This window comes from Salvelinus alpinus, chromosome 10 (genome assembly GCF_045679555.1).
Source record: "Salvelinus alpinus chromosome 10, SLU_Salpinus.1, whole genome shotgun sequence".
NCBI lineage: Eukaryota > Metazoa > Chordata > Actinopteri > Salmoniformes > Salmonidae > Salvelinus > Salvelinus alpinus.
In genome coordinates, this window is record NC_092095.1 from 14,093,046 (window position 1) to 14,157,738 (window position 64,693).

At 45.0% G+C, this 64,693-nt stretch overlaps 1 protein-coding gene across 2 annotated transcripts; it reads right to left on the reverse strand.

Annotated features, from left to right (window-relative positions):
• Positions 1-3,339: 3,339 nt before the first annotated feature.
• On the reverse strand, positions 3,340-23,074 carry LOC139531521 (chondrolectin-like). Of its 2 annotated transcripts, none has more exons than XM_071328027.1 (8): positions 22,624-23,074; positions 9,312-9,487; positions 8,940-9,133; positions 8,332-8,489; positions 7,512-7,562; positions 7,295-7,396; positions 7,086-7,182; positions 3,340-4,457 (listed from the first exon to the last, which is right to left on the reverse strand). In XM_071328027.1, exons 1-8 carry the CDS (start codon positions 22,721-22,723, stop codon positions 4,376-4,378), a joined length of 960 nt encoding a protein of 319 aa, XP_071184128.1. In that variant the 5' UTR covers positions 22,724-23,074; the 3' UTR covers positions 3,340-4,375. The 2 variants fall into 2 exon arrangements, with proteins under 2 accessions (XP_071184128.1, XP_071184129.1); XM_071328028.1 differs by having other exon boundaries at positions 7,310-7,396; positions 22,624-23,073.
• Between the last annotated feature and the right edge of the window lie 41,619 nt (positions 23,075-64,693).

Here is a 64,693-nt window from a genome sequence, read left to right on the forward strand (position 1 = left end):
TACTAAACCTGAACCATGGGGGAACAGAGAGTTAAGCTAGTACTAAACCTGAACCATGGGGGAACAGAGAGTTAAGCTAGTACTAAACCTGAACCATGGGGGAACAGAGAGTTAAGCTAGTACTAAACCTGAACCATGGGGGAACAGAGAGTTAAGCTAGTACTAAACCTGAACCATGGCTGGAACAGAGAGTTAAGCTAGTACTAAACCTGAACCATGGGGGAACAGAGAGTTAAGCTAGTACTAAACCTGAACCATGGGGGAACAGAGAGTTAAGCTAGTACTAAACCTGAACCATGGGGGAACAGAGAGTTAAGCTAGTACTAAACCTGAACCATGGGGGAACAGAGAGTTAAGCTAGTACTAAACCTGAACCATGGGGGAACAGAGAGTTAAGCTAGTACTAAACCTGAACCATGGGGGAACAGAGAGTTAAGCTAGTACTAAACCTGAACCATGGGGGAACAGAGAGTTAAGCTAGTACTAAACCTGAACCATGGGGGAACAGAGAGTTAAGCTAGTACTAAACCTGAACCATGGGGGAACAGAGAGTTAAGCTAGTACTAAACCTGAACCATGGGGGAACAGAGAGTTAAGCTAGTACTAAACCTGAACCATGGGGGAACAGAGAGTTAAGCTAGTACTAAACCTGAACCATGGGGGAACAGAGAGTTAAGCTAGTACTAAACCTGAACCATGGGGGAACAGAGAGTTAAGCTAGTACTAAACCTGAACCATGGGGGAACAGAGAGTTAAGCTAGTACTAAACCTGAACCATGGGGGAACAGAGAGTTAAGCTAGTACTAAACCTGAACCATGGGGGAACAGAGAGTTAAGCTAGTACTAAACCTGAACCATGGGGGAACAGAGAGTTAAGCTAGTACTAAACCTGAACCATGGGGGAACAGAGAGTTAAGCTAGTACTAAACCTGAACCATGGGGGAACAGAGAGTTAAGCTAGTACTAAACCTGAACCATGGGGGAACAGAGAGTTAAGCTAGTACTAAACCTGAACCATGGGGGAACAGAGAGTTAAGCTAGTACTAAACCTGAACCATGGGGGAACAGAGAGTTAAGCTAGTACTAAACCTGAACCATGGGGGAACAGAGAGTTAAGCTAGTACTAAACCTGAACCATGGGGGAACAGAGAGTTAAGCTAGTACTAAACCTGAACCATGGGGGAACAGAGAGTTAAGCTAGTACTAAACCTGAACCATGGGGGAACAGAGAGTTAAGCTAGTACTAAACCTGAACCATGGGGGAACAGAGAGTTAAGCTAGTACTAAACCTGAACCATGGGGGAACAGAGAGTTAAGCTAGTACTAAACCTGAACCATGGGGGAACAGAGAGTTAAGCTAGTACTAAACCTGAACCATGGGGGAACAGAGAGTTAAGCTAGTACTAAACCTGAACCATGGGGGAACAGAGAGTTAAGCTAGTACTAAACCTGAACCATGGGGGAACAGAGAGTTAAGCTAGTACTAAACCTGAACCATGGGGGAACAGAGAGTTAAGCTAGTACTAAACCTGAACCATGGGGGAACAGAGAGTTAAGCTAGTACTAAACCTGAACCATGGGGGAACAGAGAGTTAAGCTAGTACTAAACCTGAACCATGGGGGGAACAGAGAGTTAAGCTAGTACTAAACCTGAACCATGGCTGGAACAGAGAGTTAAGCTAGTACTAAACCTGAACCATGGCTGGAACAGAGAGTTAAGCTAGTACTAAACCTGAACCATGGGGGAACAGAGAGTTAAGCTAGTACTAAACCTGAACCATGGGGGAACAGAGAGTTAAGCTAGTACTAAACCTGAACCATGGGGGAACAGAGAGTTAAGCTAGTACTAAACCTGAACCATGGGGGAACAGAGAGTTAAGCTAGTACTAAACCTGATCCATGGGGGAACAGAGAGTTAAGCTAGTACTAAACCTGAACCATGGCTGGAACAGAGAGTTAAGCTAGTACTAAACCTGAACCATGGCTGGAACAGAGAGTTAAGCTAGTACTAAACCTGAACCATGGCTGGAACAGAGAGTTAAGCTAGTACTAAACCTGAACCATGGGGGAACAGAGAGTTAAGCTAGTACTAAACCTGATCCATGGGGGAACAGAGAGTTAAGCTAGTACTAAACCTGAACCATGGGGGAACAGAGAGTTAAGCTAGTACTAAACCTGAACCATGGGGGAACAGAGAGTTAAGCTAGTACTAAACCTGAACCATGGGGGAACAGAGAGTTAAGCTAGTACTAAACCTGAACCATGGGGGAACAGAGAGTTAAGCTAGTACTAAACCTGAACCATGGGGGAACAGAGAGTTAAGCTAGTACTAAACCTGAACCATGGGGGAACAGAGAGTTAAGCTAGTACTAAACCTGAACCATGGGGGAACAGAGAGTTAAGCTAGTACTAAACTTGAACCATGGGGGAACAGAGAGTTAAGCTAGTACTAAACTTGAACCATGACAAGCAGATCAAATAACAAACTTCAATTTCCATGAAAGCCTTATTTCCCTATTCACCATCTCTTTCCCTGTTTTTAATCCTTTCATTCACTTTCCCTTATTTTTCTCTTTTCCACCCTCATCACTCTTTACCTCCTCTCCCTCCTCTCCCTCCTCTCTCCCCCCTCTCCATCCCCTCTCTTTCCCTGTGTGGGTCTAGTGCTGCTGTTCAGGAGTAAATCTGTGTGATGTATGAAGTGGTTCTGACCCTATTCCTGGTTACAGAGGATGGCTAAATTCCTTGTTTTATCAGGGTCCCCCCTCGCACCACACTTAATTACTGATACTTAATGACTTTCTTATGTTTGGGACAAATTAGTCTAACACACGCACGCTTGTGCACACGCCCTTTAGTGTACACACACAGTAGCATGTTCACACACACACACATACACACACACACACACACATTCACACATCGGTAACATAACTCCATGGCAACAGCAGCACAAGGAAAAGGCACCACTGTAGTGTTGATATCAGAGAGGTACAGGACTGCCAAATAATTCATTACCTACTTTAATTTTGTTTGCTATAACACATTAGCAGGAGGACAGGACAGGGGGGTGGAGAGTGGGAGAGGAGGAGGGGTGTAGAGGAGGAAAGGGGAGGAGGGGTGGAGAGGAGGACAGGATGGGGGAGGAGAGGGGGAGGAGGGGTGGAGAGGAGGAGAGGGGGGTGGAGAGGAGGATGGGGTGGAGAGGAGGATTGGGGGGTGGAGAGGAGGACAGGACAGGGGGGAGGAGGGGTGGAGAGGAGGACAGGACGGGGGGGGAGAGGGGAAGGAGGGGTGGAGAGGAAGAGAGGGGGGTGGAGAGGAGGATGGGGTGGAGAGGAGGACAGGACAGGGGGGAGGAGGGGTGGAGAGGAGGACAGGACGGGGGGGAGAGGGGAAGGAGGGGTGGAGAGGAGGACAAGAAGGGTGGAGAGGAGGACATGATGGGAGGTGGAGAGTGGGAGAGGGGAGGAGGGGTGTAGAGGAGGAAAGGGGAGGGGTGGAGAGGAGGACAGGATGGGTGGAGAGGAGGACAGGATGGGGGTGGAGAGGAGAATGGGGGGGTGGAGAGGAGGACAGGAGGGGTGAAGAGGAGAATGGGGGAGTGGAGAGGAGGACAGGAGGGGTGGAGAGGAGGACATGATGGGGGGTGGAGAGGGAGGATGGGGGGGTGGAGAGGAGGACAGGAAGGGTGGAGAGGAGGACATGATGGGGGGTGGAGAGGAGAATGGGGGGGTGGAGAGGAGGACAGGAGGGGTGAAGAGGAGAATGGGGGAGTGGAGAGGAGGACATGATGGGGGGTGGAGAGGAGAATGGGGGGGTGGAGAGGAGGACAGGAGGGGTGAAGAGGAGAATGGGGGAGTGGAGAGGAGGACATGATGGGGGGTGGAGAGGAGAATGGGGGGGTGGAGAGGAGGACAGGAGGGGTGAAGAGGAGAATGGGGGAGTGGAGAGGAGGACAGGAGGGGTGGAGAGGAGGAATGGGGTGGAGGAGAAAAGAGGGGAGGAGGGGTGGAGAGGAGGGTGGGGGGGGTGGAGAGGAGGACAGGACAGGAAGGGTGAAGCGGAGGACATGACGGGGGGTGGAGAGGAGAATGGGGGGGTGGAGAGGAGGACAGGAGGGGTGGAGAGGAGAATGGGATGGAGGGGAGGAGGAGAGGAGAGGAGGAGAGGTAAAAATAAATAAGGAGAATCTAAATAGAGTGGTGGAGACATGAACAAACTGGACAAAGGACATGTAGAAGACGAGAGCTGGTCATTGGTTGAGGTGAATGGTTAGAGGTATTTGGAACAGGGGACAGTATCAGAGGAGAGGCTTTATCATTCTGTTGGTTCTGTTCATTCTGACGATCTTGATTGTGATGTCACCTGCCCGTCATACTTCCATGCTGTCCGTCTTAGGGGTCTTGGATATCCAGAGTGTTGATTGGTTAATGCTGGTTTTGGTCCCCGGTTTGCTTTAGTAAATTAAAAACATTTATAAAAAGGTTAAGAGAAACAATAGCATGACAAACTAAACTAGAATAGCAGAACTACAGATAAGCGTAGGTGTGTGTGAATGCGTAGGAATGTGCGTATGTGAAACACAACATCTGTTGCTCACACAAACACTTCAGTACCAGCCATACCCAGTAATAAAACTCTCTCCTTGCCTCTCATAACGCTTCATTGCTCATATTGCCTCAGATCATGTTTTTCGTGTCGTAAACACACAAGTGTCACCAGTTGTAAAGGAGGGACTTGTAAGCGTTCGGGGCCAATCTAAATTACCCAGATGGCTTTGGGATTGTTCCAGAAAGAGTTTTACAGTGGCGGACGGGAGTCAGAGGCATGATTAACTGGTCTCTGTCAGGGGAGACCCCCCCCCTTGGAATTTTAAAACCACATCATTGAGACGGGACAGAGATACTAAACTGGAGACATAACTAGGTAGTAGCTGGTCATAGCAGAATGAAGAGAGTTGGGAGTGTGCTGTGGTGTGTGTCCATGCATCCCAATCTCCAGCACAATAAAGCTGTCCCCTATCATGCCAGGTAACTGGGGGGAAAAGTGGTAGACGGACTTATAAAAACCAGAAAGGTTAGCCTCATAAAAAGCGTGTGTGTGTGTGTGTGTGTGAATGAGTGTGTGTGTGGGTGGAGCTGTACTTTGGTTATTGTAGGGATACTATTGAGGGGTCCAGCTATCGACCCAGAAATCACAGACTGTATCTGTTACCAGGGTAACACACACACACACACACCACCTACACACACACACCACCTACACACACTCACAATAATAAGTAATTACAGTGGTTATGCTGAATGACTCTAACAAGGCGTCCCTGTGTTACCCAATTGATTATGACTGAGTAAGCACTGTTCTTCCCAAACACTTACAGCCCAGACCCATCCATCACAACATAGGGACGGGGGGTTGGACCCAACCATTAGATGATGAACGTGGGGGTTTGTCAAGGTTCAGAGATTGAGTTGATTGTCTGATTAATTTTGAGAATGTGCCAATTCAAGTTTTTTAAAAAGAAAGAGGGAGTGTACGATAGGAAGAGAGAGAGGACAGTGTGTGATAGGAAGAGAGAGAGAGAGAGAGAGAGAGAGAGAGAGGACAGTGTGTGATAGGAAGAGAGAGAGAGAGAGAGAGAGCACAGGTTGTGAGAGAGAGAGAGAGAGAGAGAGAGAGAGAGAGAGAGAGAGAGAGAGAGAGAGAGAGAGAGAGAGAGAGAGAGAGAGAGAGAGAGAGAGAGAGAGAGAGAGAGAGAGAGAGAGAGAGAGAGAGAGAGAGAGAGAGAGAGAGAGAGAGAGAGAGAGAGAGAGAGAGAGAGAGAGAGAGAGAGAGAGAGAGAGAGAGAGAGGGGACAGTGTGTGATAGGAAGAGAGAAAGGGAGAGAGTATACAGTGAGTGATAGGAAGAGAGAAAGGGAGAGAGTATACAGTGAGTGATAGGAAGAGAGAAAGAGAGAGAGGACAGTGAGTGATAGAAAGAGAAAGAGAGAGAGGGGACAGCGTGTGATAGGAAGAGAGAAAGGGAGAGAGTATACAGTGAGTGATAGGAAGAGAGAAAGAGAGAGAGGACAGTGAGTGATAGAAAGAGAAAGAGAGAGAGGACGGTGTGTGATAGGAAGAGAGAGAGCAAGAGAGTGAGAGAGGACAGTGTGTGAGTACTATGAGGACAGTGAATGATTGGTTATATTTATGGCTGGGATGGTCATGGAATGAGTACTATGAGGATAGTGAATGATTGGTTATATTTATGGCTGGGATGGTCATGGAATTTAAAATGGTAATTGGTGAACACATCCCTTATTTTTTGAGGGGTACGCACATCTCCTCCTGACTGCATGTGCTGCCATAGAAATGGAATGGATAGAACTGGCATGCCCGTTCAAGTCAATGATGGCATAACGGGTGGACTGGCGGCCATCGCAAGTTTATCCATACTGTAGCAAAGCAGGAAGTAAAACAAATGCTAAAATATGTGCTGTGATTGTTGATTCAACTCAACTGATATGATAAAAAATACATTCCACTGCATGAGCCACACCAGTGAACATCATTTGATCAATGAACATTCTACATTACCATGGAAATGCATTACAATACCAGGCAGCCATTGGGAGTGTACCCATGGGTTTACCAGTCAAATTGTCAGGGTTAGTGGTTCCAAGCCCATTCTATTCATTCTATTTCTGTGTGTGCTGCTGCTGCATTATGGGGGGTGTTACCTAGACAACCAAAGACTCCATGGCTTGTTTCATCAAGGATCAAGTTTTATCACGTTATTATTAAGAGTCCATGTTATGGCTGAAACGGCCTCAACCGCACAAATGCCTGGCCATCCCAACTTCAGTCATCTGTTTGTTCCCCAAAATATTTTTATGACGGTCTTGGTCCATAACCATTGGTTAAACGGTTTATATGGTAATTGTGCAAGCCTTGGCTGTATGAGAATCACAGAGTGGTAAAACAGTTGGATGTGTATCAGTAATGCAGTACTGATTTAACTGGGGGGACTTGGTGTGTTCAGCTGTGTCGTAACGTAGGGATTTGTTGTTTTTGTGGTTGCGGTGGTGTGCCGTGTCTCACCTCTTGCTGAACATCTGGAAACAGCAAGTCCCAGAAGCCACCAGGATGAGCAGCAGCAGAGGGATGGTGGGGATGATCACATAGACCAGAAACATCCCTGCAGAAGGAGGGCAGAGACGGCCCCTCAGACAGACAGGCTATTTCATCAATTTACCTGTCTCATCAAGACCTGTCTCACCCTCTGGAGTTCTGCCATACACCTGTCTCACCTCCACTTGTCTCACCTGGTCCGGCTATGACTACGTGTGGGGCGCCATCCTCCTCACTGGGACCAGCCTGTTTGACCTCTATTGTCTGTGCCACCGTCACATCTGGAACAGACAGACAGACACTAGATCAAACAGGGATATACTACAGCAAACCCAGTCAGATCTCCAGGAGAGGGGTTGCTGTTGCCGGGCTATGCCCCATTATGTGTTCCCTCACCTGGGTCACGAGCTCCAGGCCTGTCCCCCTGCTCCTTCACCAGATGGCTCTCTGGATCAAGATCAGAATCCGAGAAAAAAATGGATTTAACAAAACTGATATGCATTTCTGTTAGTGTAATGTTGTAGCAGGCTAAAGCACAACAACAGAAACAGCTCTTAGAGGCAGACATAAGGAACACTCCACAAGACTGTACCTGTGTGATGCTGTGTAGTCGTACCTGTGTGATGCTGTGTAGGTGTACCTGTGTGATGCTGTGTAGTCGTACCTGTGTGATGCTGTGTAGGCGTACCTGTGTGATGCTGTGTAGTCGTACCTGTGTGATGCTGTGTAGTCGTACCTGTGTGATGCTGTGTAGTCGTACCTGTGTGATGCTGTGTAGTCGTACCTGTGTGATGCTGTGTAGTCGCACCTGTGTGATGCTGTGTAGTCGCACCTGTGTGATGCTGTGTAGTCGCACCTGTGTGATGCTGTGTAGTCGTACCTGTGTGATGCTGTGTAGGCGTACCTGTGTGATGCTGTGTAGTCGTACCTGTGTGATGCTGTGTAGGCGTACCTGTGTGATGCTGTGTAGTCGTACCTGTGTGATGCTGTGTAGGCGTACCTGTGTGATGCTGTGTAGGCGTACCTGTGTGATGCCGTGTAGTCGTACCTGTGTGATGCTGTGTAGTCGTACCTGTGTGATGCCGTGTAATCGTACCTGTGTGATGCTGTGTAGTCGTACCTGTGTGATGCTGTGTAGTCGTACCTGTGTGATGCTGTGTAGTCGTACCTGTGTGATGCTGTGTAGGCGTACCTGTGTGATGCTGTGTAGTCGTACCTGGTTCGTACTTGCAGATGAAGTTGTGCTTCATGTTGCACCTGTCGTCGTTCCACTGGTACATGTAGGCCCCGCCCAGCCCGTGGAGAGCTGTGGGCTGGTGGTACATCACTACACACGCCTCCCCTCCGCACGACGGCTCGTCAAAATACCACTTCCTGACACACACACGTAAAGATCTTCACACACATGCCTACCGCCACATAAAGGTTTGTCAAAGTCTCAGTTGCTTTCACACACACACATGTTTTAATTTAACTAGGCCCATTCAGTTAACATTAAATTCTTATTTACAATGACGGCCTACCCAGGGCCAATTGTGCACCATCCTATGGGACCCCCAATCACGGCCAGATGTGATACAGCCTGGAATCGAACCAGGGACTGTAATGACGCCTCTTGCACTGAGAGGCAGTGCGTTGGACCGCTGAGCCACTCAGGAGCCCATGAAGTAGTATTTTCCTGACTGGGAATCGAACCCAGAACGCGGCGGTGAATCCTAACCACTAGACGCACGCACGCGCACACACACACACACACACACACACACACACACACACACACACACACACACACACACACACACACACACACACACACACACACACCTGAACTGTGACACACTCCCATCCGTCCAGCGGTAGAGGTCGGGACAGGAGGCGAAGTGATCTTGATCCTGTGTGTTCTCTCCATCTGTCCTTGTCAGCCCGATCCAGAAATCACCGTCTGCTATTCCTCCGTTACCGGTACCTGCTCCAGCCCCTGTTTCTGTTCCCACTCCTGTTGAGGAGGTCCGAAGCTCCTGTAACAAATTATATATATATATATTGTATGTATATTATACTGCAATTACATATAATAAATATATTACAATGTTCATGATTGAAGTACTTTGAGGTGGTGTTTTTGGTGTCATTTGTACTGTCAAACACACACACACACACACACACACACACACACACACACACACACACACTGACTTGTAGCAGGTGCTCTATGTGTCTCTGCTCGGCAGCATTCTCTATGCTCAGCAGGGACCCGCCGTCCATCTCACATGCCTGCCTGGCCTCCCAGAATGCAACGCGGCTGGTCATGTCCCGGAAGTAGGCCATCTTGTAGCATGGATGCTCCGCCCCTCCCTGACACACCGTCTGACCTGCGGCGAGAAGGAGATCATCTATCGATCTATCTATTGATTGTAAGTAGACGATTTTACATATGGATTGATAAATTATTCAATAGACAATTCTGTGAAATCTATCTGTGGCAGTTATATGCAAAAATCTCTCGTGGACAGACTACGTAACATAAATTGTAGTAATTTCCGTGAGATTTTTGGTTCTAGGTTGCCAAGATTAGCCAGCAAAATAACCAATGTCATCAAGCACTGGTTCCACAACCATTTCAAAATCCTCTTTCTCCCTCTATGGTTCCTGTGGCCCTGGCTGTGGGTTTGTTTACATCCATCTATCTGACAAACCATCCATCAACCAATCAGTGATCAGTAAATTCACCAGACTACTGTATCTACACCCCGATCAGCCCCTCCTCCAGTCAATACATCCATCAACCAGCCAACAAATCAACCAACCCACCTGTCAATCAAACATTTAACAAATCAATCAACCCAACTATCAACTCATCAATCAATCAATCAATCAGTTAATATCAGTGAATAGTATACATCAGGAGAATGACACCTCAGTGAATCTCTGTTCATCTTGTGAAGTGGTCACTGTTTTAATCGAATGCAAACATCTCCACTGTGCTTATCAGTCGTACACCACCCTAACACACAACCCATCGACCCCCACTCACGACTAATGACTCTTGACTTCCAGCCAAAACGATGTGGTCATCGCATTCCCATCCTCTCAGTCCGTAGAATTTACAGTCTGACTGACCCAGAGCGGTCAATAACCTGTGTCAATCAGGACGTGCCTCCAGCTGACAGGAAGTAGTATAGCAGGGCTGCCAATCAGCCTCGTTACGCCTCACAAACACACATCTACTGGATGTATTTAAACTCAGAACTGACACTTACAGGAAGCAGGAAGCACATAGAGTACTGTAGTTTTACTGACACACCCACAAACGTACAGTTATGAAAATAACTACTGTTCCCTGAAGGAGGGAACGAGGTATAACACTCTATGGGTAGTCAACGACCAATCATATACACGTGAAGAACACGCCCAACGTGCCAATGAATGCAGAACCTGCCCTCAGACGCCCCGCCCCGCCTTACTGGTTATAATACCGGGGCTCGCATTAATTTCCTCAGAAGATACCAAACTAGGAGGTCCACGGCAGCCCAAGCAGACACACGTCCACCGGCTCCAAAATGGGCTTATAGAAGCCACATCTTTCACTAATACTTACCTGAGAAGCCCGAACTGTCAGAGCCACATATAGTGAACCTGCTGCAACATGGTTAAACACACTGACACACAGCCACTGCAGCCCAAGTCCACAGACCCCACGGTTCCAAGAACAGTACTCACCTTGTGAACCTGAAATGTCAGAACTCGAAAAAAGAACCCGCAAGTCCGAAACAACAGAACACTAGTCGTGACTTGGTAAAGTGTAAACATGCATCAACCAGAGTCTATGAACCACAGCAGCCAGAGATTCAAACTCACAGGGAACCTGCAGTAACCTGTAAACGGTGTACTCACAGGGAACCTGTAGTAACCTGTAAACGGTGTACTCACAGGGAACCTGCAGTAACCTGTAAACGGTGTACTCACAGGGAACCTGCAGTAACCTGTAAACGGTGTACTCACATGGAACCTGTAGTAACCTGTAAACGGTGTACTCACAGGGAACCTGTAGTAACCTGTAAAAGGTGTACTCACAGGGAACCTGCAGTAACCTGTAAAAGGTGTACTCACAGGGAACCTGTAGTAACCTGTAAACGGTGTACTCACATGGAACCTGTAGTAACCTGTAAACGGCTTACTCACAGGGAACCTGTAGTAACCTGTAAACGGCTTACTCACAGGGAACCTGTAGTAACCTGTAAACGGTGTACTCACAGGGAACCTGCAGTAACCTGTAAACGGTGTACTCACAGGGAACCTGCAGTAACCTGTAAACGGTGTACTCGCATGCTGACATGGCAGCCCAAGGCTCAATCTCATAGGGGAACTGTTGTAACTCAAAACGCTGCCTAACATCGATCATGGCGTCCCAAGTCCATAGATCCTACCGGTTACAAAAAGGCTCACACAGAGACCCAAGGAGTCTGGAACTGCAAGTCCATAGATCCTACCGGTTAGAAAAAGGCTCACACAGAGACCCAAGGAGTCTGGAACTGCAAGTCCAAAACAACAGGGCATCGGCTGGGCATCAGCTGATCAGGAATATTTGTGCACCACCTCATCGAAAGAAACCACGGCAGCCCAAAGGCTCAATAAATGCGCCTAACCCGGATAAATGCACCTAACCCGGATAAATGCACCTAACCCGGATAAATGCGCCTAACCCGGATAAATGCGCCTTACCCGGATAAATGCGCCTAACCCGGATAAATGCGTAACCTGCACGCCGCCAGAAAGCCACTCATGGACCCGGTCTTAGGAACACTATGAGCCACACTGTGATTTCAGCCTTTCAGGGGACAAACCCACCGATTTCACATCAAACTCTCCTGGGTGCCTAGTGCAATAGATCCTGACGATACTGAACTCTCCGCAGGTCCCTGCCTAACAGGCGGCTAATCTTTATGCCAGCAGTATACCACTCTGCATCCCACTGCTGGCTTGCTTCTGAAGCTAGGCAGGGTTGGTCCTGGTCGGTCCCTGGATGGGAGACCAGATGCTGCTGGAAGTGGTGTTGGAGGGCCAATAGGAGGCACTCTTTCCTCTGGTCGAAAAAAAAATATCCCAATGTCCCAGGGCAGTGATTGGGGACTTTGCCCTGTGTAGGGTGCTGTCTTTCGGATGGGATGTTAAATGAGTGTCCTGCCTCTCTGTGGTCACCAATGGGGGGTGCGCCCCACAATTTGGGAACTACTACCCTAGGGCACGGTCGGAGGTTCAAATCCATCTGGGTAGCCTTTTTGAACGGACTCTTACCACCACCATCTTACTCAAGTAAGGAAGCACCGGCTACACAAAGCAGAGTAGAGAGAAGATAGCGACATAAAAACTGACTCCAAGACCCAAAACTCACAACATCTAGTACTCTCTCCCCACTAACAGACACCTTAGTCGGAGCCGGATCTCGTAGCCGTCGTGTGTTTGAAAAGTTTGTCAACTATCTGACACGTTTTCCTTCAGGCAAGCTGAAGAACGGTACTGAATTGAGGAAATGGATGCGAGCCCCTCTAATATAACCAGGAAGGCGGGGCTCCCGAGGGCGGGCTCTGCATTCATTGGCCAATTGGCCGTTTTTTTTCCTTCCAGTTTACTTCAGGTGAAAATGATTGGTCATTGACTCCCTATAGTATGTTATACCGTGTGACCGACTGAAAGGGAACACGCTTTCACAAGCTTTAGTTAGACACTTTTACAGACACGAACAAACAATCACACGCATGTATCTCAATCTCCAGCATAATAAAGCTGTCCTCTATCATGCCAGGTAAATGGGTGAAAAGTGGTGGATCTGGCCCAGATTTTAGGCGGACTCATACAAATCAGAAAGATCAGCCTCATAAGGAGAGAGAGAGTGTGTGTGTGTGTGTGTGTGTGTGTGTGTGTGTGTGTGTGTGTGTGTGTGTGTGTGTGTGTGTGTGTGTGTGTGTGTGTGTGTGTGTGTGTGTGTGTGTGTGTGTGTGTGTGTGTGTGTGTGTGTGTGTGTGTGTGTGTGTGTGTGTGTGTGTGCATCAGTGCATAATACCAGTGATTAATACACAGCCAGTTAAAGAGTCCTAATGATAACAGTAGCAGTGTGGCCAGGAGGTACTTTAAATGATTGGCTGCCTGGTCTAGATCTAATCTGCACTATCATCACTTAGGAACCCAGTAATGAACCGGGGTGTACAGACAACCAACACACCAGTCAGCATTTTCACCTCCTTTCTCTCTTTCTTCCTCTCTTTGTTGATTCACTCCCTCCAACATCCTGTCTCTCTCTCTCTCTCTCTCTCTCTCTCTCGCTCTCGCTCTCGCTCTCGCTCTCGCTCTCGCTCTCGCTCTCGCTCTCAAATCAAATGCTCATTTTAATTATCACATGCGTCGAATACAACCTTACCGTGAAATGCTTACTTACTTGCCCTTAACCAACAATGCATATTTTTAAGTTAAGTTAAGAAAATATTTACTAAATAAACTAAAGTTTAAAAAATAAAGAGAATGAAATAACGATAACGAGGCTATTAACAGTGGGTATTGGAACCGAGTCAATGTGCGAGAGTACAGGTTAGTCGGGGTAATTGAGATAACATGTACATGTAGATATGGGTAAAGTGACTATGCATAGGTAATAAACTGCAAAAAAAGGGGGTCAATGTAAATAGTCCGGGTAGCCATTTGATTAACTGTTCAGAAGTCTTATGGCTTGGGGGTAGAAGCTGTTAAGGAGCCTTTTGGTCATAGACTTGGCGCTCCGGTACCACTTGCCGTGTGGTAGCAGAGAGAACAGTCTATGACTTGGGTGACTGTAGTCTTTTGACCATTTTTAGGGCCTTCCTCTGACCCTGGATGGCAGGAAGCTTGGCCCCAGTGATGTACTGGGTCATACACTACCCTCTGTAGTGCCTTACGGTCAGATGCCGAGCAGTTGCCATACCAGATGAGAATGAGGGTGTGCTCGGTCCTCTTTTTCCTATAGTTCACAATCATCTCCTTTGTCTTGATCACGTTGAGGGAGAGGTTGTTGGCCTGGCACCACACGACCAGGTGTCTGACCTCCTCCCTATATGCTGTCTCATATTTGTTGGTGATCAGGCCTACCACCGTTGTGTCCTCAGCTAACATAATGATGGTGTTGGAGTCGTGCTTGGCCACGCAGTCGTAAGTGAACAGGGAGTACAGGAATGGACACCCCTGAGGGGCCCCCGTGTTGAGGATCAGCGCGGCAGATGTGTTGTTGCCTACCACCTGGGGACGGCCCGTCAGGAAGTCTAGGATCCAGTTGCAGAGGGAGGTGTTTACCCCCAGGGTCCTTAGCTTAGTGATGAGCTTTGAGGGCACTATGGTGCGGAACACTGAGCTGTAGTCAACAAACAGCACTCTCACGTAAGTGCTCCTTTTGTTCAGGTGGGACAATCCATTGAGGAGTGCAATAGAGATTGCGGCATCTGTGGATCTGTTGGGGCGGTTTGCGAATTGGAGTGGGTCTAACGTTTTTGGGATGATGGTGTTGATGTGATCAATGACAAGCCTTTCAAAGCACTTCATGGCTACAGACGTGATGGCTACGGGTCAGAAGTCAATTAGGCAGGTTACCTTTGCATTCTTGAGCACAGGGACTATGGTGGTCTTCTTGAAACATGTAGGTATTACAGACTCGGTCAGGGACAGGTTGAAAATGTCAGTGAAGACACTTGCCAGTTGGTCAGCACATGCTCTGAGTACACGTCCTGGTAATCTGACTGGCCCTGCGGCCTTGTGAATTTTGACCTGTTGAAAGTCTTACTTGCATCGGCAATGGAGAGTGTGATCACACAGTCGTCCGGAACAGCTGGTGCTCTCATGCATGCTTCAGTGTTGCTAGCCTCGAAGATCGCATAGAAGGAATTTAGCTCATCTGGAAGGCTCGTGTCACTGGGTAGCTTGCGGCTGGCCTTCCCTTTGTAGTCCGTAATAGTTTGCAAGCCCTGCCACATCCGACGAGCATCAAAGCTGGTGTAGTAGGATTCGATCTTAGTCCTATATTTACTCTTTGCCTGTTTGATGGTTCGTCGGAGGGCATAACAGGATTTCTACATGGATTAGTGTCCCTCTCCTTGAAAGTAGCAGCTCTACCCTTTAGCTCAGTGCGGATGTTGCCTGTAATCCATGGCTTCTGGTTGAGGTATGTACGTACGGTCACTGTGGGGATGACGTCATTGATGCACTTATTGATGAAAACAGTGACTGTGGTCTATCTCACTGAATCCCGGAACATATTCCAGTCTGTGCTAGCAAAACAGTGCGGTAGCTTAGAATCTGCGTCATACTTCCGTATTGAGCGAGTCACAGGTACTTCACAGGTACTTCCTGCTTTAGTTTTTGCTTGTAAGCAGGAATCAGGAGGATAGAATTATGGTCAGATTTGCCAAATGGAGGACGAGGGAGAGCTTTCTACGCGACTCTGTGTGTGGAGTAAAGGTGGTCCAGAGTTGTTTTCCTCTGGTTGCACAATTGACATGCTGGTAGAAATTAGGTCAAACGGATTTAAGTTTTCCTGCATTAAAGTCCCCGGCCACTAGGTTCGCCACCTCTGGGTGAGTATTTTCTTGTTTGCTTATGGCCTAACACAGCACATTGAGTGCGGTCTTAGTGCCAGCATCGGTATGTTGTGGTAAATAGACAGCTACAAAAAATATTGATGAAAACTCTCTTCGTAAATAGTGTGGTCTACAGCAGTGGTTCCCAAACTGTTTATAGTCCCGTACCCCTTCAAACATTCAACCTCTAGCTGCGTACCCCCTCTAGCACCAGGGTCAGTGCACTCTCAAATGTTGATTTTTGACATCATTGTAAGCCTGCCACACACACACACACACACACACACACACACACACACACACACACACACACACACACACACACACACACACACACACACACACACACACACACACACACACACACACACACTATACGATACATTTATTAAACATAAGAATGAGTGTGAGTTTGTCGCGATCCGGCTCGTGGGAAGTGACAAAGTGCTCTTATAGGACCACACAAATAATAATAATAATATAATGATAATCAATCATTTTGCTCTTTGCTTAGCCATCTTACGTACAACACCTTATTTGTTCATCAAAAATTGTGAATAACTCACCACAGGTTAATGAGAAGGGTGTGCTTGAAAGGATGCACATAACTCTGCAATGTTGGGTTGTATTGGAGAGTCTCAGTCTTTTTCCACACACAGTCTATGCCTGTATTAGTTTTCATGCTAGTGAGGGCCGAGAATCCATTCTCACATAGGTACGTGGTTGCAAAGGGTATCAGTGTCTTAACAGTGCGATTGCCAAGGCAGGATACACTGGGCACAGCCCAATCCAGAAATCTGGCAGTGGCTTCTGATTAAATTCAATTTTCACAGAACTGCTTGTTACAATTTCAATGAGGCTCACTCGTTCAGATATCGGTAAGTGGACTGGAGGCAGGGCATGAAAGGGATAATGAATCCACTTTGTGTCATCCATTTCGGGAAAGTACCTGCGTAATTGCGTATTAAACTCACTCAGGTGCTTCGCTACATCACATTTGACATTGTCTGTAAGGTTGAGTTCATTTGCACACAAAAAATCATACAAAATGATGGGAAGACCTGTGTGTTGTCCTTGTTAATGCAGACAGAGAAGAGCTCCTTAATCATAGCCTCAATTTTGTCTCGCACATTGAATATAGAGAGTCCCTGTAATCCTAGATTCAGATCATTCAGGTGAGAAAAAACATCAGCCAGATCGGCCAATCATGTGAGAAACCTGTCATCATGCAGGCGGTCAGACAAGTGAAAATGACGGTCAGTAATGAAAACTTTAAGCTTGTCTCTCAAAAAAAATAACGTGTCAATACTTTGCCCCTTGATAACCATATCATTGCATTATGCAGAAAATACACGAGAGTTCAGGGGCCTTGCTTGCACGCGCATTACCCCTCCACTATGTCTCCCTGTCATGGCTTTTGCGCCATCAGTACAGATACCAGCACATCTTGGACTGTTATATATATATTTTTTAATGTGAATCACATTTTTGTGTGGCGTACCCCCCAGTACCCAGTTTAGGAATACCTGGTCTACCGCATATTATATGGTACTGGTGAGTCCAATGAGCGCTGCTGCGCGTAATATGGTGACAGGTGTGTGTAAAGACGGGTAGCCTAGTGCCTTCGAGCACCAGGGAGGGGGAGCAGGAGCAGGCGTGATGGTACCCCCGCTCTAGGGGCGCCTCCCGGCGTCCCACCCGGGCGAGCCGGATGGGCCGGCCCGAGGCGTGACAGCCTGACGACCCCGCGACGACCCCGCTGCGGCGTAGAAGCCCCATGGGCCAGCTGAAGCATGAAGTGGGATGGGAACCTGCCGAGCCAACCGAGGCAAGGAAACCATGTGAAGGAGTCCAGGTGAGTCCAATGAGCGCTGCTGTGCGTAATATGGTGACAGGTGCGTGTAAAGACGGGTAGCCTGGCGCCTTCGAGCGCCCGGGAGGGGGAGTGGGAGCAGTTGTGACACGAGCCAAACCTCGAGACTTCTTTGACATTAGATTTCACGCACCAGCTGTTATTAACAAATAGACGCAGACCACCATCCCTTGTCTTACCGGAGGTAGCTGTTCTGTATTGCCGATGCACAGAAAACCCAGCCAATATATTATCCATGTCGTCATTCAGCCACGACTCTGTGAAAGTATTGAATGTCCCGTTGGGATAATCTCAAACAGAGATCATCCAGTTTATTCTCCAATGATTGCACGTTGACCAATAGCACGGGTGGTAGAGGCGGGTTACCCACTCGCCAACGAATTCTCACAAGGCACCCGGATCTGCGGCCCCTGTGTCTCCTCGTCTCCTCTTCATGTGAATGACGTGATTTGAGCCTGGTTCAGGAGCAACAGTTTATCCGTCGCTTCAGACTCATTAAATAACAAATCTTGGTCCAGTCGAGGTGAGTAATCGCTGTGATGATATCCAGAAGTTATTTTCGGTCATAAGAGACAGTGGGAGAAACATTATGTACAAAATAAGTTACAAACAACGTGAACCCCCCCTCCCCCCAACAAAATAGCACAATTGGTTAGGAGCCCGTAAAACAGCAGCCATTCCCTCTGGCGCCATTCTTCTTCCTGTTCGGATATCTCAAAATTCTTCATCATCTTTTCTTTCTGCCTTTCTTCTTCTCTCCCCCCCTCTCTCTTTTGCGCTCCTTCATTCATTCCTTCTCTCTATCCTGCCTCTGCTGCTCTGATTCCTCAAATCCCACTTTTTATCTATTCTTCTCTTTTTTTCCCTCAAACGCTCTCTCTCTCTCTTTCTCTCTCTCTTTCTTTTCTCTAGATGCCTCATTTGCTCTTCCTTCCCCCTTATTCACTTCTTCCTTAGTTTCTCTCCTTCATTACTTCTCCTCACCACCCCTTTTCATCCTCTGAGAATATCAATCCTGATTGTCTGTCTGTCTCTCTCACTGATTATCAGTCTGTCTCTCTCACTGATTATCTGTCTGTCTCTCTCACTGATTATCTGTCTGTCTCTCTCACTGATTGTCTGTCTGTCTCTCTCACTGATTATCTGTCTTTCTATCTCACTGATTATCTGTCTGTCTGTCTCACTGATTATCTGTCTGTCTCTCTCACTGATTGTCTGTCTGTCTCTCTCACTGATTATCTGTCTGTCTCTCTCACTGATTCTCTGTCTGTCTCTCTCACTGATTGTCTGTCTGTCTCTCTCACTGATTATCTGTCTGTCTCTCTCACTGATTATCTGTCTGTCTCTCTCACTGATTCTCTGTCTCTCTCTCACTGATTATCAGTCTGTCTCTCTCACTGATTATCTGTCTGTCTCTCTCACTGATTATCTGTCTGTCTCTCTCACTGATTATCTGTCTGTCTGTCTCACTGATTCTCTGTCTGTCTCTCTCACTGATTATCAGTCTGTCTCTCGCACTGATTCTCTATCTGTCTCTCTCACTGATAATCTGTCTGTCTCTCTCACTGATTGTCTGTCTGTCTCTCTCACTGATTATCTGTCTGTCTCTCTCACTGATTCTCTGTCTGTCTCTCTCACTGATTGTCTGTCTGTTTCTCTCACTGATTATCTGTCTGTCTCTCTCACTGATTATCTGTCTGTCTCTCTCACTGATTCTCTGTCTCTCTCTCACTGATTATCAGTCTGTCTCTCTCACTGATTATCTGTCTGTCTCTCTCACTGATTATCTGTCTGTCTCTCTCACTGATTATCTGTCTGTCTGTCTCACTGATTCTCTGTCTGTCTCTCTCACTGATTATCAGTCTGTCTCTCGCACTGATTCTCTATCTGTCTCTCTCACTGATAATCTGTCTGTCTCTCTCACTGATTATCTGTCTGTCTCTCTCACTGATTATCTGTCTGTCTGTCTCTCTCCCTGATTCTCTGCAGGGTCGGCGCCAGAACGATTCAGTTGGACGGGCATTTGATTTCCTTAAGGGGGCCCATTTTTTCATGGGACCTGCTATGTGTGCAAGCGCTTGGGTTTTAGAGTGAAGACGCCAACTTTCCTTTCATTCCAGTGGTGTGGTGCTATGTTTTTATAAAGTGAGGGAGCGCAATTTAGGATGTTTAATTAGGCGATAATCTCTCAATAAATGTGGCCTATTGAATATCATTGTAGAATAGGCCTATGCATAAAATGAATACTCCAATTGCACTGTACCACGTGAAGATGTTCTGTTTTTATTACCCTCAAACACCAACATAGGCATGCCTACTCTCAATGATAATTCACCATTTACCCGTGATAACTGCCTGTGCATACCAACCACTTGATCTCAATCAGTTTCATGGGAATATGCATTTAGATTTTCTTTAATGACTGTTTTGTGAGAGAATTAGAGCAGATGGTGTTAAACTAATAGCCTTTCTTGTATATATATTTTTTTCCAATCACAGCATATATCCTGCTTCGTGGCACACTGCGTTTTGGCCGCATGGGGAATTGTTCTTGACTATTCGGCGTACTCAATCTTGGAACATCAGTCCCCCTGTCTCACTAATCCTCTCTGTCTGTCTCTCTCACTGATTCTCTGTCTGTCTCTCTCAGTATTTTTTCCCCCTCTGTGTCACGTGCAGTTTATTCAGTCTAAATCACACAGAATGGAAATGTTGCATGTAGGTTAAAGTGGGGCATATCTCTTCGCCATTCCAGACTGACGTTAGTAGGACTTTGAGAGATAGGTGTTAGCAAGACTACATATCTCACCCTAATGAAATATAATATCACACTCTCTCTCTCCCTCTGTAACAGATTTGAAAACAAACATGTTAAGTCTGCAGCCTGCCCTATGACACTGACAGCATTGACACATGTAGAACAGCAGTCTGCTGTAAGTTATGTACTGTATTTAAAAAATGTAGAGGCCCAGAGGGAAGGAACAATAAATAGACTTTACACTCAATCTTTACAACCCCAATAACCACCAGGCAGTAAAACCTATAATCACATTTCCCTGATAAACAAACTCTAACAGGTCCACACACATTCATAACAAGCACGAAGGCAAGCACATGCACACACAACTCACAATCTGTGACAGTACACTTACAAAAAAAAAAGGTGCGAGTTGTAACCAAATAATTTTATTGAGAGCGATGCCATAGTGGAACCATTTTAGGGTCTCTGAACATCTATACACGGGATAGTTCTTTAAAGAGCCATACAAAAAAAGCCCCCCAGGACTGGAATTTAATAGCTCTGCTGTAGGGTTTTAAGCCTTATTTGCATATTTCCCAGCGTGCCTTTCAAGTGAATATTAGCGTTACCAGTACCACCCATGACTGGTTTGATAGTGACAGAGACATAGTTGTTACATTCATTCTTTTCCAGTCCTGTGGCCTTCACCAAATGAGATCCTAAGTGAATATGTTGTCATTACAATGAACTTCTTTACGACAAGACATACTTCAAAGGCCTTTTTTTTTGAGGGCCTAGTTGTACCCTAATACAGTGGCCTGAAACTCATAGTTTACAGGCAGACCCCCAATGTCTTGTCTGGAGCTTGAAGTCACAAGCTCTGCTGATTGGGTACTGCGTATCAACCTAGCGGTGCCAAAGGTCCTGGTCTGCACCAGAAAGCCTATGTAAATTACAATAGCCAGAACAGCCCCCCTCAAAAAAAATTTTAACGGCCATTTTGCGCTCTAGAATGTGTTTCTTATGATCAAGTTCGATCCCCACCAGTGAACTATTTTAAAGTTCGCTACAAATCCCGATATTGAATTAAATTGTGATTCATTCTGACTACTATATTTGTCGTCACACAGGACCACGTACAGTACTGACACAGACCAATCACAGGCTGGCAAGCTGTGACACTTTCACCCTGACCCTTAGCGATGTTTAGGTGCCATTCAGCCCCATTCAGCACTATGGCGCGCTTCAAATGCACCATCAGGAGTTTTGCATCGGAATATGTGGATGACATCTCTGTCTACTGATTGTAATTCCTATGTTTACAGGTCACATCAGGCCTGCAAGACACATTATAATTCCAATTGAAATCCAGCCAGAGTGGGGATATCCACATTTTAATTCACACGCAATCTACATTCAAAATGAATGCCAGGGTAGGAAGATTAAGGTATGAGACACAGGGAGAAAAAGGTGTAGATTCACGCGCAGACCGCGGCCAGATGTCTATTAAGCCTACACAGAAGGCAGGAATCGTGTTCGCAGGCAATGGTCAAGCACAGGTAGGCAGTCAAAGCAAACAATACCTCACAACCATACAAACAGAAAGAACTGAACTAAATAGGGAACTGATGAGACCAGGTGAGAAACAAACACAGGTGAAATCAATGAACAATAATGAAAGACAGGGCTACGTTCCAGAACAAAGAAACAGAACAGGGCTACGTTCCAGAACACAAAGAAACAGAACAGGGCTACGTTCCAGAACACAAAGAAACAGAACAGGGCTACGTTCCAGAACACAAGGTTGACTAAGAAAAGAAAAGCGGAACCTTACACCTTAAACATCTAAACTGGAACAACCATTTTAGTAAAGGGTGCAACAAATCCAAGTAGATTGCAAATCTGCATCAATAACAGTTTACATGTAATTACATTTTTTTACAGGAATAATGCAATGATTGGAAAACATGATTCCATATGGAGAAATTGTTATACTGGCTCAGATAGTCTAACCTATTGTGTGACCAATTTTAATTCCTAAATTCACTAATTTCCATCTAAATATGATGATGATGATGAGGATGATAAGCTATAGACAGACCTATAACTTTAGCATAGTCACAAGTGGTTAAATTTCACTGGTAGTTTACGGTTGAGATTATTGTTGTGAATGATCAATACATTTTTCTCTGATCATTTTTATTTTGAGGATATCAGAAATCTGAATATTCAGATCTTATTGTCTTATAATACTTATTTTGTTTTTGTACGAACTTGATAAAAGTTATCATCACAACTTACCACTGACAATTCGTGCGCTATGGCCGCAGGAGGCCATGACCATCACTCCCCATAGAACTGTCATGATATTCTGCTCTGCGCGCGTCATCGAGGATTCCATACTTGATAGAGAAAAAGACAGGGGTTTGAAATCAAACTGTTCTTGTAAAACAAGATGCTTCTTCCCTCACATCAGAGTTCCCCGTTCTACTGGCTCTACTGGCAGTTTGTTGACTGCGACTCTGCTCTCAATCTCCGGTTTCTGCTGTTGTCATGGTTTCCCCCGATATTTCGGGATTTCAGTGAGCAATATGCTGTGATCAGGATTTGGACCTGCTTCCTTGCGCGCTCGAGAACAGAAATAATGTTCGAAGAACGGGGGCTCGCGCATTCAGCCCACCAGAGAGATTGAAGGAGTGAAAGTGAGACCCACACCAGCGCCTATTGATCCCCTCCCTTTCTTTCTCCTCTCTGGACTGGTGGGGTCCCTCTGCAGCTGATCGACCAGGCGGGGCCACAGCTGTCACCTCGCACCCCCACCGACAATTTCGCCTCGACACACGTGCTCCCCAAGATACATAATGCTTGAAGACAAACTATGGCATGTTTGGATCATAATAGCAGGAATGCTTCAAGCAAATGCGCCATGGGATAAACTAATATTAGGCTACAATTTGTCACCAAAATATAGGCAACATTTGAGAGAGAGAGAGAGAGAGAGAGAGAGAGAGAGAGAGAGAGAGAGAGAGAGAGAGAGAGAGAGAGAGAGAGAGAGAGAGAGAGAGAGAGAGAGAGAGAGAGAGAGAGAGAGAGAGAGCCCTGTTGCCACAAGAAAAGGGCAACCAGCGAAGAACAAACACCTTTGTTATTACAACCCATGTTTATTTATTTTCCATTTTGTACCTTATCTATTTGCACATCGTTACAACACTGTATGTAGACATAATATGACATTGCTTAAGTACATTATTGCTTAAGTATATTATCTGTCTTGGCCTTGGGTCACCTCAGCAGTATCCTCCTGGGACTTCTACCCATGCTCCCCTCCTTTACCAGACAATTAACCTGTCAGATGAACTGTCAAAGCCCATCAAGATGGATGGAAGCTATCAACACTATCTCTCACCAGCCCCTTGAGGCATAGGCGTTTTACTGTTATTTCTACCTTAGTGGAGGTTTCAAAAACATGGAACATTTTCATCTCTGGGTGGACAATAACATAATTTTACTTCAGGTACATCTATTCACACACTCCCTTGAGCGCAGGCCTGAGACGTGAGGTAAATATCTCTAGACGCTTTTCAGATTGTTCTTCCACATTTTCACACAGCTTTGATAGCCAATTACATTGTCTGACAGACAGGTCCTCTCTTTCAGTGTTGTATTGATCTGGTCGCTATAACGATGTGGAGCCAGGCTGTTCTGGCTCGCTGCTGTTAAACACGCTGTAATATGTATCGACACAAAATATGGTATTACTTAATTCACTGTGAGCTATTGAACAGCCATACCTCTTCCTCCTCTCCTCCCTATATTCCTCCCTCCCTCCCTCCCCCTCCTCGGGAAATGGGTAAATGCATTTTAGGTTTTCTGGGTAGTTGGGAAGTGTTCGATAACAACACTAAGATATTCTCTGACACATTATCGATAAAGAGGCCTGAGCATTTTACTACTGCTGCTGTCATCATGTTCATCATCATCATCATCAGAGCCTAGATGAAACAATACCTGGCAGGGGGAGGAAAAGAAAATAGACATAGAAAGAAAGAAAGAGGATTTGTGTGAGAGAGAGAGAGAGAGAGAGAGAGAGCGGTACAGAGAGAGAATAGGACAGAAAAAAAGAGAGGGGGTTGGGGGGTGGACAAAATAAAGGAAATGTGTGGTAATCATAAAAGAGGATGGCGCTGAGTTTGAGTGCCATCGGGCAGAGGAAAGGGCCAGCTTGCAGAAAAGGGAGTTGGCTGGCAATATCTGGGACAGCTGAATCAGGTCCTGCTGAGGCGGCAGTCTGAATGGACCTGGTCTACGGGCAGGGGACAAACCCAGAACATCATCCTCATTAATATCCTCACTCTCCTCCCACTCTTCATCACCGCCCCCTTCTCCAGAGATGCCTTTTATCTTGGTTGCTTTCTCTCTCCTTTTCTATATTTTCACCATCTGCCTGTCTGTCTCTCTGTCTGTCTCTCTGTCTGTCTCTCTGTCTGTCTCTCTCTCTGTCTGTCTGTCTCTCTGTCTGTCTGTCTGTCTGTCTGTCTGTCTGTCTGTCTGTCTGTCTGTCTGTCTGTCTGTCTGTCTGTCTGTCTGTCTGTCTGTCTGTCTGTCTGTCTGTCTGTCTGTCTGTCTGTCTGTCTGTCTGTCTGTCTGTCTGTCCTTTTATCTATTTTCATCATCTCTCTCTCTCTCTCTCTCTCTCTCTCTCTCTCTCAAATTCAAATTCAAATTCAAGCCGCTCTATTGGCATGAAAAACATTGTGTCAATATTGCCAAAGCAACAATTTATACAATAAACATTGTAATAAAAAAATAAAGAATAACAAATAATAATATAAAATAGTAGTAAATAATAATAATTGTACCTTTATTTAACTAGGAAAGTCAGTTAAGAGCAAATTCTTATTTTCAATGACAGCCTAGGAACAGTGAGTTAACTGCCTGTTCAGAGTTAACTGCCTGTTCAGGGGCAGAACGACAGATTTGTACCTTGTCAGTTCAGGGATTTGATCTTGCAACCGTTCGGTTAGTAGTCCAATGCTCTAACCACTAAGCTACCTGCCGCCAATACCAACAACAACAAAAAATTAACAACAATAAAATGGTAACAGTCAATAGTAGAAATATAATAAATATAAAAATATAAACATGGAAAATGAAACTATAACTAACTTATAACTAAATAACTGTCATCTTCACCATTACATCAGTACTACAACTACCATCATCATTACTACTACTACTACTACTACTACTACTACCACCACCACCACTAAACTGCTATCATTACCATCACCCTACTACCCATACCACTACTATTTGGAATGATAATCACAACAATAATAATAGTAATAACAATAATACTAATAATAACTAAGTTACTGTTTACTATGCAGATGTTATTATTCAGTGTCCCTCAGGCCATGACAGGCAAATACATATTTGGCTGCAAGAGGAGCCATTGCTCCTTCTCCCATGAGTATTTTTTGTTTTTCCTCTAAGTTAAAATTGTGAATAAATGTAGTCATTTCTGTGATTAATGAATCTCTTGGTGAGGAATATTTATCACATTAAAGGAGAAAGTGCATCTCTGTTTCTACCTCCCCTGTTGTTCAGTGACCAAATACACTCTCCTCTTTGGGTAGCCATGTCTTTTTTTGTCTGTCCTTTTTCTGTTGCCAATTGTTGGTCACTCAGCCTGTACTTGGTAAGGATCTGGCTCTGCTTCGTATCTCTGACAGAGTAGAGATAATCAGCAAATTCATATTCTCTGTTTAGAGCCAGATAGCAATTTAGTCGGCTTTGGGATTTTGTTTCGTTTTTCCAATGTTGTATATATGAGTCCTTTGATTGGTTCATGATTTTGTTTATTGGAATTCTTTCTTTTGAAGCAGTGCTGGTGTCGGCTTGGTTGGTTAGGTCCAACACCAGCTGATTGAGAGGGCTCGTTTCTGGGCTCAGTTCTTGGGTTTGAAGTGCTTTAAATTGCAGACTTGAGTTTGGACTTGAATTTAGATGTAGCCAACATGTTTATGATCTTGTCTGTATTTTCATTACCACTGGAAAACGGCCCAATTCTGCCCTACATGCATTAGTTGGTGTATTTCTCTGGACTTGTAGAATTTTACGACAGAATTCTGCATGTAGGGCTTCAATTGGACATTTGTCCCACATTTTAAAGTCCAGTTTATTGAGTGGCCCCCAAACCTCACTTCCATAAAGGGCTATTGGTAGGATTACACTGTCACCCGGACCTCCCGGGTGGCGCAGTGGTCTAGGGCACTGCATCGCAGTGCTAGCTGCGCCACCAGAGTCTCCGGGTTCGCGCCCAGGCTGGGCTGGGTTCGCGCCCAGGCTCTGTCGCAGCCGGCCGCAACCCGGGAGGTCCGTGGGGCGACGCACAATTAGCGACATAGCGTCGTCCGGGTTAGGGAGGGTTTGGCCGGTAGGGATATCCTTGTCTCAGTATGTAAAAATGTAATAAAATGTATGCACTCTACTGTAAGTCGCTCTGGATAAGAGTGTCTGCTAAATGACTAAAATGTAAATGTAAATGTAAATATTTTGGTCCAAATTTTAATTGGGATGTTGATTTTGAATAATTTCATTTTTATTGTGTACAATGCTCTGCAGCCTTTTTCTTTGAGTTCATTCACTGCCATATTAAAGTTTCCCCATGCAGATACGGTCAGACCAAGGTATGAGTCATTTGTAGTCTGTTCAATTATGGTGTTGTTCAGGGTGAATTTATATTTGTGTTTCTGACATCTGGGTTTTTTCTGGAAAATCATGATTTAAATATTTTTTTAATTTACTGCCAGGGCCCAGTTATCAGGCTCCGTAGTGGCGAGGTAGTCTAAGACACTGCATCTCAGAAGAAGAGGTGTACTGCAGTACCTGGTTCAAATTCAGGCTGCATCACATCTGGCCGTGATAGGGATTACCATAGGGCGTTGCACAATTGGCCCACCGTCATCCGTGTTTGGCCGGGGTAGGCCGTCATTGTAAACTAGAATTTATTCTTATCTGACTAGGTAAGTCACCTAGTTAAATAAAGGTTAAAAAAAAATTAAGGCAATATTGCTCTGGAATGTAAAGATTCTGTTAAATACTTGTGGTTGGTGATAGAAGGACTAAATCATCAGCACATAGCAGGTATTTCACCTCTGTGTCAAATAGTGTGATTCCTGAGGCTGGAGAATGGTCCAACATGTCTGCTAATTAATTGATATAAATCTTGAAAAGGTTTAGACTCAAACTACAACCTCGACGTTGTGAAAATAATTATGTTCTTTGGTTTTTGATTTTTATTGCACACTTGTTTTCTGTGAACATACATTTTATTAAGTCATACACCTTACCACCAAGCCCACTTTGGAAAATTTGTAGAATAGCCCTTTGTGCCAAATAGAATGAAATGCTTTTTTAAAGTCAATAAAGCAAGCAAATATTTTGCACTCTTTTTTTTGGTGGATTTGTTTATTAATTAGTGTGTGTAAGGTGTATATATGGTCAGTAGTGCGATGGTTAGCGAGAAAGCCAACTGGACATTTACTTATTGCATTTTTTTCTTGAAGGAAGGTTTGAATTCTTGAATTCAAAATGCTACAGAAAACCTTTCCCAAGTTGCTGTTGACACAAATTCCCCTGTAATTATTGCGGTCTAATTTGTCTCCACTTTTGTGGATAGGGGAGATGAGTCCCTGGTTCCAGATATCAGGAAAGCAGCCAGAAGTTAATACCAAGTTGAACAGTTTAAGCACAGTATTTTGCAACTCAGGTGTGCTGTTTATCAGCATTTCATTTCTGATGTTATCTAGACCACTAGCCTTTTTTATAGATTTTAGCTTTTCATTTAGTTCTTATTGGGTTATTGGGTAATCTAATGGATTTTGGTTGTTGTGGTCTAAGACACTGCAGCTCAGTGCAAGAGGCGTCATTGCAGTACCTGGTTTGAATCCAGGCTGCATCACATCCGGCCGTGATTAGGAGTCCCATAAGACGGCGCTTATTTAGCTGTATTTGCGTTTTCAATTTCATCAAGTGTCTTATTGGTATAATTCAATTTCTTGCATTTCAGTGTATGTTTATACTGTTTCAGAGTTTCTCTCTCTCTATCTCTTTCTCTCTCTCTCTCTCTCTCTCTCTCTCACAGAGACTTTAAAATATTGTATTTTAAACACCCCTTCTCCAGCCTTAAAGAGATTGTATATACAGTAAACCCACTATTTCAAACATTTTTAAGTAATTGTGTTCAAAATGTGTCGGTCTCCTTTAGGACAGTTTTACTGCCTTTAAACCCCACTCAGACACAGTGACGGATCCCCCAAATCTCGTTAGGTAAGAGAGGTAATGTCTGGGGGCTAGGTTGCACCCCTTCTAAACAGCCCCTCTTTGGGGTGCACAGAGGCTTCGCTCCCTGAGTGATGTCTGAACTAACGACCGTTGGCGTTGACCTCTTGAATACAGTATGTACACACACACCATGACCTGGAAGAGATCACTTTGAGACAGATTTACTAAATGGGATAGTTCTGTATGGAAAGAAAGGGGGCGTTTCTAAAAGACACATAGGATACAATATCCTGGAAGATTACACACGGTGTTGTTCAACTGGTATGGGAGTCCTTTTAGCAATAGTTGATGCCTTTACACTGTGGCTTAGTGATGAACAATCACAAATTGCACAAGAATCATTGTATGAATGTATTATTTTTCACTTGAATTATATTGATTTAAATTATTTGATTTCCATTGCTGTCATTGGGACGATTGTCCAGAAAAATTGGTTCTGCATTGTTGCCTCCTCCCTGTAAAATCCTACCGCTGGGTCAACCTCACAGTCATGTTGAGGGTATAAAATCGTCCATTTCAGCACTGCCTCCATACCCCATCATTTCTCCCCTAAGGACGGGAAGCCTCTAAGCACTCACTAGGGTATCATCCAGATTCTCATCCTCCTTCTCGCCCTTAACTGAACCCTCCTCTCCCTCCCTTGACCCCTACTCCTTCTTCTTCTTCTCCTCCTCCCATCCTCCTCTACCTCCTCTCCAACTAAATCCTCTTCTTCCTCCTTGGTATATTCACCCTCTCTGACCCCCTTCCCTCTAAGGATAAATGCCACCCCTTCTAAAACCTCGGGGTGGGTGAGTGAGCGCTGCCTCTTTGCTGATTGGATTAGAGACTGGTCGTTGTGGCGATACGAAATGGGAGGAAGTATAACAGACATCCATTAGACAGACATCAGACTACAGATCATCCCTTTGATCTACGGTATGGGTTACATCATCCTCTATCAACTCCTTCATTATCTCTCTCTCTCCCTCAATTCAATTCCATTTAAAGGACTTTATTGGCATGGGAAAAACATGTTTACATTGCCAAAGCAAGTGAAAGAGATAAACAACAGTGAAATAAACTATAAAATATGTACAATAAACTGACACTCACAAAACTTCCAAAACAATAGATACATTTCAAATGTCATATTATGTCTATATACAGTGTTGTAACAATGTGCAAATAGTTAAAGTACACAAGGGAAAATAAAAACACATAAATATGGGTTGTATTTACAATAATCTCCCTCTCTCTCTCAAAGGCATCTCTCACTCTACCACGAAAATACTTTCACCCTGCCACCTGGCCCATCACTCCACCCTGGACTTGAACAGCCATGACAACCAGGTCAACCTCTACAAGGCAGCAATCCCAACTTTTGCCAGGACCCTGAAGGAAGTCACCCTCAACCGCAGCCCCAGCACCTCACACAACTCACCTGGACTCAATCCCCTGCTTTCATTTCCTCCCCTATATCTGTCTGTTCCCCAGGTTGTTCCCCGCTTCAGCATTATTGTCATCATGTGGTTTTGTTCCCCCTGTTCTGACGCTGTTCCTGTTCTGTCACTTGTTCGTTCATTAAATGTTCAACTCCCTGTACCTGCTTCTCATCTCCAGCGTCGGTTCTTACAGAATGTTATTTGGCCCTAAACAGAGAGTACACAGTGGCAGAATACCTGACCACTGTGACTGGCCCAAAATTAAGGAAAGCTTTCACTATGTACAGACTCAGTGAACATAGCCTTGCTATTGAGAGAGGCCGCCGTAGGCAGACCTGGCTATGTGCACACTGCCCACAAAATTAGGTGGAAACTGAGCTGCACTTCCTAACCTCCTGACAAATGTATGACCATAATAGAGAAACATATTTCCCTCAGATTACACAGACCCACAAAGAATTTGAAAACAATTCAAATTTTGATAAACTCCCATATTATATTGGATGAAATACCACAGTGTGCCATCACAGCAGCAATATTTGTGACCTGTTGCCACAAGAAAACGGCAAAAAGTGAAGAACAAACACCATTGTAAATACATCCCATGTTTATGTGTTTTTATTTTCACTTTTGTACTTTAACTATTTGCACATCGTTATAAGATTGTATATAGCCATAATATGCATTTGAAATGTCTATATTCTTTTGGAACCTTTGTATAATGTTTAATGTCCATTTGCATTGTTTATTTCACTTTTGTTTATTATCAACTTCACTTGCTTTTGCAGTGTTAACATATGTTTCCCATGCCAATAAAGCCCTTAAATTGAATTGAGAGAGAGAGAGAGAGAGAGAGGGAGAGAGAGAGAGAGAGAGAGAGAGAGAGAGAGAGAGAGAGAGAGAGAGAGAGAGAGAGAGAGAGAGAGAGAGAGAGAGAGAGAGAGAGAGAGAGAGAGAGAGAGAGAGAGAGAGAGAGAGAGAGAGAGAGAGAGAGAGAGAGAGAGAGAGAGAGAGAGAGAGAGAGAGAGAGAGAGAGAGAGAGAGAGAGAGAGAGAGAGAGAGAGAGAGAGAGAGAGAGAGAGAGAGAGAGAGAGAGAGAGAGAGAGAGAGAGAGAAGAGGCAGGATGATGGAGGGAGTGAATCAACAAGGAGAGGAAGAAAGAGAGAAAGGAGGTGAAAATGCTGACTGGTGCGTTGGTTGTCTGTACGCCCCGGTTCATTACCGTACAAACAGACGACCAACGCAAACTACAAACAATGCATGCAGGGCAGAATTAGGCCAATATCCACTATTAATACCCGTCCTGTTGGGGGAGGAAGCAGAGAGCTGTGGGTTGGCAGTGCACTACATTGCTGCCTGCCATAAGATGAGTGACAGTGTCTGACAGACCAACCTGCACAAGTTCTCTATGTTTATTGTTATTGTTGAATGTTTGATTATTTTGACCCTTGGTTATTGTTGTTACTGTTGTCCCATTGACCATATTGATTATTATTTTTACTATTAATTATGTTAATATTGTAAATTTCCAAGGTAAGCTTTGGCAATATGTACGTTGTTACGTCATGCCAATAAAGCAAGTTGAATTGAATTGAGAAAGAGAGCGAGAGAGCGAGAGAGAGGCTGGTTACTGGTATAGTGATCTCACAGAGAGGCTGGTTACTGGTATAGTGATCTCCCACAGAGGCTGGTTACTGGTATAGTGATCTCACAGAGAGGCTGGTTACTGGTATAGTGATCTCCCAGAGAGGTTGGTTACTGGTATAGTGATCTCCCAGAGATGCTGGTAACTGGTATAGTGATCTCCCACAGAGGCTGGTTACTGGTATAGTGATCTCACAGAGAGGCTGGTTACTGGTATAGTGATCTCCCACAGAGGCTGGTTACTGGTATAGTGATCTCCCACAGAGGCTGGTTACTGGTATAGTGATCTCCCAGAGAGGCTGGTTACTGGTATAGTGATCTCACAGAGAGGCTGGTTACTGGTATAGTGATCTCCCAGAGAGGCTGGTTACTGGTATAGTGATCTCCCACAGAGGCTGGTTACTGGTATAGTGATCTCCCAGAGAGGCTGGTTACTGGTATAGTGATCTCCCACAGAGGCTGGTTACTGGTATAGTGATCTCCCAGAGAGGCTGGTTACTGGTATAGTGATTTCCTTGATAGACTGATTACTGGTATAGTGATCTGTAGGGTGACATCAGCAGGCGAGGAGGAGGCGTCACACAGAACTAACTTCATCAGTGATAACACCATAGACCACAGGGTCAGGTCACCAGCTCTATAAATACACACACACAATATCCAACTCATCTGTTGCTACATGTTATCTGTACAGAGAGGAGAATAACAGTAGAGGGGAAAAGACAGCAGGAGAGGGGGGGGGGGACAATAAAAGATAGCCAACGAGAGATAATACATATAGAGACGGTTGGATTCAATCCATATCGCAAAAGTTCAGCACCTTAGCACAAATTAAATTTAAAAGTAATTTCCGATTCAGCCGACATATGCAGCGTTTTACCGGCAGTGTCCGTTAGCACAGGAACATTTCCTTTACTTTTCAGTTGAGTTATAATGCAGATCTTTCGCGATACTTCTGGGTTACGGATTGAATCCAGCCCCTGCAGTAGATCGAGAGACTAAAGTAGAGGATTGGAAAGTAAAGGAGGAAAGGCAAATAGTAAGAGAAGGGAACGATTGAAGTCAGAAAAAGAAGTTGATTCTTGCCCTGGCTAAGTGTATGCTGTCCAAACCAGGGACAGGGGTGTATTTCTCCCCAAATTGCTCCATTTCCACAAATGGACTTGTATTGATTAGAAGGAATGCATCTCTTCAGTACAGATGATCTGTTAGTGGCATTCTCCCTCCGCCAGTCTCCACTTAAGGCTAATTACTCAGAAGTCAATACTGTGGTTGGGAGCGGTTAACCTCTGCCTCTCCGATTGGATAGTAGCTTGCAAGTAGAGAGGAGGAGGAGGAGAGAGGGGGAGAGAGAGGGAGAGAGGGAAAGGGAAAGAGAGAGCAATAGAGAGAGAGCAATAGAGAGAGAGAGAGAGAGAGAGAGAGAGAGAGAGAGAGAGAGAGAGAGAGAGAGAGAGAGAGAGAGAGAGAGAGAGAGAGGGAGAGAGGTAGGTAGGAGAGAGATTGACAGAGAGAACTGATAAGAGAGAGAGGAGGACTAGAGGTGTAGATAGAGAAGACTAGAGAAGTAGCTAGTCACATTCAGACGGACTGTAAGTCTGTTTATGTTTACAATGGTATATAGCAATCAAATCTGAGAGAGGAGAGAGACACAGTCAAGGGAACTCACCCCAGCATCAAACATCAGTCAGAGAGAGAGAAACACTACGGAAAAAGAAGGAACAGCACGTCAGAAATCAGCTCAATGTAATTTAAGATTCCATAAACTCTAACCACTTTTGGGAAATTGGAAAACACTAAACAAACAACAACACAAAGTGTTATCTATCCAAAATGGAGATGTATGGGTAAACCACTTCTCCAATCTTTCTGGCTCTATATCAAAGAGCAAACAACAAAAACATATACATGACCAAATACAAATCTTAGAGTCAACTATTAAAGACTACCAGAACACACTGCATTCTCCAATTACATTGAATGAACTACAAGACAAAATACAAACCCTCCAACCGAAAAAGGCCTGTGGTGTTGATGGTATCCTCAATGAAATGATCAAATATTGTCATGACTACACGTGAGGATCCAATGGCTCAGATCAGCTTGGATATGGTTGACAAATAACCAGGCCTCTCTCACCCACAGAAGAGGGGAGGGGGGCTGGGCCGCTTTTTGACACCTCACACCCAGTCGTAAATGTTATGCAGCAGAGACTCTCTCTCTTGCTCTTTAGTATCAACTAAAGGAATGTATGTGTCCACAGACACTTATGCCCGCCCAAAACTCCAAGAAGTGAACACTGGAACAATATTCCTAACATCAGAACATGGGGAATGATGAGAGATGGTCTATGGAAAACTAATGTCTATTTTGTGATGTCATTAAAAAATAATATAATTTTATAACGAAAATACTATAACATGAAAATTATACACACTGTATATGTCAGGTTTTCATCTTATATGTTGTGGTGAAACATGAAAAATTTGGAAAATATTTTTGTTAAGATAAGAATGTGATTTTAGTTTTCTAACGAGATCATACTTTGCACCAGTAAGTAGCCTCGCCCCAAGGGAGCTCAGAGATTGTGTCAGGATAATGGAACACACCTTCTACGTAGAGTGAATAAAGGCTTGGAAAATAAATTAATATCAGACAAGAAAGATGTGAGAACGTGGTCTACACGTTGAAATGGTTAGAACGATGAACCTCAAAACGAGGTGAAGAAGGTAAACTCACCAGACTAGACCCGAACATTGCCAGGCTGCAGCTGTGCGTGTAAAGTGGTTCAAACTCTGACTATCCACACGAGCTAAGAACAAGTCCTAAACAAGGACACCACATGTGACCGGACAACTAAGGAGAAGGACATTGTGACCTCTGGTGGACAATCAGAGCCTTACAAGTGAGCTGAGTGAATACATAGCAAAAAAAAAACTTTCAAGAAGGCTTGGTTTCAACAGAGCTAGATGACAAACGACGGCATTCAAACTCGTAAATACATTTATGACTTCTTACTCCAAACGGATGGTGGTTCGTGTGCAAGGTATATGATTAACCTGTTTGGGATAGGGGGCAGCATTTTCACTTTTGCATGAAATGCATGCCCAGAGTAAACTGCCTGCTACTCTGTCCCAGATGCTAATATATGCATTATTAGTAGTATTGGATAAAAAAACACTCTGAAGTTTCTAAAAACTGTTTGAATGATGTCTGTGAGTATAACAGAACTCATATGGCAGGCAAAAACCAGAGAAAAATCCAACCAGGAAGTGGGAAATCTGAGGTTTGTAGATTTTCAAAGCTTGGCCTACCGAATACACAGTCTATGGGGTTAAGTTTCACTTCCTAAGGCTTCCACTAGATGTCAACCGTCTTTAGAAACTTGTTTCAGGCTTCTGCTATAAAGGAGGGGGGAATGGGAGCTGAATGAGTCATGGGTCTGGCAGAGTGTCTCAGGCTCGTGACGCGCACTCCCAACAGAGTTAGCTCTCGTTCCAGTGCTTTGCTACAGACAATGGAATTCTCCGGTTGGAACATTATTGATGATTTCTGGACGTATTGCTCATGAAGATGGATTACTGGGCTGAACACGCAAACAACTAGTGGCTATTTGGACATAAATGATGGACTTTATGGAACTTTATGGAACAAATCAGTCATTTGTTGTCGAACTGGGATTCCTTGGAGTGCATTCTGATGAAGATCATCAAAGGTAAGTGAATATTTATAATGCTATTTCTGACTTATGTTGACTCCAACATGGCGGATATTTCTTTGGCTGGATCGGGCTCTGAGCGCCGTACTCAGATTATGCTTTTTCCGTAAAGTTTAAAAAAAATCTGACACAGCGGTTGCATTAAGGAGAAGTCTATCTTTAATTCTGCGAATAACACTTGTATCTTTTATCAATGTTTATTATGAGTATTTCTGGGATTTCTGTGGCTATCTGCAAAATCACCGGATGTTTTGGAATCAAAACATTACTGCACATAATGCGCTAATGTAAACTGAGATTTTTGGATATAAATATGCACATTATCGAACAAAACATACATGTATTGTGTAACATGATGTCCTATGAGTGTCATCTAATGAAGATCATCAAAGGTTAGTGATTCATTTTATCTATATTTCTGGTTTTGTGACTCCTATCTTTGGCTGGAAAAATGGCTGGGTGTTTTTTGATTTGGCTCTGAACTAACATCATCATATGTTGTGCTTTCGCTGTAAAGCCTTTTTGAAATCGGACACGATGTATTGGACTTGTTAATGTGTGAAAGTTACATATTTCAAAAAAAAAAATTGAATTTCCCGCGCGGCCATTTCAGCGGAATGTTGTCGAGGGGTTCCGCTAGCGGAACGCCTGCGCTAGAAAGGTTAATGTGAGGACAGTCCTAGAATGTATCCACGATAAGTGTCATTTTTCTCTCTCTCTCTGTTTCCCACTCTCCATCTCTGTGTAATAAGCCGTCAGATTTTGTCAGTCCACTAGGGACCTTTGTCTCATGTAAGTGTGTGTGTGTAATAGATAGTAAATAAATAATTAAACCAATTTGTGTAGTACTGAATAATGAGTAAGGCTGGGGTTTCTGCAGATCCAAGAATGTTACGCCTGTTCAGAATGAGAATTGATATGAGATGAATAATATGTTGACTGTTTTATGGATGATATAGGTAAAGACCTTATAGAGTTTAATTCGGGAGATGGTAACTGTCACGGTTGTCGTAAGAACGGGACCAAGGCGCAGCGGATGTTGAGTTCCACATATTTATTTCAAAGTGAAAATAAACCAAACAAAAGATATCAATAAACGAACAACGGAACATGACTACGTGGTGCACATGCACAAACACAAAATAATATCCCACAAACACAGGTGGGAAAATTAGCTACTTAAATATGATCCCCAATTAGAGACAACGATAACCAGCTGCCTCTAATTGGTACTCATACAAACACCAACATAGAAAAATAAACTAGAACACAACATAGAAATAATAAACTAGAATACCCCCTAGTCACGCCCTGACCTACTACACCATAGAGAAACAATGGCTCTCTATGGTCAGGGCGTGACAGTAACTATCTAAATAACTTCTTCCATGGTGCCCCAAATCCTAATGAGCTCATTGTTAAATTATTAATTTAATTGGGTAACAATTAAACATAGTTAGTGGATTAAATAAATCATCAGCTTAATGAAAGTAAAGTCACGAAAATGTAAGGATCACAAATTCCAATTGGCTTAAACTCTTTAACTGTCAACGGAGTGCGTACTGGGAGCGGAGTCAGGTGCAGGAGAGCAGAGAGTTGTGAACAGGCGCACACTTTATTTAGGCAGGAGAAACCAACAGACGGACGCCACTGCGTCGAAACCTCCAGCCACTGCAAAAGTGCAAACGCGCAAACAGTCACAATAATATTGTATAAACACAATAACATACCTCGTGAAATAAAACACAGAAAACGCATATCAGTAAAGCGCGTCAACATAGACACGTAACACAAAACAATCTCACACAAAGACATGAGGGGGAACAGAGGAATAAATACATGTAGTGTGATTGGGGAATGAAAACCAGGTGTGCAGGGAACAAGACAAAACAAATGGATAAATGAAAAAATGGAGCGGCGATAGCTAGAAATCCGGTGACGTCGACCGCCGAACGCTGCCCGAACAAGGAGAGGGGCCGACTTCGGCGGAAGTCGTGACATTAACGTCATCCTTAGCTTTGGCATATTCCCCAATATTTGGAACCAAGGACTGATCACCCCAATCTACAAAAGTGTAGAGAAATTTGACCCCTATAACTACTGTGGAATACACGTCAACAGCAAACTTGGTAAAATCCTCTGCATTATCATTAACAGCAGACTCATACATTTCCTTAATGAAAACAATGTACTGAGCAAATGTCAAATTGTCTTTTTAACCAATTTACCATATGACAGACCATGTATTCAAACAAACCAAAACAAAGGTAAAGTTTTTCATGCTTTTTGGATTTCAAAAAAGCTTTTGACTCAATTCGGCATGAGGGTCTGCTATACAAATTGATGGAAAGTGGTGTTGGGGAGAAAAACATATGACCATATAAATTCCATGTACACAAACAACAAGTGTGAGGTTAAAATTGGCAAAAAACACACACACTTCTTTCCACAGGGCCGTGGGGTAAGACAGGGATGCAGCTTAAGCCCCACCCTCTTCAACATATAGATCAAGAACTTGACAACGGCACTAGAACAGTCTGCAGCACCCGGCATCACCCTACTAGAATCTGAAGTCAAATGTCTACTGTTTGTTGATGATCTGGTGCTTCTGTCCCCAACCAAGGAGGGCCAACAGCAGCACCTAGATCTTCTGCACAGATTCTGTCAGACCTGGGCCCTGACAGTAAATCTCAGCGAGACCAAAATAATGGTGTTCCAAAAAAGGTCCAGTCGCCAGGACCACAAATTCAAATTCCATCTAGACACCGTTGCCCTAGAGAACACACAAAAAAATATACATACCTCGGCCTAAACATCAGCACCACAGGTAACTTCCACAAAGCTGTGAATGATCTGAGACACAAGGCAAGAAGGGCTTCTATGCCATCAAAAGGAACATAAAATTTAAAATTTGACATACCAATTAGGATCTTGCTAAAAATACTTTAATCAGTTGTAGAACCCATTGCCATTTATGGTTGTGCAGTCTGGGGTCCGCTCACAAACTAAGAATTCACAAAATGGGAAAAACACCAAATTGACACTGCCTGCAGTATTCTGCAAAAAGATCCTCTGTGTACAACGTAAAACACCAAATGATGCATGCAGAGCAGAATTAGGCCAAGACCCGCTTGTTATCAAAATCCAGAAAAGAGCTGTTAAATTCTACAACCACCTAAAAGGAAGCCATCATCTACATAGAGATGAACCTGGAGAAGAGTCCCCTAAGCAAGCTGGTCCTGGGGCTCTGTTCACAAACACAAACAGACCCCACAGATTTGATAGGGAAGCTGAGTGTTCAAATATACTGTTTAGGTTCTACTGCCAAGTTTACACCTTCACTATTACAGTGGAACGTTTTGTACAGGAAGTTCTCTCTCCCTCTCTAATTTGTGCTGAGCTGGCTCTTTAAATATGAGCAAGTCTCTATGGTCGTTGCTGTAGGAGAATGATGGGGCGGCTTTGGGCGGTGCTCAAATGAAAAGGACATTTCCCTGTGGGCCCCTATCAGCTCCCTGCGGCTGTAACGGCTCCCTCGGGATCACATTAATACAATTTCATAGAGTCATAAAAAACTCCTGACCGCTTTTAGTAGCACAACCACAGGTACTGAGAGGATAATCTATGGTGGTATTTCACTGAGGTGAGCCACAAAGTTTACACCATACATGGAGACAGATGGACTGACACATCAATCAAGTGTGATGGCTGGGGATTGTCAGTTCAAAGCATTGATCAAAACCTTGTAGAGCTAAGATGAACGCCTTTCCATATCAATCACTTCATGTCTTGTGATGTTTTACCCCGTTTATAAACCACACAAAAAAAGCACACATGAATTAACATACCATAAATACCTGCAACTGTGATTGGATTCAGCAGTTTTGCAGAGCTAATCTCAAGCCATGTCGTCAAGGAGTACTTAACCTTTGACCTCTGATCATTGAACAGGTGCTCATGCTCTTAGATGTATAGGCAACGTACACTGAGTCTACAAAACATTAAGAACAGCTTGAAATGCTTACTTACGAGCCCTTTCCCAACAATAATAAAGTTCAAAAGTAAGAAAAAAATAAAATATATGGTAACACAATTAAATAACAATAACGAGACTATATTCAAGGAGTTCCGGTACTGAGTCAATGTGCAGGGGTACGAGGTAGTAACGAGGCTATATAGAAGGAGTACCGGTACTGAGTCAATGTGCAGGGGTACGAGGTAGTAACGAGGCTACATAGAAGGAGTACCAGTACTGAGTCAATGTGCAGGGGTACCAGGTAGTAACGAGGCTACATAGAAGGAGTACCAGTACTGAGTCAATGTGCAGGGGTACCAGGTAGTAACGAGGCTATATAGAAGGAGTACCAGTACTGAGTCAATGTGCAGGGGTACCAGATAGTAACGAGGCTATATAGAAGGAGTACCAGTACTGAGTCAATGTGCAGGGGTACCAGATAGTAACGAGGCTACATAGAAGGAGTACCAGTACTGAGTCAATGTGCAGGGGTACCAGGTAGTAACGAGGCTATATAGAAGGAGTACCGGTACTGAGTCAATGTGCAGGTGTACGAGGTAGTAACGAGGCTACATAGAAGGAGTACCAGTACTGAGTCAATGTGCAGGGGTACCAGATAGTAACGAGGCTACATAGAAGGAGTACCAGTACTGAGTCAATGTGCAGGGGTACGAGGTAGTAACGAGGCTATATAGAAGGAGTACCGGTACTGAGTCAATGTGCAGGAGTACCAGGTAGTAACGAGGCTATATAGAAGGAGTACCAGTACTGAGTCAATGTGCAGGGGTACCAGGTAGTAACGAGGCTATATAGAAGGAGTACCGGTACTGAGTCAATGTGCAGGGGTACCAGGTAGTAACGAGGCTATATAGAAGGAGTACCGGTACTGAGTCAATGTGCAGGGGTACCAGGTAGTAACGAGGCTACATAGAAGGAGTACCAGTACTGAGTCAATGTGCAGGGGTACGAGGTAGTAACGAGGCTATATAGAAGGAGTACCAGTACTGAGTCAATGTGCAGGAGTACGAGGTAGTTGAAGTAATTGAGGTAATATGTACATGTAGGTAGAGGTAAAGTGACCAGTCAATCAGGATAGATAATAAACAGAGTAGCAGCAGCGTATGTCAAGAATGTGAAGGTGTGAAGGTGTGAAGGTGTGAAGGTGTGTGTGTGTGTGTGTGTGTGTGTGTGTGTGTGTGTGTGTGTGTGTGTGTGTGTGTGTGTGTGTGTGTGTGTGTGTGTGTGTGTGTGTGTGTGTGTGTGTGTGGTGTGAAGGTCAGTGCAAATGATAAGGTGGTCAATGTAAATAGTCCGGGTGGCAATTTGATTAACTGTTCAGCAGTCTTATGGCTTGGGGGTAGAAGCTGATAGGGAACCTTTTGGAGCCAGACTTAGGGTTCCGGTACCGCCTGCTGTGCGTTAGCAGAGAGAACAGTCTATGACTTGAGTAACTGGAGTCTTTGACAATTTTTGGGGCCTTCCTCTGACCGCCTGGTATAGAGGTCCTGGGTGGCAGGGAGCTCAGCCTGAGTGATGTACTGGGCCCTACGCATTACCCTCTGTAACGCCTTACGGTCGGATGCCAATCAGTTGCCTTACCAAGTGATGATGCAGCCAGTCAAGATGCTCTCTATGGTGCAGCTGAAAAACGTTTTTAGGATCTGACAGCCCCCTGCCAAATCTGTTGTGCCCTCTTTATGACTGTGTTGGTGTGTTTGGACCATGGCAGGACCATAATAGGTGGACGTGTTTACAGTAACTAAACTTGTGGGGACCACAAGGTTAGTTATGCAAGACTGTGTGTGTGTGTGTGTTGTGTGTCATTGGGGGCTAATAGGAGGATAAGTAATGGCTTCCAGTGATTCAACACAAAAAATAATTATCCTCCCTGCAGTCGCATCATCAATCTCTCCAGAGTTATCCTGAACAACAGCAGAGGCATCACTTTCCACCACACACACACACACACACACACACACACACACACACACACACACACACACACACACACACACACTCAAAATCCTGATTAATATTGATTTCCCATCCTGGTCAATCCTGGAGAAAAAGAGTGTGTGTGTGTACAAGATGCAGAAATGCAAGAGCCTCCGGAAGGGGGAGAGAGAGAGCGAGAGAGAGCGAGAGAGAGAGAGACAGAGAGAGAGAGAGAGAGAGAGAGAGGGGGGGGGGGGGTAGAGAGAGAGCGACAGAGAGGGTTGTCGCTCTTGGGTGAAACACCCCATTGCAAAATTTGTAGAATTGCAGGAAATTAGCTGTATTCTCTGGATTTTTTTTATTAGCAACAACATTTTGCTTAGGGCCCCAGATGTGGGTGTGTAGACCCACGAGCCACTGAGGCCCCTCGTGATGAGTTTAGATTTTCTGTGGTCCACACCATCAACTTGCCCATCCCTGAAGTAGACCTGACCCAGCTGCTGTTGCATTGGTGTCTACGGGACACACCCAGTTAACCAATTTTTGTGTCAATGGTAAATGGCCTGAGTAAACTATCTTCATTTATCTGCCATCTTTGTTTGAACTCAGATTTGTAGGTGAAGAGAAGGAGAGCGAGAGAGGAAGAGGAGACAGAGGCGTGCCAAAGGTTCCTGTAGGCTACAGAGAGACGCAAACTGGAAGAGGACGACAGAGTACGTTTATTTACTGTTAATTGATTGATTACCAGTAGGCCCTGGAAAAAAATTACTTAGCTGGGATTGCATTTGGAAGTCAAATGACAGTTTATGGAATTGTGCTTCCATAATTTGTAGCTAATTGATTTCAGTAGGCTATTTCTGATAGCTTATCATTTCATTGGACATCATTCGTTGTTTTTACTATTGATTTGACATTTTGTTTAGTATTTTTTGTGTGTTTTCTTTTAACCTACTCGTTTACTGTGATTGAGGTAGGCCTATGGGAAAGCAAAGCAGGACATTTGGAAGTGTTTATTAGCAGGTAGTTCAACTCTGTTTCAGCTGTAAGGGATGAGTTCACACACGCATGCTCCCTGACATTTAAATGCCACCTAGGAAAGAGTTTGTACTGAAAGTTCGATAGAACTATACAGCAGGTGTTCAGAATTGTTCCTTTGCCATTTAAGTCAAAATCATACCAATCCCTCTACAAAAGGTCAGCAAATCTGTGCTATAAAGTACTGTATACATATTAAGTTGGGGCGGGACTGGCAGACGGTTGTCACTTGTGACATACCAATGTTATCAGTGAGGTTGTAATGGGCTAACCTATTGTAAAGCCAAATCCCTTTGATGAATCTTCCTTAGAAATCATTTAGGACGGTTTGTTCCCGACTCTGTGTCCTTATACAGGTTACACCCTCATTATGTAACACCTGGTTGGCAGATGTGTAGGTCTAGGCACACACACCCACTCCTGCAGAACCACACACACACACAAACACACACACACACCCACTCCTGCCTAACCACACACACACAAACACACACACACACACACTCACTCCTGCAGACACACACACACACGCATCGGACCGCACACACACAAACACACACACACACACACACACACTCACTCCTGCAGAACCACACACACACACACACACATCGGACCGCACACACACAAACACACACACACACACACACACACACACACACACACTCCTGCAGAACCACACACACACACAAACACACACACACCCACTCCTGCAGAACCACACACACACACACACACACACACAAACACACACACACACACCCACTCCTGCAGAACCACACACACACACACACACACAAACACACACACACACACACACACTCCTGCAGAACCACACACACACACACAAACACACACACACACACACACACTCCTGCAGAACCACACACCACACACACAAACACACACACACACACACACTCACTCCTGCAGACACACACACACACACATCGGACCGCACACACACAAACACAGACACACACACACCCACTCCTGCAGAGCCACACACACACACACACATCGGACCGCACACACAAACACACACACACACACACACACACAAACACACACACACACACACACTCACTTCTGCAGACACACACACACACACATCGGACCGCACACACACAAACACACACACACACACACCCACTCCTGCAGAACCACACACACACACACACACATCGGACCGCACACACACCAACACACACACACACACACTCACTCCTGCAGACACACACACACACACACACACACACACACACACACACACACACACACACACACACACACACACACACACACACACACACACACACACATACACACAAACACACACACACTCGACACTTATTTGGCATATACAGAACATACACTCACTCCTTCAGACCCACACATTACCACACACACATACGCATGCTAGCACACAACCACACACACACACATCCACACATACACTACCAGTCAAAGGTTTGAGCACACCTACTCATTCAAGGCTTTTTCTTTGTTTTTAATATTTTCTACATTGTAGAATAATGAAGTCATCAAAACTATTAAATAACACATATGGAATCATGTAGTAACCAAAAAAGTGTTAAACAAATCAAAATATATTTAATATTTGAGATTATTCAAAGTAGCCACCCTTTGCCTTGATGACAGCTTTGCACACTCTTGGCATTCTCTCAACCAGCTTCATGAGGTAGTCACCTGGAGTGCATTTCAATTAACAGATGTGCCTTGTTAAAAGTTCATTTGTAGAATTTCTTTCCTTCTTTCCTTCAAACAGACAAAAGAGGACAGCTTCGGAATGATTTAGTTTGGAAACATGGATCAAGGAAGGCAGGTTGGTGGGGAAAGAAGATTAGCAGGGAGAGGGAGAATGCGTGGAGGACAAAGGAGAGGAAGACCAAGAGCGGTGGTCTCTGATGAGATAAGGGCCACAATTATTGACCATGTTGTAAACCATGGTCTCTCTTTGAGAGAGGCCAGTTTAAGGGTGCAACCAAATCTGCAGCGTTCAACGGTAGCGTTAAAACTCCTTAGGGCTAGGGTCTAGTTTCCTGAATTTCCGCCTGACTGACGTGCCCAAAGTAAACTGCCTGCTACTCAGGCCCAGAAACCAGGATATGCATATAATTGGTAGCATTGGATATAAAACACTTTGAATGTTCTGTAACTGTCAAAATAATGTCTGAGACTATAACATAATTGATATGGCAGGCAAAAATCAGAAGAAAATCCAAACTTTTTTTTTTTGAGCTCCCAGGCTCTTATTATGGAAACCTATTGATTCTATTTAACTCCGTCTCCCAGACTGCAATTCCTATGGCTTCCACTAAATGTCAACAGTCTTTATTCAAGGTTTCAGGCTGCTTTTTTGAAAAACAAACAAGTATTTGAAGTTTTTGTTAGGAGACCACCTGAAGCAAATCAGTCTTTCGACGCGCGCTTACGAATTTTCCTTTCCTATTGAACATACTACTTTCCGTATGAAATATTATAGTTTATTTACATTTTAGAGAACCTGAGGATTAAATAGAAATGCCGTTTGACTTGTTTTGACGAAGTTTAGCGGTAGCCTTTTGGACTCCTTTGTCTGCATGTTGAACGAGTGGATTACTGAAATCAATGGCGCCAACTAAACAGACTTTTTGGGATATAAAGAAGGATTTTCTTGAACAAAACAACCATTCATGTTGTAGCTGGGACCCTTGGGATTGCAAACAGAGGTCGATCTTCAAAGGTGATTTATTTAAGTGATTTATTTAATCGCTATTTGTGATTTTGTGAAGCCTGTGCTGGTTGAAAAATATGTTGATGTGGGGCGCCGTGCTCAGACAATCACATGGTATGCTTTCGCCGTAAAGTATTTTTGAAATCTGACAACTCAGTTGGATTAACAAGGCGCTAAGCTTTTAAATGATATAAGACACTTGTATGTTCATGAATGTTTAATATTACGAATATTTATTTGAATTGCGCGCCCTCCAATTTCAACGGATGTTGTCGGCTTGTGTCCCGCTAGCGGGACACCTATCCCTAATTAATAGTACACATTTTCCAGCAAAACAACAGATGAGATGTGCATCCTTCAATAATAATTGAACTACATATTACAGTACAATACAGTATGTTCACATTTTTACATGTACTGACATTTAGAAATATATTGAATGTTTTGTGTTTTTCAGTAGGATCCAATGGTTGCCTCCCACAGGAGGGAGAGGCAGGATATTATCAGATGCGCAGGATATTGTCATCGTTGACATGGTAATTGGCAACAATGCAATAAAACTGCGGGAAATTCGGGACAGAGTGCTGGCAGACAATATCACTATTGGGAATGTGAATACAGTCAGCACAACGACAATTGCCAGAGTCTTAGAGAAACATAAAACGAGGATGAAGCAGTTGTACACTGTACCCTTTGAGAGAAACGGTGAACGTGTGAAAGAAGTCCGGTATCAATATGTCCAGGTAAGATGTCTGTTCAATAACCAAACAGGGTACATACACAGCTATACATAATGTAAAGTACTGGAAAACTGTGGATTTACTGTATTTTAGAGAGTAATGGAGATGGAAGCCAGGCAAACTGCACATACATTCATCTTTGTGGATGAAGCTTTATTCAACCTGGCAAAAACACGCCGTAGGGGAAGAAATTGGACAGAGAGCAACCGTGGATATCCCAGGCCAGAGAGGAGCTAACATCATACTGTGTGCAGAACTGTCCAATGATGGTTTGCTGTTACACAAACCACTCATTGGCCCCTACCATACAGAGAGGCTCATTTATTTTCTGGATGACCTGCATAATTGACTTGTACCAGCGGAGGAGAGAGGGGCAAGAAACTCCCCTACCTTCGTTGTTGTGTGGGATAATGTGGCATTCCACCACTCTGCTGCAGTCACAGACTGGTTTGCTGCACATCCCAGGATGTCAGTGCTATTCCTGCCTCCGTACTCCCCCTTTTAAACCCCATAGAAGAGTCTGTCTCTGCGTGGAGGTGGAAGGTTTATGACCACCATCCACATGACCAGATGTCCTTACTGGACGCCATGAATGAGGGGTGTGGAGACACTTCTCCTGAAGACTGCCAGGGTTGGATTAGACATTCCAGAAGATACTTGCCAAGATGCATCACCAGAGAAGACACAAGATGTGATGTTGATGAGAACTTGTGGCCAAACTAGAGAACTAGAACCCTCACAGTACTGTACAGTATGAGTGATTATACTATACATGTTGATGAGAACCAGAACCCTCACAGTACTGTACAGTATGAGTGATTATACTATACATGTTGATGATAACCAGAACCCTTGAATGTGTAGGTGTGTCCAAACATTTGACTGGTACTGGTAAAGGAAAACCATTACCTGGCTTCACAACAGAAAGGTTGAATTATGCCAATAACTTGAATGTCTTATGACAGGCCTCTGAGCTTTCATTGGAATTATCCATAGAGCTGACCTGTCATATAGTTATTATCTATAGAGCCTTCAGGTATGATTTATGGAGCCTTCAAGTGTAATCTATAGGGTCTACAGGTATAATCTATAGAGTCTACAGGTATGATCTATAGAGTCTACAGGTATGATTTATAGAGTCTACAGGTATAATCTATAGAGTCTTCAGGTATAATCTATAGAGTCTACAGGTATAATCTATAGAGTCTACAGGTATAATATATAGAGTCTACAGGTATAATCTATAGAGTCTACAGGTATAATCTATAGAGTCTACAGGTATAATCTATAGAGTCTTCAGGTATAATCTATAGAGTCTTCAGGTATAATCTATAGAGTCTACAGGTATAATCTATAGAGTCTTCAGGTATAATCTATAGAGTCTACAGGTATGATCTGTAGAGTCTACAGGTATAATCTATAGAGTCTACAGGTATAATCTATAGAGTCTACAGGTATAATCTATAGAGTCTTCAGGTATAATCTATAGAGTCTACAGGTATAATCTATAGAGTCTACTGGTATAATCTATAGAGTCTACAGGTATGATCTATAGAGTCTACAGGTATAATCTATAGAGTCTACAGGTATAATCTATAGAGTCTACAGGTATAATCTATAGAGTCTACAGGTATAATATATAGAGTCTTCAGGTATAATCTATAGAGTCTACAGGTGTAATCTATAGAGCATACAGGTATAATCTATAGAGTCTACAGGTGTAATCTATAGAGTCTTCAGGCATAATCTATAGAGTCTACAGGTGTAATCTATAGAGCATACAGGTATAATCTATAGAGTCTACAGGTATAATCTATAGAGTCTACAGGTATAATCTATAGAGTCTACAGGTATAATCTATAGAGTCTACAGGTATAATCTATAGAGTCTACAGGTGTAATCTATAGAGTCTACAGGTATGATTTATAGATCCTAGAGGTATAATCTATAGAGTCTACAGGTATGATTTATGGAGCCTCAGGTATGATCTATAGATTTTACAGGTATGATTTATGGAGCCTCAGGTATGATCTCTAGATTTTACAGGTATGATTTATGGAGCCTCAGGTATGATCTATAGATTTTACAGGTATGATTTATGGAGCCTCAGGTATGATCTATAGATTTTACAGGTATGATTTATGGAGCCTCAGGTATGATCTATAGAGCCTTAAGGTGTAATCTATGGAGCCTTCAGGTATGATCTTACATGTTGTACTGTACATATTAGATATGTGCAGAGTGAAGCCTTGAAGCACATGCAGACAGCTGTAGAGTGCAGAGTGGTTTGACCAAGTTGTATTTACTCAGAACGCAATCTGAAGCTTTCCTTTAGGAGGGATGTTTGGTTTGCATTGTGGGTGCTGTATGCATGCCAGTGATGCCAATTTAGTTTGATCATAATTTGGAGGATTTAGGCAGCCTACAACAATGCGTGTATCTGTGACTAGAACATGTTCACCTATTTTTCCTTGTTGACATCGATGCACTGATTTGATCTTAATGCAGGATGTCCTCTCATGACCTGTGGGAGAGAAAAAGAGGGACAATATTGAGAGAATCTTCCCTGCGGTCTGTTGAACTTGGCATTAACCTCTGGATAGAGGAATGACTACCACAGAAAAACTCTGCTTATAGCATGTCCTGCCACGTTGTCCTGCTATGATACAGAGCTTAGTAAGCCTTACAGCCAAACAAGTATTTTCTACAGGAAAGGCGTTGCAGCTTGTGTATGGCTTGTTTCTCCCTCCCTACAGGGCTAAGCCCCTGTACTGGGCGGGAGGAAAAGGGAGGGAGCTAGAGAATGAAAGAAATAAAAACAGAAGATGGACAGACGGACAGACGGAGAGATAGAGAGTGACGAACAGACAAGCAAACAGGCGGAGAGATCGAGAGTGACTAACAGACAAGTAAACAGGCAGAGAGATAGAGAGTGACGAACAGACAAGCAAACAGGCGGAGAGATCGAGAGTGACGAACAGACAAGTAAACAGACGGAGAGATAGAGAGTGACGAACAGACAAGTAAACAGACGGAGAGATAGAGAGTGACGAACAGACAAGTAAACAGGCGGAGAGATAGAGAGTGACTAACAGACAAGTAAACAGACGGAGAGATAGAGAGTGACGAACAGACAAGCAAACAGGCGGAGAGATCGAGAGTGACGAACAGACAAGTAAACAGACGGAGAGATAGAGAGTGACGAACAGACAAGTAAACAGGCGGAGAGATCGAGAGTGACTAACAGACAAGCAAACAGGCGGAGAGATCGAGAGTGACGAACAGACAAGTAAACAGACGGAGAGATAGAGAGTGACGAACAGACAAGTAAACAGACGGAGAGATAGAGAGTGACTAACAGACAAGTAAACAGACGGAGAGATAGAGAGTGACGAACAGACAAGCAAACAGGCGGAGAGATCGAGAGTGACTAACAGACAAGTAAACAGGCAGAGAGATAGAGAGTGACGAACAGACAAGCAAACAGGCGGAGAGATCGAGAGTGACGAACAGACAAGTAAACAGACGGAGAGATAGAGAGTGACTAACAGACAAGTAAACAGACGGAGAGATAGAGAGTGACGAACAGACAAGTAAACAGGTGGAGAGATAGAGAGTGACTAACAGACAAGTAAACAGACGGAGAGATAGAGAGTGACGAACAGACAAGTAAACAGGCGGAGAGATAGAGAGTGACGAACAGACAAGTAAACAGACGGAGAGATAGAGAGTGACGAACAGACAAGTAAACAGACGGAGAGATAGAGAGTGACGAACAGACAAGTAAACAGACGGAGAGATAGAGAGTGACGAACAGACAAGTAAACAGACGGAGAGATAGAGAGTGACGAACAGACAAGTAAACAGGCGGAGAGATAGAGAGTGACGAACAGACAAGTAAACAGACGGAGAGATCGAGAGTGACTAACAGACAAGCAAACAGGCGGAGAGATCGAGAGTGACGAACAGACAAGTAAACAGACGGAGAGATAGAGAGTGACGAACAGACAAGTAAACAGGCGGAGAGATCGAGAGTGACTAACAGACAAGCAAACAGGCGGAGAGATCGAGAGTGACGAACAGACAAGTAAACAGACGGAGAGATAGAGAGTGACGAACAGACAAGTAAACAGACGGAGAGATAGAGAGTGACTAACAGACAAGTAAACAGACGGAGAGATAGAGAGTGACGAACAGACAAGCAAACAGACGGAGAGATAGAGAGTGACGAACAGACAAGTAAACAGGCAGAGAGATAGAGAGTGACGAACAGACAAGCAAACAGGCGGAGAGATCGAGAGTGACGAACAGACAAGTAAACAGACGGAGAGATAGAGAGTGACTAACAGACAAGTAAACAGACGGAGAGATAGAGAGTGACGAACAGACAAGTAAACAGACGGAGAGATAGAGAGTGACGAACAGACAAGTAAACAGGCGGAGAGATAGAGAGTGACAGACAGACAGACAGACAGACAGACAGACAGACAGACAGACAGACAGACAGACAGACAGACAGACAGACAGACAGACAGACAGACAGACAGACAGACAGGCTGACCAACAGAAAATCCTTACATGACTTCCGTGCCAAAGACAGCCAAAGGCTTTAAGCTGTACTGTGGTCACATTGGATTTAACTGTAGCAGCAAGGACAGGCCAGCCCAGGACAGGCCAGCCCAGGACAGGCCAGCCCAGGACAGGCCAGCCCAGGACAGGCCAGCCCAGGACAGGACAGGCCAGCCCAGGACAGGCCAGCCCAGGACAGGACAGGCCAGGACAGGACAGGCCAGCCCAGGACAGGCCAGCCCAGGACAGGCCAGCCCAGGACAGGACAGGCCAGCCCAGGACAGGACAGGCCAGGACAGGACAGGCCAGCCCAGGACAGGCCAGCCCAGGACATACCAGTGTTGTTGAGATGGTAATCACTGCATCTCCCTGAGGTATAGTACTCTCTGATTACTTTATCATTCTCAGTGACCAGATTATGTTCAGAATCAGGGAGGATAATCAGATTTTTTGTGGGATTATTTGGACAGGTTGTGATTGGTTACATTAGTCCGGGCAGAGACAGATGTCATCAGGTAGATGTACGTCAGAGAGATTGTTGCTCTGTGACATGATTGACTTGTTTCGCCAACATCAGTGAGAGTTACGGGCGTATCTATGTTAGATTGTTGTCAGATATCTGTCTGTGTTGGTGTGTTAGCTGGCATATCAGTCAACAGCGTAGTGACAGCCTTTATGTATCAGAGTGTTTAGTGGCTGGAGCAGATCATTATATAATAAATACATTTGTTTCCATGGATACCTAGGTGTGTTTTTGCCTTGGAGACGCCAAGATGTGAGGCAATCCCAGGAGAAGAATCGTTGTGAAAACGAAGTGGAAAGTGATCAGTGTGCTCCAACATCACTCAGTGCCAACAGCAGGGGGATAGCACAGACAGGTGAGACCCCCCCCCCCCCCCACACACACACACGACCCAGACTAAAAGCCACAGCACAGAGGGGGGGTGACTATCTACACAGGTGAAATGTTGAAGCTAGGTTGTCTACTGTTAATGCTGGGATTCTGCAGTACACACTGATGCATGAAGTGTTTCTCTTCGGTGTTCAGAGATTTTATTTCTCTTGAAGACCCTCAGCCTTTCTTTCAGCATTTATGTATTTCACAGATAGATTTACATAAACACGGCTCCATAAAACAATGATGTGTGTGTGTGTGCGTGTATTTTGTGTGTGTGTATGTGTGTGTGTGTGTGTGTGTGAGAATGTGAGTGTGTGTGTGTGTGTGTGTGTGTGTGTGTGTGTGTGTGTGTGTGTGTGTGTGTGTGTGTGTGTGTGTGTGTGTGTGTGTGTGTGTGTGTGTGTGTGTGTGTGTGTATTCTTCTATCCTCGTAGGGACCTAAAATCCCCAAAGTCCCCACAAGGATAAATGCTATTTTAAGTTATGGGGTAAGAGTTAGAACTAGGATTAGGGGTTGGGGGTAAGGTGTTAAGGTTTAGGTTTAGGGTTCGGGGTTAGGTTTAGGGTTCGGGGTTATGGTTAGGTTTAGACCTAGGATTAGGGGTGAAGTGCTAGGGTTGTAACTAGGATTAGGGGTTAGAGGTTAGGGTTAGGGTTATAACTATGATTAGGGTTTAGGGGTTAGGGGTTAGGGTTAGAACTAGGATTAGGGGTAATGGGTTAGGTTTAGGGTTAGAACTAGGATTAGGGGTAATGGGTAGGGTTAGGTTTAGAACTAGGATTAGGGGTAATGGGTTAGGTTTAGGGTTAGAACTAGGATTAGGGGTAATGGGTTAGGTTTAGGGTTAGAACTAGGATTAGGGGTAATGGGTTAGGGTTAGGTTTAGAACTAGGATTAGGGGTAATAGGTTAGGTTTAGGTTTAGAACTAGGATTAGGGGTAATGGTTTAGGGTTAGAACTAGGATTAGGGGTAATGGGTTAGGTTTATGGTTAGAACTAGGATTAGGGTTTAGGGGTTAGGGTTAGTGTTAGAACTAGGATTAGGGTTTAGGGGTTACGGTTAGGACTAGGATTAGGGGTAAGGGGTTAGGTTTAGGGTTAGAACTAGGATTAGGGGTAATGGGTTAGGTTTAGGGTTAGAACTAGGATTAGGGGTAATGGGTTAGGTTTAGGGTTAGAACTAGGATTAGGGGTAATGGGTTAGGTTTAGGGTTAGAACTAGGATTAGGGGTAATGGGTTAGGTTTAGGGTTAGAACTAGGATTAGGGGTAATGGGTTAGGGTTAGGTTTAGAACTAGGATTAGGGGTAATGGGTTAGGGTTAGGGTTAGGACTAGGATTAGGGGTAAGGGGTTAGGTTTCAAATCAAATCAAATTTTATTAGTCACATACACATGGTTAGCAGATGTTAATGCGAGTGTAGCGAAATGCTTGTGCTTCTAGTTCCGACAATGCAGTAATAACCAACAAGTAATCTAACCTAACAATTCCACAACTACTACCTTATACACACACAAGTGTAAAGGGATAAAGAATATGTACATAAAGATATATGAATGAGTGGTGGTACAGAACGGCATAGGCAAGATGCAGTAGATGGTATAGAGTACGGTATATACATATGAGATGAGTACTGTAGGGTATGTAAACATAAAGTGGCATAGTTTAAAGTGGCTAGTGGTACATGTATTACATAAAGATGGCAAGATGCAGTAGATGATATAGAGTACAGTATATACATATGAGATGGGTAATGTAGGGTATGTAAACATTATATTAAGTGGCATTGTTTAAAGTGGCTAGTGGTACATTTTTACATAATTTCCATCAATTCCCATTTTTAAAGTGGCTGGAGTTGAGTCAGTATGTTGGCAGCGGCCGCTAAATGTTAGTGGTGGCTGTTTAACAGTCTGATGGCCTTGAGATAGAAGCTGTTTTTCAGTCTCTCGGTCCCTGCTTTGATGCACCTGTACTGACCTCGCCTTCTGGATGATAGCGGGGTGAACAGGCAGTGGCTTGGGTGGTTGTTGTCCTTGATGATCTTTATGGCCTTCCTGTGACATCGGGTGGTGTAGGTGTCCTGGAGGGCAGGTAGTTTGCCCCCGGTGATGCGTTCTGCAGACCTCACTACCCTCTGGAGAGCCTTACGGTTGTGGGCGGAGCAGTTGCCGTACCAGGCGGTGATGCAGCCCGACAGGATGCTCTCGATTGTGCATCTGTAGAAGTTTGTGAGTGCTTTTGGTGACAAGCCGAATTTCTTCAGCCTCCTGAGGTTGAAGAGGCGCTGCTGCGCCTTCTTCACGACGCTGTCTGTGTGGGTGGACCAATTCAGTTTGTCCGTGATGTGTACACCGAGGAACTTAAAACTTTCCACCTTCTCCACTACTGACCCGTCGATGTGGATAGGGGGGTGCTCCCTCTGCTGTTTCCTGAAGTCCACAATCATCTCCTTTGTTTTGTTGACGTTGAGTGTGAGGTTATTTTCCTGACACCACACTCCGAGGGCCCTCACCTCCTCCCTGTAGGCCGTCTCGTCGTTGTTGGTAATCAAGCCTACCACTGTAGTGTCATCCGCAAACTTGATGATTGAGTTGGAGGCGTGCATGGCCACGCAGTCGTGGGTGAACAGGGAGTACAGGAGAGGGCTCAGAACGCACCCTTGTGGGGCCCCAGTGTTGAGGATCAGCGGGGTGGAGATGTTGTTACCTACCCTCACCACCTGGGGGCGGCCCGTCAGGAAGTCCAGGACCCAGTTGCACAGGGCGGGGTCGAGACCCAGGGTCTCGAGCTTGATGACGAGTTTGGAGGGTACTATGGTGTTAAATGCTGAGCTGTAATCGATGAACAGCATTCTCACATGGGTATTCCTCTTGTCCAGATGGGTTAGGGCAGTGTGCAGTGTGGTTGCGATTGCGTCGTCTGTGGACCTATTGGGTCGGTAAGCAAATTGGAGTGGGTCTAGGGTGTCCGGTAGGGTGGAGGTGATATGGTCCTTGACTAGTCTCTCAAAGCACTTCATGATGACGGAAGTGATCATCAGGTTAGAACTAGGGTTAGAACTAGGGTTAGGTGTTAGGGGTTAGGGTTAGGGGTAAGGGGTAGAGGTTAAGGTTAGGGTTAGAACTAGGGTTAGGTGTTAGGGTTAGGTTCAGGGTTAGGTGTAAGGGTTAGGGTTAGGTGTTAGGGTTAGGTTCAGGGTTAGGTGTTAGGGTTAGGTTCAGGGTTAGGTGTTAGGGTTAGGTTCAGGGTTAGGTGTTAGGGTTAGGTTCAGGGTTAGGTGTAAGGGAAATAGGATTTTGAATGGAAATAATTTTTAGGTCCCCACGAGGATAGAAAAACAAGTTTGTGTGTGTGTAGTGTGCGTGCGTACATCTGTCTAAAGACATGGCAATTACATGATAAAGACAAGTTATTACAAGTGTGATTTATGGCATTAATTATTAGTTCTACTTTTCCACTATTGCTAACAATCCCAGGTAAACATTAACATAAATCATGAGAGGAACAGAGATAGAAGGGGAGATGAGAAAAGACAAGAGAAGGAGAGAGAGAGTGAGAGACGACGGGAGAAAGAGAAGGAGAGATGAGAAAAGACAAGAGAAGGAGAGAGAGAGTGAGAGACGACGGGAGAGAGAGCTGATGGAAAGCAGTTGATCCTGTTGATCAGGGTCATGGTGGGGAATGTGGAACACACTGGAGGAGGTGACCCTGTTGATCAGGGTCATGGTGGGGAATGTGGAACACACTGGAGGAGGTGACCCTGTTGATCAGGGTCACGGTGGGGAATGTGAAACACACTGGAGGAGGTGACCCTGTTGATCAGGGTCACGGTGGGGAATGTGGAACACACTGGAGGAGGTGACCCTGTCGATCAGGGTCACGGTGGGGAATGTGAAACACACTGGAGGAGGTGACCCTGTTGATCAGGGTCACGGTGGGGAATGTGGAACACACTGGAGGAGGTGACCCTGTTGATCAGGGTCACGGTGGGGAATGTGGAACACACTGGAGGAGGTGACCTTGTTGATCAGGGTCACGGTGGGGAATGTGGAACACACTGGAGGAGGTGACCCTGTTGATCAGGGTCACGGTGGGGAATGTGGAACACACTGGAGGAGGTGTGTGTGCGTGTGCCTGTGTGTGTCCTACCTAATGTATGTTAGTATGATAACCATTAATATTCATTCTAATGATCTGTTATGTTGTTTTTCACCTCTACGTCTCCCTGCTGTGGCAGTTCTCAGAGAGAGGTAAGCGCTCACCCAGGGCTCAGCATTCGCAGGTAAACACAAGGCATTACCATTTAGTGACAATGTTATCGATGACACTTTACTTGACCCCTCTGTTATAAAGCCTACAGAACACTGTCATAATAATGACATAACACATATTATTAACAGTCGGGATGATAGTTCACGTCACCAGTTGTTGTTATTACGGGTGTTGCCATAAGCTAACATTAACTGTCTGCTATATGGCATTATGGAGGCGTCATGGAGGCCATGTTATGAATTCACTGAAGACATTACCTCATAATGAATGTCAGTAGGTTGTGTCATCTGAAAACAACCATCATGACTGCCTGTTTGGGGAGGAGAAGAAGAGTTGTGTTTCCGTGGACGTCTCATGTACTTGGAAATCATGGTTGGGGTCAATTCCATTTCAATTCAGGAAGTACACTGATATTCTAAACGTCTTCCATGCTTTTCAATATTGAATTGGAATTTGGTTAACTTTTTGAGTTGACTGGAATTGAAATGGAATTGACATCCAACCCTGTTGGAAATAAACCTGTTTGTTCTTGACTAATTATCTTCATAACATCTCCATGGGAATGTGGTGTCAGAATTTGGGATGAGCTCTCAACGATATGTTCTGTTGAACTGTGATGTTATTCCTTTCATAGACTCCTGGTATGTCTGCACCCTAACACCATTGTGTTCCGGAACTGTTGATATATTGAAAGAACTGTTGTGTGAACAATATGATTGTATTATTACCGTCTCACTATATAAGGGACATGGAACCATTTCCTCCTTGAGTTCTTCCCTGTGAAATCAGAGATAGATCTCCCCTGCAGCTGCTTGTATTAAAGATTTTTCTATTATACAATTATATAGTCTCTGCATTAATCTTTGGATCGAATTTTCCTCAACAGTAACATGAGTCCTGTTCCAATTTCAATTAGTACACTATTTGCTTTTCCCTGTCAGATTAAAGGTTGTTGTCTCACACGTTGAGCCTCTACCTCTCAGCCCAGATAGCCTCTACCTCTCAGCCCAGATAGCATCTAACTCTCAGCCCAGTTAGCATCTACCTCTCAGCCCAGATAGCATTTACCTGTCAGCCCAGATAGCATCTAACTCTCAGCCCAGTTAGCATCTAACTCTCAGCCCAGTTAGCCTCTACCTCTCAGCCCAGTTAGCATCTACCTCTCAGCCCAGATAGCCTCAACCTCTCAGCCCAGATAGCATCCACCTCTCAGCCCAGATAGCATCTAACTCTCAGCCCAGATAGCCTCTACCTCTCAGCCCAGATAGACTCTACCTCTCAGCCCAGATAGCATTTACCTCTCAGCCCAGATAGCCTCTACCTCTCAGCCCAGATAGACTCTACCTCTCAGCCCAGATAGCATTTACCTCTCAGCCCAGATAGCATTTACCTGTCAGCCCAGATAGCCTCTACCTCTCAGCCCAGATAGACTCTACCTCTCAGCCCAGATAGCATTTACCTGTCAGCCCAGATAGCCTCTACCTCTCAGCCCAGTTAGCATTTACCTCTCAGCCCAGATAGCCTCTACCTCTCAGACCAGATAGACTCTACCTGTCAGCCCAGATAGCATCTAACTCTCAGCCCAGTTAGCATCTAACTCTCAGCCCAGTTAACATCTACCTCTCAGCCCAGATAGACTCTACCTGTCAGCCCAGATAGCATCTAACTCTCAGCCCAGTTAGCATCTACCTCTCAGCCCAGATAGACTCTACCTGTCAGCCCAGATAGCATCTAACTCTCAGCCCAGTTAGCCTCTACCTATCATCCCAGATAGCCTCTACCGCTCAGCCCAGATAGCCTCTACCTCTCAGCCCAGATAGCCTCTACCTCTCAGCCCAGATAGCCTCAACCGCTCAGCCCAGATAGCATCTACCGCTCAGCCCAGATAGCATCTACCGCTCAGCCCAGATAGCCTCTACCGCTCAGCCCAGATATGCTCTATCTCTCAGCCCAGATAGCCTCTACCTCTCAGCCCAGATAGCATTTACCTGTCAGCCCAGATAGCATTTACCTCTCAGCCCAGATAGCCTCTACCTCTCAGCCCAGATAGTGTTTACCTGTCAGCCCAGATAGCATTTACCTATCATCCCAGATAGCCTCTATCTCTCAGCCCAGATAGCCTCTACCTGTCAGCCCAGATAGCCTCTACCTATCATCCAAGATAGCCTTTACCTCTCAGCCCAGATAGCCTCTACCGCTCAGCCCACATAGCCTCAGTAAGCATGGAGTGACGAGCCAGGGTTGACACGTGAACACCGTTACATGGTGCAGTTTGATCTAGAACAATGGACATTTCTGAAGTTGCATATCTTTTGGACTAAAAGCAAAATAGATCAACTGAAAACCAGTTCAATGGTAGATTGAGATGGTAGATTGAGATAGTGCACCCTTTGATGTAAGTTTAAAGCTTAACAGATATGTCCCTAATTGTTGATATCAGTATAATCTGATTTGAACATTGAACTTTCTCGACAGGTGAACAGAGATTATTTCATAGAACCAGCCAATCACCCTGCAGAGGAAGAGAAAGTGACGTCACTTCCTGTTAAAGAGGAAGAGGACTCAAAGGCAGACATGTTTTCCTCCACGCTGGCGTCAGCTCTCGCCCCTCACTGGAGTGTCCGAATACGCAGGAACAAGCGGGGTGTCGCCTGCACCGACATTGGCGTGGTTGGCACGGCAACCAGCGGGCCCGGACAGGAACCCCAAGGGAGTGGACAGGAAGTGGGCGAGGGGGGAACGTTTTTGAAGCTGCACGACCCTCTCGGGACTGACTATGTAGTACAACAGCAACAACAACAGTTTTTGGAGACCAAGAACCAACGTGTTGGGGAGAGGGGGTTGACCCTCGGATCTCAAGCCCATGAGAGGGCTTCAACCCTGGGTAGCAGCAGAAGCACAGTGGGGGGCTGGTTTGAGGGGAGCACCCCCAGCCACAAACTAGATCACCCAACAAAGGCCCCAGTTTCTAATTCTGTCTCTCTGGATGTAAGTTGGGGGAGGCTGGACAACAGAGGGGTAGAGGGTGGAGTTGTCTTCCCTGATACTCCCACCTCTCCATTCTCTCCAAACCTGAATGTACACAGGGGAGTGTCACAGGCTGGTCGTCAAGGAGACCAGCCGTCACTGCTGAGTTCCAAACTAACAACCAGTAGCCACCTTCTCTCCCTGAGGAGGCTCAACACTATTGCTAGCTCCACCCACTCAGAGACCAACGCTCCCTCTATCTCCTCTCCAACCAATCACAGGGATGGAGAGACTTCAGGTCCACATTTCTCTCCAACTGTAAACAATGACAGAGCATCAAACACAATTAGGGCACACCTTTCCTTAACCTCATCCAATGACAGAGACAGAGAGAGGTCCAAGTCCCTCTACTATTCAGCTTCCCCCACTTACAGGACAACAGAGAGGTCAAGGCCCCTCCCCTTACCAACTTCCAATCACAGAGAAACAGACGCACACAGGACTCACCTATTTTCAACCTCGCCCAAATACCAAAACCCAGAGGGCACACCCCGTACCAACCTTCCCCAGACTTCCAGGGTTTATTCCAACAAAACCTTCCCCAGTAAGCAGACTCTTTTGTTTAGTGGTGTAGAGAGACGTCCCCCCTTAGAGAGATCAGGTGGAACCACCGTTCATCCGTCTTCCTCTCCACCATCCCAATATGGCCACCTGGATTCTCTAAGGAGTCAGCCTCTTCCCAGAGGAAGGTCTACTAGCCGGAGACAATACACCGGTCTAGAGGACAGTGTGTCTAATCCCAGTTCCCCCCTCCTCAGTCCCACTACCACCACCACTATCAACCACAACAACAACAACCACACATCCAGCCTCTCAAGCACTTCTAGCAACAAAAACACAGGCCCCTGTAGCACCAATGATATCACAGGTGTTAATCCCCAAAGCAGCATCAATAACACCAATACAGTGCAAAACACCCACACCGCCCCATCCCAACTGCAGTCCCCTAAAAACTCCTACACCACTACCACAATCCCCCAACCACTAACACTTAAAACCAGCTACGTCCCCAGTAACCCTACCCTCTACACCCAACCGTTGTCCCCAGCCAGCTACACCCCCATATCCCTGAGTATGACCACCACGCAGGACCCCTCTACTCCTCCCTTCTCCCCACTCAGCGCACCACCTCTTGGGGAGAGGACGTTCACAGGCAGCCTGGCCCGCTCCCCTAAGAAACACCAGTACCCGGTGGAAGAGAGGGTAACAGCACATAGAGCGCGGCAGGAGTCTCTGGAGCTACAACGCTCTGAGGAAACCAGTATGAGGCTGTCACAGTCTCATTCACGTCAGAGCCCAGCAGACCTGACCTGCTCTACGGCCCCAACCAGACCCCTCCGTAGTGTAGGGTGTCCCGCCATCTTCACCTCCCTGAGATTGGGGAGCCCCACCTGGACTATGTCACTTCTGTCTCCCCAAACCCCCAGGACCACCAAACCCCCAAACCCCCAAACCCCCAGGACCACCAAACTACAAGTCTGGAGGGGAGACTCAATGAATAATTTATCCATAATGCCTGATAAAACGGTGAAGGAGGGAGAGCGAGCTCTCTCAGAGCGTGTTAACGACCACACTTCACGGTTCACATTCGACCACAAAGGAACAGACTCGACCGCACTAGGACCACAGAGGAAGACGTCTGCCCCTCTCTCCCTTCCTGATTTTGGGAGCTTTTACAAGCCTTGGTTTAGCTCCCTGCCCTACTCCACCCTCAAGTCTTCACGCACAACCCCGGGTGAGTTCACACACACAACCTCACCACAAACCTCTCTCTCACCCTCACCCTCAGCCTCAGCCTCTACCTCACCCCAAACCCCTCTTTCACCCTCTACCTCACCCCAACGCTGCCCCTTCTACAGCCATCGCAGGACTGGGTCACGGGACAGTTCAAAGGTTGTTGCCTTGGAAACGGATAGTGTCATCAACAACTCCAAACAGACCAGTGAAGACAATATTGAGACACTTGTATACCGGATTTCTGAGATCGATTCCTCCACCATATTGGACAGTATTAGACTTGCACAGCCCCGTTTTCCTCAACACACTCCAGACACACGAGTCGTCACAGATATCAAGTCAAATGAACTCTCCCGTCTCACCGCTGACTTCTCACAATCGTCACAACACAGCCAGGTGATAGGAAGACCCAGCTGTCAATCATACCAAAGCTCCAATGACATTGGAGCATTAGACACTGAGAAGGTTGTGTGTAAAATGGAAAGTTTCCTTAAGAGTGCAGTGGTCCCATTACAAACTCAGAGCCCAATGAAAGAGACAGAGAAGGGGCAGAAGGGAAGGAACAAAATGGACCTGGTGCTGAGTCGACTCCAGCAGACCTTCAGAGTCAACCATCTGGATGACGAGAGGAGGGAGAGGACACCCCAGCCTCCCTCTGTCAGCAGAGTAAGTGACATTAGTGATGGCACTGACTGTAGCGAATCTAGCGATCAAGCAGAGGAGGACAGAAAGGACAGATGGAGGGAGAATGATGGCTTTATCAAACCTTCAACCTCTTTCTGGGCTGGCAGTGAGCGCACATCAGATATGACTAAGGAAAATGTTAGACGTGAACACTCACAGGGTTTAAAAGACAACAAAGCGGCTAGAAACAGAGACCAGCCTCATGTTATGGACCCTCCTCAATTTGAGGCTTACAACGATAAAAGCTTCACTCTACCCAGAAACCAACCTTCTCGTCGAGAGATCAGCCCAACCAGGCGACAGTTTGAAGCTTACAAAGAGGAGAGGATTAGTAGAGCCAGAAAGCAACCTCCTCAGAGAGACTTCAGCCCCGTTAGGCATCAACCCTGGGACCCCAGCCACTCTGCAAGCCTCCCTGCCTACAGATCCTCTTCAGGCAGCCCCAGGAACACTTTCTCCGTCTTCCACTTCAGCCATGAGAACTCCAAGAACGACAATGTCTTCCATTTCAACCACGAGGACTCCAAGAACAACAACGTGTTACTCAGCCCCAGGCTTCCTCAGACGAAGAAGACTACCATTCTCTGTGAGCCAGGGGAAGGAGGGTTTGGTTCCAGGGTAGGCCAGCGTGGCAGTGAGGGATGTATGGCCTCCTTCTCCTCCTGTGCTGATCTCAAATACGGTCTGGAGGCCGGACGTTCCTTCTCTGTGAGCTCCGTGCTTTCCAGCCGACCTTCTGGTCCTGGACGCATCTCCACTGGCCACAGGATCAGCAGTGTCAGCAGTTACCTCACTGACCCCACTCTGACCTTTGGAGAAGAAGTCATGACTTGGGATGACCAAAGGGTCAAAGGTGATTGGATAGTACCAATGTGGGACACACACACAACCACTAGCCACAAAACCACTGGTGACAGCCAAGCCGTAAAAACCACAGGTGACAGCCAAGCTGTAAATAACTGGTCCGTCATTAGGGACCAGATCTCCAAAAATGAGCGTAAAACAATCACAGCTAACTTTACAGATCCACGCAAGTCTAGATCCAAATCCTTACCCAGAAATGTATCCTGGGGTTCAGAGGTCACTTGCCCATCTCCGACCACCACATCCACCACCACCGGTCGCATGTGGAATCCCGGCAGCCTGGAGACCTCTCACTTCCTGTGGGATACAGAGCGTCCTGCAACCACCCCTCCGTCCCCTCTCTGGTCCCCAGCCTCCAGACGCATATCTCGCCCCACCAGCTCCTCCTCCTCTGCCTCCTCCTCCCCCACAGACCGCAGGGTGTCACAGGACAGTCTGTCCCCCAGGGGGCGCTTACCCTCCAGGGGCTACGTCTCCAGCCTGGCTGCCTTCAAGGAGTCCGACTCAGACTCAGCCTTTGACATGGACTCTGACACAACCACAGACGATGAATACTGCCTGGCAGGTGACAGCGGCGAGAAGGAAACAGAACTGTGAGAGGAGACAATGTATAGTCTAAAGTGGGTCTGTCTGTCTCCTTTTGGTTTCCTCATATAGAAAGGAAACCTATTAAACTACCATCTGATTCAGAGGGGTTAGAACAAAGACCATGGCTCTTTGTTTGTTTTGTCAAGATGTCACAGGCTGCTTAGATATTGGCCTCTCACTTGACTTTCTCATGTGCTGATATTTGTTAAATGATCAGTGGGAAGTGTACACTGAGTGTACAAAACATTAAGAACACCTTCCTAATATTGTTACCCCCCCCACCCTTTTTTTCCTCACCTGGAAAGAGCAGGTGGAAAGAGCAGGTGTTCATAATGTTTTGTACACTCAGTGTACATGCTGGGTTGACTGTACTACTTAGTCAGCTACACAAAATGAGTTAACAATGGGCTCTGTAAAGCTATTCTATCCTTTTCTGATCAGGGCCTGTATTCACAAATCATCTCTGAGTAGGAGTGCTGATCTAGGATCAGGTCCCCCTGGTACATATGATCGTATTCATTGTGATCTGAAAGCCAAAACTGATCCTAGATCAACACTCCTACACAGACTCCTTGTGAATACAGGCCCTGTTGTGGTTGAGCCCTGCACCTGGTGAGAGGTATACCTACCATAATCAGTGTGCGTGGCGTCTACATTTAAATTGCTGCTTATCAACAGGCTTTAAGATAACATCCTAATTGATATACAGGGTAAATATCTTTGAGCATTTTTGTTTTAACGGGAATGAGTGTTTGCGTTTCTTTTTTGGTTATCCTTGAAGGATTTTCGTGAAATGCATATGTGTGCATTATAAACAGATCATTGTTATTCAACTTTTGTGAATTACTTTTTATATATGGTTAGCGGCGATGGAAATTAATAACTCTACCTACATGTACATATTACCTCAATTACCTCGACACCGGTGCCCCCGCACATTGACTCTGTACCGTAACCCCCTGTATATAGTCTCACTATTGTTATTTACTGCTGCTCTTTAATAATTTGTGATTCCTATCTCTTACTTTTTTTTAGGTATTTTCATTGTTGGTTAAGTAAGCATTTTACTGTAAGGTCTACTACACCTGTTGTATTCGGCACATGTGACAAATAACATTTGATTTGATTTGATTTTGATGTATTTGATACCATTCCACTGATTCCGCTCCAGTTATGGCCACGAGGGAGTTCTCCACTAAGGTGGCACTTAAGGTGCCACCAACCAGTGGGACAATTCAATTAGTTTGAACATTCCCAGAATATTGCCAAGAAAGTTCTGAGAATCTCGCTTAAGTCACCATTTTTGAGAACTTAACCAGAATATAGTAAAACTGACATTAAATAGAACCAGATGGGAACTTGTGTTTATGTTTCTTAACGTTATTGGAACCATTTGAGAACATGACTTTAAACTGAACCACGAGGAAACCAGTAGGAAACGTTATCGCGGCACAGACCGGGTAACCTCTCTAGTTTGGGTGGGCATTCTATGTCTGGTATTCTATGTTGTCCTTGTTTTGTATTTCTGTGTGTTTGGCCTGGTATGGTTCTCTATCAGAGGCAGCTGTCTATCGTTGTCTCTGATTGAGAATCATACTTAGGTAGCCTGTTCCCACCTGTGTTTGTGGGTGGTTGTTTTCTGTTTTCTGTGTTCACCTTACAGGACTGTTCGTTTATCGTTTTTGATGTTTTGTCAAGTGTTTCAAATTTTAATTAAAATAATGAACACTTACCACGCTGCACCTTGGTCCTCCTCTTCTCCTCTATACGACGATCGTGACAGTTATGCTGAACTACTGACATTCCCACAGAAGAAAGTAGTTTTTTAACTAAGTAAAAAATACTTCAAAGTACTTAAGTCGTTTTTTGGGGTTATCTGTACTTTACTTTACCACTTACATTTTCAATTACTTTTACTTTTACTTCACTACATTCCTTTGTGAAAATAATGTACTTTTTACTCACATACATTTCCCCAGACTCACAAAAGTACTCGTTACATTTTGAATGCTCAGGCAGGACAGCAATATAACACGTTGCCATTGCTACTGCCTCTGATCTGGTGGACTCACTGAACACAAATACTGTGCTTGTAAAATAAGTCTGAGTGTTGGAGTGTTCCCCTGGCTTGCTT

Coding starts and splice junctions, on each gene's coding strand:
- LOC139531521 (XM_071328027.1), bottom strand. CDS start 22,723: ATGGAATCCTCGATGACGCGCGCAGAGCAGAATATCATGACAGTTCTA. Junction 7,563..8,331: donor CATCTGCAAGTACGAACCAG/GTACGACTACAC, acceptor ATCTTGATCCAG/AGAGCCATCTGGTGAAGGAG. Junction 4,458..7,085: donor TTCCAGATGTTCAGCAAGAG/GTGAGACACGGC, acceptor AATTTACTAAAG/CAAACCGGGGACCAAAACCA.